Below are 72089 nucleotides of genomic sequence, written 5' to 3' on the forward strand. Positions count from 1 at the left end.
ACAGCGAGATAGAGACAAAGATACAGAGAAAGTGTGAGACTGAGAGAGAGAGACAGGCTCAGTGAGAAAACAACTCAAACACACACATACACAGAGATGTGTGTGTGTGCTCTATAAAGAGAGAGAGGGAAAGAGTGATTAAAAGACAGAGATGAAGACAGCGACAAAGAGTGACACAGATACAGACAGATAGAGAGAGAGAGACCGATAGAGAGAGAGAGAGAGAGAGAGAGAGAGAGAGAGAGAGAGAGATAAAAACAGAAAATTATGGAAATACTCAGCAGGTTAGAGACAAGGACTAACAGAGACAGGCAAAGAAAGACAGACAGGCAGAGACATAGACAGACAGAGAGAGACGATGGGATAGAGAGAGATAGTCAGGCAGAGAGGGATGATGGGAAAGAGAGAGCCAAATAGCCAGGGAGACTGAGAGAATCCCATTGGAGCAGAACTTGACACCGTGAGAAAGAAAGAGACAGATTGCGAGACAGCGACAAACAGAGAAACATATAACCATAGAAAATAGGTGCAGGAGTCGGCTCTTCGGCCTTTCGAGTCTGCACCACCATTCAATAAGATCATGGCTGATCATTCACCTCAGTACCCCTTTCCTCCTTTCTCTCCATACCCCTTGATGCCTTTAGCCATAATGGCCATATCTAACTCTCGCTAATTTGGCTGATTTTTGCGTTTTTCTATCCGTATGTATCATGAATATTGCACGTGAATGAAAATTTGAAATAAATGACAGTGTTGAAAGGTGTGGGACGTTATTTCATCTATCTCAGGATCATTTTTTCAGAGACCTGGTTAAATTGTGGAATGGAAAGAGCTGAGGAGCATAGTCGGCAGGATTGGAACTTGCGCTGGAAAACCCAGTGGATTTGTGGTCCATCATCGTAACCACTCGACCACGACTACTGGGTTTTTGATGATTTCAATGTTACTCTGATTAAAACGCAAGCATCCATCTCTCTGCAGCACAAGGCCACAGAGTCCTGAAAAAGACTCCGTTTGTTAAACATCTGAAAGAGACAACCTCTTCTTGCTGTATTTTTACTGTTCTATATTGCTCCGGAACTTTTTAATATGAATCTATACCAAGGGACAGAAGTAAAATTCTACATTTTGAAAATGCTTCCTCTTCGTCGGGGAATGGAAACCCGCACACCGGCGTGACAGGCATGCCAGATTGGCTGTGAGGCTCTGGATGTATAGGACTCTCTTAGCTGAGTCTTGAAGTGCCCCCGCATTAACTTTTTTGCGGAACTGTTTCTGCTGTCCCCTCTGCTTTGGGGCTATGTTAATGTTGAAGATGGATTGGATTAGGCGGCGGTCCATCCAGCAGTCGTCAGCTCCTGTCATGGCGCGGGTGATGTGCTCATTCTTGCGATCCCTCGCTCAGACGATCACAAAGTCAAGCAGGTGCCAGTGTTTGGAGCGAGGGTGTTGCCTCGATGGATTTTATTTGTCCCTCTGGTGGAACAGGGTGTTGGTGATGAGGAGTTCATGTTCTAGACATTTTGTCAGGAGTAGGGTACCACTGGAGTTGGCTTTCCCTACCACCTGTCTGCCAATCACGCCTCCCCAGAGGTCTGCTTCTTGAGCAACCCTGTCATTAAATCACCCAGGAGAATCAATTTGTTGCCCCTGGGGACGCAGGACAAGGATGTCTCGAGGTTGGAATAAAAACACTCCTTAGCCTCATCCGTTATATCGTGTGTGGGGCATATGCACTGATGACTGTGGTGAATTGGTTCTGGTACAGGGTAAGACGAAGAGTCATGAAGCGTTCGTTAACTCCACGGGGGGAGTATTTGAGGCGGTTGACCAGTTCATTCTTGATGACAAATCGGACTCCATGAAGGCGGCATTCTGACTCTGGTTTCCCTTGCCAGAAAAAAGTGGAAGCTCCACCATGTTCCTTCAACTGGCCTTTCCCTGCCCGCTAGGTCTCGCTTCGGGCGGCAATATCAATGTCAAAACGTCTGAGTTCCCGGGCAACTATGGCGGTGAGGCGTTCCGGTCTGTTGCTGTTAGGGTTGTCCATGAGGGTCCTGATATTCCAGGTCCCGAACATCATACTGACGATGTGGAAGATGCCTGTGCATGAGTTTGTTTAATGTGGGGTGGCCTCTGCACACCGGCAACCACACGGGCTCAGCCAAGCAAAGTATTTGTCCAGTGGCAAAGGGGTCCAAGACAACTGGAGACCAGTCACAGGTCTATATGCCTACTTGCTTATGACGAGTTGTTGGCTGCAAGCTCCGCGCTGAGTAGTGACATTGATGAGGGCCACATCTAACTCCCTTTTGAATATATCTAACGAACTGGCCCCAACAACATTCTGTGGTGAAGAATTCCACATGCCCACAACTCTCTCGCAGAACTCGTTGGCAGACAGGAAGCAAAGAGTGGGAATATATGGGTCCTTTTCAGAATGGCAGGCAGTGTCTAGTGGGGTGCCGCGGGGCTCAGTGCTGGGACCCCAGCAATTTACAATATACATTAATGACTTAGACGAAGGAATTGAATGTAATATCTCCAAGTTTGCAGATGACACTAAGCTGGGTGGCAGTGCGCGCTGCGAGGAGGATGCTGCGAGGCTGCAGGGGGACTTGGACAGGTTAGGTGAATACGCAAATGCATGCCAGATACAGTATACTGTGGATAAATGTGAGGTTATCAACTTTGGTGGCAACAACAGGAAGGCAGATTATTACCTGTACGGTGACATATGAGTAAAAGGGGAGTTGCAACGAGACCTGGGTGTCATGGTACATCAGTCATTGAAGATAGGCATGCAGGTTCAGCAGGCGGTGAAGAAAGCAAATAGCATGCTGGCCTTCATAGCGAGGGGATTTGAGTATAGAAGCAGGGATGTCTTGCTGCAGTTGTATACGGCATTGGTGAGACCACACTTCAAGTGTTGTGTTCAGTTTTGGCCTCGTAATCTGAGGAAGGACGTGCTTGCTGTTGAGGGAGAGCAGCCAAGATTCACCAGACTGATTCCCGGGATGGCAGGACTGATATATGAGGAAAGATTGGATCGGCTCGGCTTATACTCACTGGAATTTAGAAGAATGAGAGGAGATCTCATAGAATTTATAAAATTATGATGCGACTGGACAGGTTAGATGCAGGAAGAATGTTCTGATGTTGGGGAAGTCCAGAACCAGGAGACACAGTCTAAGGATAAGGGGTAAGCCATTTAGGACCGAGATGAGGCGAAACTTTTTCACACAGAGAGTTGTGAACCGATGGAATTCTCTGCCACAGAAAATTGTTGAGTCCTGTTCGTTAGATATATTCAAAAGGGACTTAAATTTGATCCATACGGCTAAATGGATCAGGGGGCGTGGCGAAACGGCTGGGTTGGGGTACTGAGGTTCAATGATCAGCCATGATCATATTGAATGGCGGTGCAAGCTCCAAGGGCCGAATGGCCTGCTCCTGCACCTATTTTCTATGTTCCTATGTTTCTATATCTATCGTTACTATTGCGTTAATCTCCTATTTTAACCAGTAACGCCACCCGACCTCCTTTTCCTTCTGTCTGTCCTTCCAGAATATTGAATACCCCTGGATGTTGAGTTCCCAACACTTGGTTACCTTGGAGCCATGTCTCCCTAATTCCAATTACATCACAGCCGTTAACAGCTGTCTGCGCAGTCTATTCATCCACATTATTACGAATGCTTTTCGCATTGAGACTCAGAGCCTTCAGGTTAGTTTTTTTAACACTCTGTCCTTTTAGAATTATGTTGTGATGTGGCCCTTTTTGATATTTGTACTTCATTTCTCTGCCCTACACTCTTGCTTTTCTCCTTCCTATCTTTTGCTTCTGCCTCCATTTTACTTCTCTCTGCCTTGCTGCATAGATTGCCACCCCGTTTTTTGTTTAATCCCTCCCAAATGCGCTAGCAAACATTACACCGTGGACATCGGTTCCGGTCCTGCCCAGGTGCAGACCGTCCGGTTTGTACTGATCCCACCTCCCTGAGAACCGCTTCCAATGACACAGGAATTTTAATCCCTCCTCTTTGCACCAAATTCCTAATTCATGGTGATGATATCGACAGATAGATAGAAAAGTAGAAACATAGAAAACAGGTGCAGGAGTAGGCCATTCGGCTCTTCGGGGCTGCACCACCATTCAATAAGATCATGGCTGACCATCACCTCAGTACCCATTTCCTGCTTTCTCTCCATACCCCTTGATCCCTTAAGCCGTAAGGTCCATATGTAACACCCTCTTGAATATATCCAACTAACTGACCTCAACAACTCTCTGCGGGAGGGAATTCCACAGGTTAACAACTCTCTGAGTGAAGAAGGTTCTCCTCATCTCAGTCATAAATGGCTTAGCCCTTATCCTTAGACTGTGTCCCCTGGTTCAGGACTTCACCAACATCGGGAACATTCTTCCTGCATTTATCCTGTTCAGTCCCGTCAGATTTGAATATGTTTCAATGAGATCACCTCTCATCCTTCTCAACTCCAGTGAATAAAGGCCCAGTCGATCCAGTCTCTCCTCATATGTCAGTCCTGCCATCCCGGGAATCAGTCTGGTCAACCTTCGCTGCACTCCCTCAAAAGCAAGAATGTCCTTCCTCAGATTAGGAGACGAAAATTGATCACAATATTCCAGGTGAGGCCTCACCAAGGCCCTGTACAACTGCAGTAAGACTTCCCTGCTCATATACTAAAATTCCCTAGTTATGAAGGCCAACATACATTTTACCTTTTTCACCGCCTGCTGTACCTGCATGCCTACCTTCAATGACTGATGCACCTTAACGCCCAGGTCTCGTTGCAGCTCACATTTTCCAAATCTGCCATCATTCAACTAACATTCTGCCTCAATGTTTTTGCACCCAAAATGGATAAGCTCAAATGTATCCACATTATACTGCATCTGCCATGTATTTGCCCACTCACATAACCTGTCCAAGTCAACCTGCAGCCTCCTAGCGTCCTCCTCACAGCTCAATCCGCCACCCAGTTTAATGTCATCTGCAAACTTGGAGATATTACACTCAATTCCTTCATCCAAATAATTAATGTATATTGAAAATAGCTGTGGTCTCAGCATTGAGCCCTGCGGTACCCCACTAGCCACTGCCTGCCATTCTGAAGACAACCCCTTTATCCAGATTCCCTGCGTCCTGTCTGCCAACGAGTTAGCTATCCACGTCAGTGCATTACCGCCAATACGATGTGCTTTAATTTTGCACACCAATCACTTTTGTGGGACCTTGTCAAAAGCCTTTTGAAAGTACAAATACACCACATCCACTGGTTCTCCCTTGTCCAGTTATTCGTTACATCTTGAAAAAATTCCAGAAGATTTGTCAAGCATGATTTCCCTTTCATGAATCCATGTTGTCTTGGACCGATCCTGTCACTGCTTTCCAAATGCGCTGTTATTTCATCTTTAATAATTGATTCCGACATTTCCCCCCTGCTGATGTCAGGCTAACCGGTCTATAATTACCCATTTTCTCTCTCCCTCCTTTTCTAAAAAGTGGTGTTACATTAGCATCCCCCCAGTCCATTGGAACTGATCCAGAGTCGATAAACTGTTGGAAAATAATTACCAATGCATCCACTATTTCTAGGGCCACTTCCGTAAGTACTCTGGGATGCAGACTATCAGTCCCTGGGGATTTATCGGCCTTCACCCCATCAATTTCCCTAACACAATTTCCTGCCTAAGAAGGATATCCTTCAGTTCCTCCTTCTCACGAGACACTCGGTCCCCAATATTTCTGGAAGGTTATTTGTGTCTTCCTTCGTGAAAACAGAAGCAAAGTATTTGTTCAATTTGGCTGCCATTTCTTTGTTCCACATTATAAATTCACCTGAATTCGACTGCAAGGAACCTACGTTTGTCTTCACTCATCTTTTTCTCTTCGCATACCTATAGAAGCTTTTGCAGTCAGTTTTTATGTTCCCAGCAAGCTTCTTCTCGTATTCTATTTTCCCGCTCCTAATTAAAACCTCTCTTCTCCTCTGTTGAATTCTAAATTTCTCCCAGTCCAAAGTTTTGTGCTTTTGCTGGATAATTTATATGCCTCTTCCTTTGATTTAACATTATCCTTAATTTTCCTTGTTAGCCATGGTTGAGCCACCTTCCCAGTTTTATTTTTACTCCAGACAGGGATGTACAATTATTGAAGTTCATCGAAGTGATCTTTAAATGTTTGCCATTGCCTATCCACTCTCAACCCTTTAAGTATCATTCACCAGTCCATCCTAGCCAATTCACGTCTCATAACATCGAAGTTACCTTTCCCTAAGTTCAGGACCCTCGTCTCTGAATTAATTGTGTCACTCTCCATCTTAATTAAGAAATCTGCCATATTATGATCATTCTTCCCCAAGGGGCCTCGCTCAACAAGAATGCCAATTAGTCCTTTCTCATTACACATCACCCAGTCTCGGAAGGCCAGACCTCTCGTTGGTTTCTCGAAATATTGGTCCACAAAACCATCCCTAATACACTCCAGAAAATCGTCCTCCATCGTATTGGTACCAGTTTGGTTAGCGAAATCTATATGTAGGTTAAAGTCGCCCATGATAACTGCTGTACCTTTATTGCATGTATCCCTAATTTCTTGTTTGATGCTGTCCCCAACCTCACTACTACGTTTGGTGGTCTGTACACAACTCCCACTAGCATTTTCTGACCTTTGCTATTTCACAGCTCCACCCATACAGATTCCACATCATCCAAGCTAATGTCCTTCCTTACTATTTCGTTAACTTCCTCTTTAACCAACAACGCTACCCCACCTCCTTTTAATTTCTGTCAATCTTTCCTGAATGTTGAATATCCATGGATGTTGAGTTCCCAGCCTTGGTCACCCTGGAGCCATGTCTCTGTGATGCCAATTATTAATTGCTGCTGTGCAGTTAATTCGTCCATCTTATTACGAATACACCTCGCATTGAGGCACAGAGCATTCAGGCTTGTCTTTTTAACACACTTTGCCCGTTTAGAATTTTGCTGCAATGATTTGCCTTGGCTCTATCTGTCCTCCACTTTTACTTTTCTTCTTTCTATATTGTATCTGCCCCTATTTAACTTCCCTCTGTCTCCCTGCATAGTTTCTTATCCACCTGCCATATTAGTTTAACCCCTCCCCAACAACACTAGCACACACTCCCCCGAGGACTTTGGTTCTGGTCCTGCCCAGGTGCAGCCCGTCCGGTTTGTACTGGTCCCACCTCCCCCAGAACCGGTTCCAATGTACCAGGAATTTGAATCCCTCCCTTCTGCACCACTCCTCAAGACACGAATTCATCTGAGATATCCTTAGATTCCTACTCTGACGAGCACGTGAAACTGGTTGCAATCCTGAGATTACTACCTTTGAGGTCCTACTTTTTAAATTTAACTCCTAGCTCCCTAAATTCAGCTTGTAGGACCACATCCCGTTTTTTTTACCTCTGTCATTGGTACCTAAATGCACCACGACAACTGGCTGTTCACCCTCCCCCTTCAAAATATCCTGCACCTGCTCCGAGACATCCTTGACCCTTGCTCCAGGCAGGCAACATACAATCCTGGTGTCTCGATTGCAATCGCAGAAACGTCTATCTATTGCCCTAACAATAGGATCCCCGACGACTATAGCTCTCCCACTTTTTTTTCCTGCCCTCTTGTACAGAAGAGCCACCCATGGTGCCATGAACTTTGCTGCTGCTGCTCTCTCCTGATAAGTCATCCCCCTCAAGAGTACCCAAAGCGGTGTATCTGTTTTGCAGGGGGCGATGACCGCAGGAGACCCCTGCACTATCTTCCTTCCAGTACTCTTCCTGTTGGTCACCCATCCCCTATCTGGCTGTGCACCCATTACCTGCGATGTGGCCAACTCACTAAACATGCAATTCACGACATCCTCAGCATCACGGATGCTCCAGAGTTAATCCACCCACAGCTCCACTGCCACAATGCGGTCTGTCAGGTGCTGCAGGCGGATACACTTCCCGCACATGTCGTCGTCAAGAACACTGGAAGAGTCCCTGACTTCCCACATAGCACAGGAGGAGCATAACATGTCCCCGAGCTCTCCTGCCATGAGTTAACCCTTAGATTAACTTAATGTGGCAACATCAATGATAAAGGTTACCTATGGCTAAAGGAAAGAGGCAGAGGCAGAGACTGAGAGGCACAGATATATTTCACAATTCCATTTCTTGATCAGTGAGAGTGTCACAGAGAAAAATGCAGATTCAACAGTTGTCAATCGGGTATCACTGAGCAAGATGGGAGGAAATCTGTGTTAAATTAAATAGATACCCGGTTTGGGGTTCGAACCCACGCGAGTATAATCCCATTCGACCTTAAATCCAACGCCTTAACCACGGGGCCATCCTGGTTCTGTCAGCAGCCGAATTCTGTCTCTGTGAGAATCTGGGTTTCAGCTCCACCCCAACAGACAGACACAGGCACACAGGGTTTCAGTGAGCATTTTCGAACATTATTAGGAATATTGACACGGGGACAACTCCCCTATTCTTTTTCGAGTAATGCTGTGGGAACTTTCACATCCACCCGAGAGTGCAGACGGAGCTTCAATTTAACATTTCATCCGAAAGTTAACAGCTTCAACAATGCAAAATTCCCCAAGTACTGCATTTGAGTGTCAGCCAAGATTATGTGCTCAAGTCTCAGCAGTGGGACTTCAACACACAACCTCCTGATTCAGTCGAGAATGGAGCCACTCAACCAAAGCCGATACCAAATTTCACAATTGTGTTATTGTCCCCAAGTTTTTTAAAAAGTTCCAAGACATACCAAATTCATGGTGATGATTTCCACAGACAGATGCACATACACAGAGACATGCATACTGATAGACATACACAGGCACACACACACACACACACACACACACACAAAACAAAACATATACACCCACCAACATAGAAACATAGAAATTAGGTGCAGGTGTAGATCATTCGGCCCTTCGAGCCTGCACCATCATTCAATAAGATCATGGCTGATCATTCACCTCAATACCCCTTTCCTGATTTCTCTCCATACCCCTTGATCCCTTTGGCCGTAAAGGCCATATCTAACTCCCCTTTGAGTATATCTAACGAACTGGACTCAACAACTTTCTGTGGTAGAGAATTCCAACAGGTTAACAATGTCTGAGTGAAGAGGTTTCTCCTCATCTCGGCCCTAAATGGCTTACCCCTTATCTTGAGACTGTGCCCCCTGCTTCTGGAGCTCCCCAGCAACGGGAACATTCTTCCTGCCTCTAACCTGCTCAATCTCGTCAGAATGCTATATGTTTCTATGAGATCCCCTCTCATTCTTCTAAACTCCAGTGGATACCAGCCCAGTTGATCCAGTCTCTCCTCATATGTCAGTCCTGCCATCGCTGGAATCAGTCTGCTGAACCTTCGCTGTCCTTCCTCAAAAGCAAGGACGTCCTTCCTCAGATTAGGAGACCAAAACTGGACGCAATATTCTAGGTGAGGCCTCACCAAGGCCCTGTACAACTGCAGTAAGACCTCCCTGCTCCTCTACTCAAATCCTCTCGCAAGAAGGCCAACATACCAGTTGCCTTCTTCACGCCTGTTGCACCTGCATGCCAACTTTCAATGACTCATGTACCATGACACCCAGATGAAGATATATACATAAGAACAGAAGAACTTATGAATTAGGAACAGGAGTAGGCCATCTAGCCCCTCGAGCCTGCCCCGCCATTCAATAAGATCATGGCTGAGCAGGCCATGGACTCAGATCCACTTACCCGCCTGCTCCCCGTAACCCTTAATTCCCTTATTGGTTAAAAATCTATCTCTCTGCGACTTGAATACATTCAATGAGCTAGCCTCAACTGCTTTCTTGGGCAGATAATTCCACAGATTCACAACCCTCTGGGAGAAGAAATTCCTTCTCAACTCGGTTTTAAATTGGCTCCCCCATATTTTGAGGCTGTGCCCCCTAGTTCTAGTCTCCCCAACCAGTGGAAACAACCTCTCCGCCTCTATCTTGCCTATACCTTTCATTATTTTAAATGTTTCTATAAGATCACACCTCATCCTTCTGAACTCCAACGAGTAAAGAACCAATCTACTCAATCTATCATCATAATGTAATCCCCTCATCTCCGAAATCATATACAGATTGCCTGAGACATATAGAGGAATAGACAGGCAGAATCACTGTCGCTTCTTTGGCTGATTTTTGCGTTTTCTATCCCTATGTATCGTGAATATTGCAGATTAATGAAAGTAAGAAAACAATAGCAGTGTTGAAAGGTATGGGACGTTGTTCCATCTCTCTCAGTACCAGTTTTGCACGGACCTGGTTTAATTGGTAAACAGAATGAAAAGTGCTGAGAACCGCAATCGGCAGGAATCGAACAGATGTGGCGAAACCCTAATGGATTTTTAGTCCATCACCTTAAGCACTCGCCCACGACGACTGGGTCGCTGCGTCTTTACATGTTACTCAGATAAAACTCAATCAGCCATCTCTCTGCAGCAGACGGCCAGAGTCCCGAAAAAGTCTCTGTTTGCTAAAAATTTGGAAGCGACAATCTCCTCTTGCCATAGTATTACTCTTCTTTATTGCTCCGGAACTTTTAATAATGAATCTTTACCAAGAAACAGAAGTAAAATTCTACAATTTGAAAATGTTTCCTGGCCGTCGGGGAATTGAACCCCGCTCTCCCGCGTGACAGGTGGGGATACTCACCACTATACTAACGAAGAACTGACGAGTACCGACGCTGTCAGAGCAGGAATCGAAATGTGAACACAACTGGACACCGTGAGAAAGAGACAGATACATTCAGAGACAGAGACAAACAGAGAAACAGCGAGAGACAGACAGAGAGATTGAGACAAAGCGAGAGAGAAAGTGTCAGACTGAGAGGGAGAGGCAGACTGAGTGACAAAAAGACTCAAACACACACATATACAGATATGTGTGTATATAAAGAGAGACAGGGAAAGAGTGATAGAAATACAGAGACAAAGAGAGAAACAAAGAGGGAGACAGATAGAGAGAGAGACAGAGAGAGAGAGACAGATGGAGAGCGAGAAAGAGATAAAAACAGAAAATGATGGAAATACTCAGCAGGTTAGAGGCAGGAACTAACAGAGACAGGCAGGCAGAGACATAGACAGACAGAGATGATGGGAAAGAGAAAGACAGAGACAGTCAGACAGAGAGACTGTGAGAATCCCATTGGAACAGAACTGGACACCATGAGAAAGAGACAGACATATTGAGAGTCAGAGACAAACAGAGAAACAGGGAGTCAGACAGAGGCGGACTGACAGAGACAAAGACTCAAACACATAAAGATATACAGAGCTCTTTAAAGGCAGAGAATGAGGTACAGATACATTTCACAATTCCATTTCTTTGTCAGATCAGAGTGTCACCTCGTTACAAAAAAATGCAGATTTAACAGATAAAGATGGGAGGAAACCTGCTTTAAGTTACAGAATTACCAGGAGTGGGGTTCTAATCCACGCGGGAACAAACCCACTGAATGTTATGTACAACACCTTAACCACTCGGCCATCCTGGTTCTGGCAGTAGTTTAATTCTGTCTCTGTGAGAATTTGGGTTTCAGCTCCACCCCAGCAGACATACACATGCACACAGGGTTTCAGTGAGCATTTTCGAACATTTTTAGTAATATTGACACGGGGGCAACTCTCATTCTTTTTCCAGTAATGCTATGGGAACTTTCACATCCACCCGAGGGTGCAGACGGAGCTTCAATTTAACATTTCATCCGATGGTCAACAGCTTCAACAATGCAAAATTCCGCAAGTACTGCCCTTGAGAGTCAGCCAACATTTTCTGCTCAAGTCTCAGGAGTGGAACTTGAACACACAACCTCCTGATTCAGTCGAGAATGCTGCCACTGAACCAAAGCCGATACCAAAGTTCACAACCGTATTATTTTCCCCAAGTCTTTTTTTAAAGTTCCAGGACATACCAAATTCATGTTGATGATATCCACAGACAGTTGCTTTTACACTGTGACTTACATTCAGAGAGACAGACACAGAGACACACAGACACACACAACCAAAAATATACACGCATCAACGGACATGCACAGAGTACCATGGACATATAGAGGGATAGACAGGCAGAATCACTGTCGCTACTTTGGCTGATTTTTGCTTTTTTCTATCCGTATGCATCGTGAATATTGCAGATTAATGAAAATGAGAAAAAAAAATTTCAGTGTTGAAAGGTATTCCACCGACCTCAGCATTAGTTTTGCAGGGATCTGGTCAAATTGTGAATTGGAATGAAAAATGCAAAAAAACGCAGGCAGCAGTACTCGTACTTGCGCAGGGAAACCCCAATGGATTTATATTGTAACGCCTTAACCAATCGGCCACGACTCCTGGGTCTCTGCCTTTTTAAATGTTACTCAGATAAACCTCAGTCATACAACTCTCTGCAGCAGAAGACTTCAGAGTCCGAAAAAGTCTCCGTTTGCTAAAAATCTGGAAAAGGCCATCTCCTCTTTCTGTATTTTTACAGTGCTATATTGCTCTGTAACTTTTTAATATGAATCCATACCAAGAAACAGAAGTAAAATTCTACATTTTGAAAATGCTACATCGACTTGGGGGAATTGAACCCGGTCTCTCGAGTGACAGGCGGGGATACTCCCCCTGATACTAATGAGGAGCTGACGGGTGTGGATGTTTTAATTGCAGTAATCGAGCTGTGAACAGAACTGGACACCGTGAGAAAGAGACGGACACATTGAGAGACAGAGACAAACAGAGAAACAGGGAGAGGCAGACAGAGAGATTGAGACTAAGCGAGAGAGAAAGTGTCAGACTCAGAGGGAGAGACAGACTCAGTGAGAAAAAAACTCAAACACACACATCTCTGTCTGAGGGAAAGAGTGATTGACAGACAGAGATGAAGACAGGGACAAAGAGAGACACAGAGATACATAGAAACATAGAAAATAGGTGCTGGAGTAGGCCATTCAGCCCTTCTAGCCTGCACCACCATTCAATGAATTCATGGCTGAACATGCAACTTCAGTACCCCCTTCCTGCTTTCTCGCCATACCCCTTGATCCCCCGAGTAGTAAGGACTTCATCTCACTCCCTTTTGAATATATTTAGTGAATTGGCCTCAACTACTTTCTGTGGTAGAGAATTCCACAGGTTCACCACTCTCTGGGTGAAGAAGTTTCTCCTCATTTCGGTCCTAAATGGCTTACCCCTTATCCTTAGACAGTGACCCCTGGTTCTGGACTTCCCCAACATTGGGAACATTCTTCCTGCATCTAACCTGTCTAAACCCGTCAGAATTTTAAACGTTTCTATGAGGTCCCCTCTCATTCTTCTGAACTCCAGTGAATACAAGCCCAGTTGATCCAGTCTTTCTTGATAGGTCAGTCCCACCATCCCGGGAATCAGTCTGGTGAACCTTCGCTGCACTCCCTCAATAGCAAGAACGTTCTTCCACAAGTTAGGAGACCAAAACTGTACACAATACTCCAGGTGTGGCCTCACCAAGGCCCTGTACAACTGTAGTAACGCCTCCCTGCCCCTGTACTCAAATCCCCTCGCTATGAAGGCCAACATGCCATTTGCTTTCTTAACCGCCTGCTGCACCTGCATGCCAACCTTCAATGACTGATGTACCATGACACCCAGGTCTCGTTGCACCTCCCCTTTTCCTAATCTGTCACCATTCAGATAATAATCTATCTCTGTGTTTTTACCACCAAAGTGGATAACCTCACATTTATCCACATTATACTTCATCTGCCATGCATTTGCCCACTCATCTAACCTATCCAAGTCACTCTGCAGTCTCATAGCATCCTCCTCGCAGCTCACACTTCCACCCAACTTAGTGTCATCCGCAAATTTGGAGATACTACATTTAATCCCCTCGTCTAAATCATTAACGTACAATGTAAATAGCTGGGGCCCCAGCACAGAACCTTGCGGTACTCCACTAGTCACTGCCTGCCATTCTGTAAAGGACCCATTTACTCCAACTCTTTGCTTCCTGTCTGACAACCAGTTCTCAATCCACGTCAGCACACTACACCCAATCCCATGTGCTTTAACTTTGCACATTAATCTCTTGTGTGGGACCTTGTCGAAAGCCTTCTGAAAGTCCAAATATACCACATCAACTGGTTCTCCCTTGTCCACTTTACTGGAAACATCCTCAAAAAATTACAGAAGATTTGTCAACCATTATTTCCCTTTCACAAATCCATGCTGACTTGGACCTATCATGTCACCTCTTTCCAAATGCGCTGCTATGACATCCTTAGTAATTGATTCCATCATTTTACCCACTACTGAGGTCAGGCTGACCGGTCTATAGACAGATAGATAGAGAGAGAGAGAGAGAGAGAGAGAGAGAGAGAGAGAGAGAGAGAGAGAGAGAGAGATAAACAGAAAATGATGGAAATATTCAGCAGGTTAGAGACAGGGACTAACAGAGACAGACAAAGAAAGACAGGCAGGCAGAGACATAGACAGACAGAGAGAGACGATGGGATAGAGAGACAGTCAGGCAGAGAGGGATGATGGGAAAGAGAGAGCCAAATAGACAGGGAGACTGAGAGAATCCCATTGGAGCAGAACTTGACACCGTGAGAAAGAAAGAGACAGATTGAGAGACAGAGACAAACAGAGAATCATATAAACAAAAAAAAAGGTGCAGGAGTCGGCTCTTCGGCCTTTCGAGTCTGCACCACCATTCAATAAGGTCATGGCTGATCATTCACCTCAGTACCCCTTTCCTGCTTTCTCTCCATTCCCCTTGATTCCTTTAGCCATAATGGCCATATCTAACTCTCGCTAATTTGGCTGATTTTTGCGTTTTTCTATCCGTATGTTTCATGAATATTGCACGTTAATGAAAATGAGAAATAAATATCAGTGTTGAAAGGTGTGCGACGTTATTTCATCTATCTCAGTATCACGTTTGCAGAGACCTGGTTAAATTGTGGAATGGAAAGAGCTGAGGAGCTTATTCGGCAGGATTGGAACCTGCGCTGGGAAACCTCAGTGGATTTGCGGTCCATCATAGTAACCACTCGGCCACGACTACTGGGCTTTTGCCGATTTAAATGTTACTCTGATTAAAACGCAAGCATCCATCTCTCTGCAGCACAAGGCCACAGAATCCTGAAAAAGTCTCCGTTTGTTAAACATCTGAAAGAGACAATCTCCTCTTGCTGTATTTTTACTGTTCTATATTGCTCCAGAACTTTTTAATATGAATCTATACCAAGGGACAGAAGTAAAATTCTACATTTTGAAAATGCTGCCTCTTCGTCGGGGAATTTAAACCCTGGACTCTCCGCGTGACAGGCATGCCAGATTGGCTGTGAGGCGCTCGATGTGCAGGGCTCTTTTATCTGAGTCTCGAAGTGCCCCCGCATAAACTTTTTTGCGGAACTGCTTCTGCTGTCCCCTCTGCTTTGGGGCTATGTTGATGTTGAAGATGGATCCGATTCGGCGGCGGTCCATCCAGCAGTCGTCAGCTTCTATCATGGCGCGGGTAATGCGCTCATCCTTGCGATCCCTCGCTCGGACGATCACATAGTCAAGCAGGTGCCAGTGTTTGGAGCGAGGGTGTTGCTACGATGGCTTTTATTTGTCCCTCTGGTGGAACAGGGTGTTGGTGATGACAAGTTCATGTTCTAGACATTTTGTCAGGAGCAGGGTACCACTGGAGTTGGCTTTCCCTACCACCTGTCTGCCAATCATGCCTCCCCAGAGGTCTGCTTCTTTAGCAACCCTGTCATTAAATCACCCAGGAGGATCAATATGTCGCCCCTGGGGACGCGGGACAAGGATGTCTCGAGGTTGGAATAAAAACACTCCTTAGCCTCATCCATTGTATCGTGTGTGGGGCATACGCACTGATGATTGTGGCACATTGGTTCTGTTACAGGGTAAGACGAAGAGTCATGAAGCGTTCGTTAACTCCACGGGGGGAGTATTTGAGGTGGTTGACCAGTTCATTCTTGATAGCAAATCCGACTCCATGAAGGCAGCATTCTGACTCAGCTTTCCCTTTCCAGAAAAAGGTGTAAGCTCCACCATGTTCCTTCAACTGGCCTTCCCCTGCCCGCTAGGTCTCGCTTCAATATCAATGTCAAAACGTCTGAGTTCCCGGGCAACTATGTCGGTGAGGCGTTCCGGTCTGTTGCTGTTGGGGTTGTCCATGAGGGTCCTGATGTTCCAGGTCCCGAACATCATACTGACGAAGTGGAAGATGTCTGTGCGTGAGTTCGTTTAATGTGGGGTGGCCTCTGCACACCGGCAACCACATGGGCTCAGCCGAGCAAAGTCTTTGTCCAGTGGCAAGGGAGCCCTAGACAACAGGTCGACAAGCCAACTTGCCTACGACGAGTTGCTGGCCGCAAGCTCGGCGCTGAGTAGTGACATTGATGAGGGCCACATCTAACTCCCTTTTGAATATATCTAACGAACTGGCCTGAACAACTTCCTGTGGTAAAGAATTCCACATGCCCACAAGTCTCTGGCAGAACTGGTTGGCAGACAGGAAGCAAAGAGTTGGAATAAACGGGTCCTTTTCAGAATGACAGGCAGTGTCTAGTGGGGTGCCGCGGGGCTCAGTGCTGGGACCCCAGCAATTTACAATATACATTAATGATTTAGACGAAGGAATTGAATGTAATATCTCCAAGTTTGCAGATGACACTAAGCTGGGTGGCAGTGCGAACTGCGAGGAGGATGCTGCGAGGCTGCAGGGGGACTTGGACACGTTAAGTGAATACGCAAATGCATGCCAGATACAGTATACTGTGGATAAATGTGAGGTTATCAACTTTGGTGGCAAAAACAGGAAGGCAGATTATTATCTGTACGGTGACATATTAGTAAAAGGGGAGGTGCAACGAGACCTGGGTGTCATGGTACATCAGTCATTGAAGGTAGGCATGCAGGTAGAGCAGGCGGTGAAGAAAGCAAATGGCATTATGGCCTTCATAGCGAGGGGATTTGAGTATAGAAGCAGGGATGTCTTGCTGCAGTTGTGCACGGCATTGGTGAGACCACACTTCGAGTGTTGTGTTCAGTTTTGGCCTCGTAATCTGAGGAAGGACGTGCTTGCTGTTGAGGGAGAGCAGCCAAGATTCACCAGACTGATTCCCGGGATGGCAGGACTGATATATGAGGAAAGATTGGATTGGCTCGGCTTATACTCACTGGAATTTAGAAGAATGAGAGGAGATCTCATAGAACGTATAAAATTATGATGCGACTGGACAGGTTAGATGCAGGAAGAATGTTCTGATGTTGGGGAAGTCCAGAACCAGGAGACACAGTCTAAGGATAAGGGGTAAGCCATTTAGGACCGAGATGAGGCGAAATGTTTTCACACAGAGAGTTGTGAACCTATGGAATTCTCTGCCACGGAAGGTTGTTGAGTCCTGTTCGTTAGATACATTCAAAAGTGACTTAAATTTGGTCCTTACGGCGAAATGGATCAGAGGGTGTGGAGGGAAGGCTGGGGTTGGATACTGAGGTTCAATGATCAGCCATGATCATATGGAATGGCGCTGCAAGCTACAAGGGCCGAATGGCCTGCTCATGCACCTATTTTCTATGTTTCTATGTTTCTATATCTTTCGTTACTATTCCGTTAGTCTCCTATTTTAACCATTAACGCTGCGCCAACTCATTTTCCTTCTGTCTGTCCTTCCTGAATATTGAATACACGTGGATGTTGAGTTCCCAGCACTTGGTTACCTTGGAGCCATGTCTCCCTAATTCCAATTACATCACAGCCGTTAACAGCTGTCTGCGCAGTCTATTCATCCACATTATTACGAATGCTTCTCGCATTGAGACTCAGAGCCTTCAGGCTTGTTTTTTTTAACACTCTGTCCTTTTAGAATTATGTTGTGATGTGGAGCTTTTTGATTTTTGCACTTCTTTTCTCTGCCCTATACTCTTGCTTTTCTCCTTCCCACCTTTTGCTTCTGCCCCCATTTTACTTCCCTCTGCCTTGCTACATTGATTTCCACCCCGTTTTTAGTTTAATCCCTCCCAAATGCGCTAGCAAACATTCCGCCGAGGACATCGGTTCCGGTCCTGCCCAGGTGCAGACCGTCCGGTTTGTACTGGTCCCACCTCCCCGAGAACCGCTTCCAATGTCCCAGGAATTTGAATCCCTCCTCTTTGCACCAAATTCCAAATTCATGGTGATGATATCCATAGATAGATAGAAACATAGAAACATAGAAAACAAGTGCAGGAGTAGGCCATTCGGCTCTTCGGGTCTGCACCACCATTCAATAAGATCATGGCTGACCATCACCTCAGTACCCCTTTCCTGCTTTCTCTCCATACCCCTTGATCCCTTAAGCCGTAAGGTCCATATGTAACACCCTCTTGAATAGATCCAACTAACTGGCCTCAACAACTCTCTGCTGTAGGGAATTCCACAGGTTAACAACTCTCTGAGTGAAGAAGATTCTCCTCATCTCGGTCCTAAATGGCTTAGCCCTTATCCTTAGACGTGTCCCCTGGTTCAGGACTTCACCAACATTGGGAACATTCTTCCTGCATTTAACCTGTCCAGTCCCGTCAGAATTGTATATGTTTCAATGAGATCACCTCTCATCCTTCTCAACTCCAGTGAATAAAGGCCCAGTCGATCCAGTCTCTCCTCATATGTCAGTCCTGCCATCCCGGGAATCAGTCGGGTGAACCTTCGCTGCACTCCCTCAAAAGTAAGAATGTCCTTCCTCAGATTAGGAGACCAAAATTGATCACAATATTCCAGGTGAGGCCTCACCAAGGCCCTGTACAACTGCAGTAAGACTGCCCTGCTCCTACACTAAAATCCCCTAGCTATAAAGGCCAACATACCATTTACCTTTTTCACCGCCTGCTGTACCTGCACGCCGACCTTCAATGACTGATGCACCTTAACACCCAGGTCTCGCTGCAGCTCCCATTTTCCAAATCTGCCGTCATTCAGATAATATTCTGTCTTCGTGTTTTTGCACCCAAAATGGATAAGCTCACATGTATCCACATTACACTGCATCTGCCATGCATTTGCCCACTCACCTAACATGTCCAAGTCAACCTGCAGCCTCCTAGCGTCCTCCTCACAGCTCACTCCGCCACCCAGTTTAATGTCATCTGCAAACTTGGAGATATTACACACAATTCCTTCATCCAAATCATTAATGTATATTGTAAAAAGCTGTGGTCTCAGCACTGAGCCCTGCGGCACCCCACTAGTCACTGCCTGCCATTCTGAAGAGGACCCCTTTTTCCCGACTCTCTGCTTCCTGTCTGCCAATGAGTTAGCTATCCACGTCAGTGCATTACCCCCAATACGATGTGCTTTAATTTTGCACACCAATCACTTTTGTCCTTGTCAAAAGCCTTTTGAAATTCAAAATACACCACATCCACTGGTTCTCCCTTGTCTAGTTACTAGTTACAGCTTCAAAAAATTCCAGAAGATTTGTCAAGCATGATTTCCCTTTCATAAATCCATGTTGTCTTGGACCGCTCCTGTCACTGCTTTCCAAATGCGCTGTTATTTCATCTTTAATAATTGATTCCTACATTTTTCCCCTACTGATGTCAGGCTAACCGGTCTATAATTACCCATTTTCTCTCTCCCTCCTTTTTTAAAAAGTGGTGTTACATTAGCATCCCTCCAGTCCATTGGAACTGATCCAGAGTCGATAAACTGTTGGAAAATAATCACCAAAGCATCCACTATTTCTAGGGCCACTTCCGTAAGTACTCTGGGATGCAGACTATCAGGCCCTGGGGATTTATCGGCCTTCAATCCCATTAATTTCACTAACACAATTTCCTGCCTAAGAAGGATATTCTTCAGTTCCTCCTTCTCACGAGACACTCGGTCCCCAATATTTCCGGAAGGTTATTTGTGTCTTCCTTCGTGAAAACAGAAGCAAAGTATTTGTTCAATTTGTCTGTCATTTCTTTATTCCCCATTATAAATTCACCTGAATTCGACTGCAAGGGACCTACGTTTGTCTTCACTCATCTTTTTCTCTTCACATACCTATAGAAGCTTTTGCAGTCAGTTTTTATGTTCCCAGCAAGCTTCTTCTCGTATTCTATTTTCCAACTCCTAATTAAAACCTCTCTCCTCCTCTGTTGAATTCTAAATTTCTCCCAGTCCAAAGGTTTGCTACTTTTTCTGGCTAATTTATATGCCTCTTCCTTCGATTTAACACTATCCTTAATTTTCCTTGTTAGCAACGGTTGAGCCACCTTCCCAGTTTTTTTTTTACTCCAGACAGGGATGTACAATTATTGAAGTTCATCGCTGTGATCTTTAAATGTTTGCCATTGCCTATCCACTCTCAACCCTTTAAGTATCATTCACCAGTCTATCCTAGCCAATTCACGTCTCATACCATCGAAGTTACCTTTCCCTAAGTTCAGGACCCTAGTCTCTGAATTAATTGTGTTCACTCTCCATCTTAATAAAGAAATCTACCATATTATGATCATTCTTCCCCAAGTGGCTTCGCTCAACAAGATTTCTAATTAGTCCTTTCTCATTACACATCACCTAGTCTAGGATGGCCAGACCTCTCGTTGGTTTCTCGAAATATTGGTCCAGAAAAGCATCCCTAACACAGAAAATCGTCCTCCATCGTATTGGTACCAGTTTGGTTAGCGCAATCTATATGTAGATTAAAGTCGCCCATGATAACTGCTGTACCTTTATTGCATGCATCCCTAATTTCTTGTTTGATGCTGTCCCCAACCTCACTACTACGTTTCGTGGTCTGTGCACAACTCCCACCAGCATGTTCTGCCCTTTGCTATTCCACAGTTCCACCCATACAGATTCCACATCATCCAAGCTAATGTCCTTCCTTACTATTTCGTTAATTTCCTCTTTAACCAGCAAAGCTACCCCACCTCCTTTTCATTAATGTATATTTTTCCTGAATGTTGAATATCCCTGGATGTTGAGTTCCCAGCCTTGGTCACCCTGGAGCCATGTCTCCGTGATGCCAATTATATCATATTCATTAATTGCTGCTGTGCAGTTAATTCGTCCACCTTATTATCAATACTCCTCGCATTGAGGAACAGAGCCTTCAGGCTTGTCTTTTTAACACACTTTGCCCCTTTAGAACTTTGCTGCAATGATTTGCCTTGGCTCTCTCTGTCCTCCACTTTTACTTTTCTTCTTTCTATCTTTTCTTCTGCCCCTATTTAACTTCCCTCTGTCTCCCTGCATCGTGTCCTATCCCCCTGCCATATCAGTTGAACCCCGCCCCAACAACACTTCCAAACGCTCCCGCGAGGACATTGGTTCCGGTCCTGCCCAGGTGCAGACCGTCCGGTTTGTACTGGTCCCACCTCCCCCAGAACCGGTTCCAATTTCCCAGGAATTTGAATCCCTCCCTTCTGCACCACTCCTCAAGACACGAATTCATCTGAGATATCCTTAGATTCCGACTCTGACGAGCACGTGAGACTGGTAGCAATCCTGAGCTTACTACCTTTGTGGTCCTACTTTTTAAATTTAACTCCTAGCTCCCAAAATTCAGCTTGTAGGACCTCATCCCGTTTTTTTTACCTATGTCATTGGTACCTAAATGCACCACAACAACTGGCTGTTCACCCTACCTTTCAAAATATCCTGCACCTGCTCCCAGACATCCTTGACCCTTGCTCCAGGCAGGCAACATGCAATCCTGGAGTCTCGTTTGCAACCACAGAAACGTCTATCTATTCCCTTAACAATAGGATCCCCTACCACTATAGCTCTCCCACATTTTTTTCCTGTCCTCTTGTACAGCAGAGCCACCCATGCTGCCATGAACTTGGCTGCTGCTGCCCTCCCCTGATGAGTCATCCCCCTCAAGAGTCTCAGGAGTGGGAGTTACACACACAACCTCCTGATTCATTCGCGAATGGAACCACTGAACCAAGGTATGGGACATTGTTCGATCTATCTCAGGACCAGTTTTGCAGGGACCTGGTTAAATTGATAAACAGAATGAAAAATGCTGAGAACCGCAATCAGCAGGAATCGAACATATGCGAGGAAATTCTAATTGAGTTTTAGTGCATCACCTTAAGCACTCGGCCACGACTACGAGGTCACGGCCGTTTTAAATGTGACACAGATAAAATTCAATCATCCATCTCTCTGCAGCAGACGGACACAGAGTCCTGAAAAAGTCTCTCTTTCTAAAAATCTGGAAGAGAAAATCTCCGCTTGCTGTATTTTCACTCTTCCATACCGCTCCTGAACTTTTTAATATGAATCTTTACCAAGAAAAAGAAGTAAAATTCTACATTTTGAAAATGCTTCCTCCCCGTCGGGGAATTGAACCCCGGTCTCCCGCGTGACAGGCGGGGATACTCACCACTATACTAACGAGGAACTGACGGGTATGTAAACTGTCAGAGCAGCAATCGAGCTGTAAACACAACTGGACACTGTGAGAAAGAGACAGACACATTGAGAGACAGAGACAAACAGAGAAACAGCGAGAGACAGACAGGGAGATTGAGACAATGCGAGAGAGAAAGTGTCAGACTGAGAGGGAGAGGCAGACTGAGTGAGAAAAAGACTCAAACACACACATATACAGAGATGTGTGTACTCTATAAAGAGAGACAGGGAAACAGTCATAGAAAGACAGAGACAAAGAGAGAAACAAAGAGGGAGACAGATCGAGAGAGAGAGAGACAGAGAGAGAGAGACAGATGGAGAGCGAGAAAGAGATAAAAACAGAACATGATGGAAATACTCAGCAGGTTAGAGGCAGGAACTAACAGAGACAGGCAGGCAGAGACATAGACAGACAGAGATGATGGGAAAGAGAAAGAGACAGGCAGTCAGACAGAGAGACTGAGAGAATCCCATTGGAATAGAACTGGACACCGTGAGAAAGGGACAGACACATTGAGAGACAGAGACAAACAGAAAAACAGGGAGAGACAGACAGAGAGATTGAGACAAAGCGAGACAGAAAGTGTCAGACTGAGAGGAAGAGGCAGACTGAGTGAGAAAAAGACTCAAACACAAAGATATACAGAGTTCTTTAAAGGCAGAGAATGAGGCACAGACACATTTCACAATTCAATTTCTTTGTCAGATCAGAGTGTCACATAGTTACAGAAAAATGCAGATTCAACAGATGAAAATCAGGATGGGAGGAAATCTGCGCTAACTTACAAAATTACCAGGAGTGGGGTTCGAACCCACGCGGGTATAAACCCATTGGATCTTAAGTCCAACGCCTTAACCACTCGGCCATCCTGGTTCTGTCATTAACCGAATTCTGTCTCTATGAGAATCTGAGTTTCAGCTCCACCTCAACAGACAAACACATGCACACAGGGTTTCAGTGAGCATTTTCGAACATTTTTACTAATATTGACACGGGGATAACTCCCCTATTCTTTTTCGAGTAATGCTGTGGGAACTTTCACATCCACCCGAGAGTGCAAACGGAGCTTCAATTTAACATTTCATCCGAAAGTCAACAGCTTCAACAATGCACAATTCCCCAAGTACTGCATTTGTGTGTCAGCCAAGATTATATGCTCAAGTCTCAGGAGTGGGACTTGAACACACAATCTCCTGATTCAGTCGAGAATGGAGCCACTCAACCGAAGCCGATACCAAATTCCACAATCGTGTTAGTGTCCCCAAGTATTTTAAAAAGTTCCAGGACATACCAAATTCATGGTGATGATTTCCAGTGAGAGATGCACATACACAGACACATACATACAGATAGACATACACAGACACACACACACATCCATAACAAAAAATATACACCCACCAACATAGAAACATAGAATAGGTGCAGGAGTAGGCCATTAGGCCCGTCGAGCCTGCACCACCATTCAATTAGATCATGGCTGATCATTCACCTCAGTACCCCTTTCCTGATTTCTCTCCATACTCCTTGATCCCTTTGGCCTTAAAGGCCATATCTAACTCCCTTTTGAATATATCTAACGAACTGGGCTCAACAACTTTCTGTGGTAGAGAATTCCAACAGGTTAACAATCTCTGAGTGAAGAAGTTTCTCCTCATCTCGGTCCTAAATGGCTTACCCCTTATCCTTATACTGTGACCCCTGGTTCTGGAGCTCCCCAGCAACGGGAACATTCTTCCTGCCTCTAAACTGTTCAATCTCGTCAGAATGCTATATGTTTCTATGAGATCCCCTCTCATTCTTCTAAATTCCAGTGGATACCAGCCCAGTTGATCCAGTCTCTCCTCATATGTCAGTCCTGCCATCCCTGGAATCAGTCTGCTGAACCTTCGTTGTACTCCCTCAATAGCAAGGACGTCCTTCCTCAGATTAGGAGACCAAAACTGGACGAAATATTCTAGGTGAGGCCTCACCAAGGCCCTGTATAACTGCAGTAAGACCTCCCTGCTCCTCTACTCAAATCCTCTAGCAAGAAGGCCAACATGCCATTTGCCTTCTTCATCGCCTGTTGCACCTGCATGCCAGCTTTCAATGACTCATGTACCATGACAGCCAGATCAAGATATATACAGATTGCCTCAGACATATAGAGGAATAGACAGGCAGAATCACTGTCGCTACTTTGCCTGATTTTTGCGTTTTCTATCCATATCTATCGTGAATATTGCAGATTAATGAAAGTGAGAAAACAATCGCAGTGTTGAAAGCTATGTGACGTTGTTCTATCTATCTCAGGACTAGTTTTGCAGGGACCTGCTTTAATTAGTAAACAGAATGAAAAATGCTGAGAACCGCAATCTGCAGCAATCGAACAGATGAGGGGAAACCTCAATGGATTGTTAGTCCATCACCTTTTGCACCATTTTGCACACGAGGGCAGGAAAAAGAGTGGGAGAGTGATAGTGATAGGGGATTCAATTGTGAGGGAAATAGATAGGCGTTTCTGCGGCTGCAACCGAGACTCCAGGATGGTATGTTGTCTCTCTGGTGCAAGGGTCAAGGATGTCTCAGAGCGGGTGCAGGACATTGTAAAAATGGAGGGAGTACAGCCAGTTGTCGTGGTGCACGTTGGTACCAACGACATAGGTAAAAAAAAAAAGAGATGAGGTCCTACGAAACGAATTTAAGGAGCTGGGAACTAAATTAAGAAGTAGGATCTCAAAATAGTAATCTCGGGATTGCTACCAGTGCCACGTGCTAGTCAGAGTAGAAATCACAGGATAGCGCAGATGAATACGTGTCTTGAGCAATGGTGCAGCAGGGAAAGATTCAAATTTCTGGGGCATTGGAACCGGTTCTGGGGGAGGTGGGACCAGTACAAACCAGATGGTCTGCATCTGGGCAGGACCGGAACCAATGTCCTAGGGGGAGTGTTTGCTAGTTCTGTTGGGGAGAAGTTAAACTAATATGGCAGGGGGATGGGAACCAAAGCAGGGAGACAGAGGGAAACAAAAAGGAGACAAAAGCAAAAGACAGAACGTAGATGAGGAAAAGTGGAGGGCAGAGAAACACAAGGCAAAGAACAAAAAGGGCCACTGTACAGCAAAATTCTAAAAAGACAAAGGGTGTTAAAAAAACAAGCCTGAAGGCTTTGTGTCTTAATGTAAGGCGTATCCGTAATAAGGTGGATGAATTAACTGTGCAAATAGATGTTAACAAGTATGATGTGGCTCCAGGATGATCAGGGCTGGGAACTCAACATCCAGGGGTATTCAACATTCAGGAAGGATAGAATAAAAGGAAAAGGAGGTGAGGTAGCATTGCTGGTTAACGAGGAGATTAATGCAATAGTTAGGAAGGACATTAGCTTGGATGATGTGGAATCTATATGGGTAGAGCTGCAGAACACCAAAGGGCAAAAAACGTAAGTGGGAGTTGTGTACAGACCTCCAAACAGTGGTAGTGATGTTGTGGAGGGCATCAAACAGGAAATTAGGGGTGCATGCAATAAAGGTGCAGCAGTTATAATGGGTGACTTTAATATGCACATCGATTGGGCGAACCAAACTGGAAGCAATACGGTGGAGGAGGATTTCCTGGAGTGCATAAGGGATGGTTTTCTAGACCAATATGTCGAGGAACCAACTGCGGGGAGGCCATCTTAGACTGGGTGTTGAGTAATGAGAGAGGATTAATCAGCAATCTCGTTATGCGAGGCCCCTTGGGGAAGAGTGACCATAATATGGTGGAATTCTGCATTAGGATGGAAAATGAAACAGTTCATTCAGGGGCCATGGTCCAGAACTTAAAGAGGGGTAACTTTGAAAGTATGAGGCGTGAATTGGCTAGGATAGATTGGCGAATGATACTTAAGGGGTTGACTGTGGATTGGCAATGGCAGACATTTAGAGACCGCATGGAAGAACTACGACAATTGTATATTCCTGTCTGGCATAAAAATAAAAAAGGGAAGGTGGCTCAACCGTGGCTATCAAGGAAAATCAGGGATAGCATTAAAGCCAAGGAAGTAGCATACAAATTGGCCAGAAATAGTAGCGAACCCGGGGACTAGGAGAAATTTAGAACTCAGCAGAGGAGGACAAAGGGTTTGATTAGGGCAGGGAAAATGGAGTACGAGAAGAAGCTTGCAGGGAACATTAAGACGGATTGCAAAAGTTTCTAAAGATATGTAAAGAGAAAAAGGTTAGTAAAGACAAACGTAGGTCCCCTACAGTCAGAATCAGGGGAAGTCATAACGGGGAACAAAAAAATGGCAGACCAATTGAACAAGTACTTTGGTTCGGTATTCAGTAAGGAGGACACAAACAACCTTCCGGATATAAAAGGGTTCAGAGGGTCTAGTGAGGAGGTGGAACTGAGGGAAATCCTTATTAGTCGGGAAATTGTGTTGGGGAAATTGATGGGATTGAAGGCCGATAAATTCCCAGAGCCTGATGGACTGCATCCCAGAGTACTTAAGGAGGTGGCCTTGGAAATAGCGGATGCATTGACAGTCATTTTCCAACATTTCATTGACTCTGGATCAGTTCCTATCGAGTGGAGGGTAGCCAATGTAACCCCACTTTTAAAAAAGGAGGGAGAGAGAAAACAGGGAATTATAGACCGGTCAGCCTGACCTCAGTAGTGGGTAAAATGATGGAATCAATTATTGAGGATGTCATAGCAGTGCATTTGGAAAGAGGTGACATGATAGGTCCAAGTCAGCATGGATTTGTGAAAGGGAAATCATGCTTGACAAATCTTCTGGAATTTTTTGAGTATGTTTCCAGTAGAGTGGACAACGGAGAACCAGTTGATGTGGTACATTTGGACTTTCAGAAGGCTTTCGACAAGGTCCCACACAAGAGATTAATGTGCAAAGTTAAAGCATATGGGATTGGGGGTAGTGTGCTGACATGGATTGAGAACTGGTTGTCAGACAGGAAGCAAAGAGTAGGAGTAAATGGGGACTTTTCAGAATGGCAGGCAGTGACTAGTGGGGTACCGCAAGGTTCTGTGCTGCGGCCCCAGCTGTTTACACTGTACATTAATGATTTAGACGAGGGGATTAAATGTAGTATCTCCAAATTTGCGGATGACACTAAGTTGGGTGGCAGTGTGAGCTGTGAGGAGGATGCTATGAGGCTGCAGAGTGACTTGGATAGGTTAGGTGAGTGGGCAAATGCATGGCAGATGAAATATAACGTGGATAAATGTGAGGTTATCCATTTTGGGGGTAAAAACAGAGAGACAGACTATTGGTGACAGATTCGGAAAAGGGGAGGTTCAACGAGACCTGGGTGTCATGGTACATCAGTCATTGAAGGTTGGCATGCAGGTACAGCAGGCGGTTAAGAAAGCAAATGGCATGTTGGCCTTCATAGCGAGGGGATTTGAGTTCAGGGGCAGGGAGGTATTGCTACAGTTGTACAGGGCCTTGGTGAGGCCACACCTGGAGTATTGTATACAGTTTTGGTATCCTAACTTGAGGAAGAACATTCTTGCTATTGAGGCAGTGCAGCGAAGGTTCACCAGACTGATTCCCGGGTTGGCGAGACTGACCTATCAAGAAAGACTGGATCAACTGGGCTTGTATTCACTGGAGTTCAGAAGAATGAGAGGGGACCTCATAGAAACGTTTAAAATTCTGATGGGTTCAGACAGGTTAGATGCAGGAAGAATGTTCCCAATGTTGGGGAAGTCCAGAACCAGGGGACACGGTCTAAGGATAAGGGGGAAGCCATTTAAGACCGAGATGAGGAGAAACTTCTTCACCCAGAGAGTGGTGAACCTGTGGAATTCTCTACCACAGAAAGCTGTTGAGGCCAATTCGCTAAATATATTCAAAAAGGAGTTAGATGAAGTCTTTACTACTTGGGGGGATCAAGGGGTATGGCGAGAAAGCAGGAATGGAGTACTGAAGTTCCATGTTCAGCCATGAACTCATTGAATGGCGGTGCAGGCTAGAAGGGCCGAATGGCCTACTCCTGCACCTATTTTCTTTGTTTCTATGTTTCTATGAATAGACAAGCAGAATCACTGTCGCTACTTTGCCTGATTTTTGCGTTTTCTATCCATATCTATCGTGAATATTGCAGATTAATGAAAGTGAGAAAACAATAGCAGTGTTGAAAGGTATGTGACGTTGTTCTATCGATCTCAGGACCAGTTTTGCAGGGACCTTGTTTAATTGGTAAACAGAATGAAAAATGCTGAGAACCACAATCGGCAGCAATCGAACAGATGCTGGGAAACCCCAATGGATTTTTAGTCCATCACCTTAACCGCTCGCCCACGACGACTGGGTCTCTGCCGCTTTCAATGTTACTCAGATAAAACTCAATCATCCATCTCTCTGCAGCAGACGGCCACAGAGTCCCGAAAAAGTTTCTGTTTGCTAAAAATCTGGAAGAGACAATCTCCTCTTGCTATATTATTACTCTTCTTTATTGCTCCGAAACTTTTAATTGCGAATCTTTACCAAGAAACGGAAGTAAAATTCTACATTTTGAAAATGCTTCCTCCCCGTCGGGGAATTGAATCCCGGTCTCCCGCGTGACAGGCGGGGATACTCACCACTATACTAACGAGGAACTGACGGGTATGTAAGCTGTCAGAGCAGCATTCGAGCTGTAAACACAACTGGACACCGTGAGAAAGAGACAGACACATTGAGAGACAGAGACAAACAGAGAAACAGCGAGAGACAGACAGGGAGATTGAGACAATGCGAGAGAGAAAGTGTCAGACTGAGAGGGAGAGGCAGACTGAGTGAGAAAAAGACTCAAACACACACATATACAGAGATGTGTGTACTCTATAAAGAGAGACAGGGAAACAGTCATCGAAAGACAGAGACAAAGAGAGAAACAAAGAGGGAGACAGATCGAGAGAGAGAGAGACAGAGAGAGAGAGACAGATGGAGAGCGAGAAAGAGATACAAACAGAAAATGATGGAAATACTCAGCAGGTTAGAGGCAGGAACTAACAGAGACAGACAGGCAGAGACATAGACAGACAGAGATGATGGGAAAGAGAAAGACAGAGACAGTCAGACAGAGAGACTTTGAGAATCCCATTGGAACAGAACTGGACAGCGTGAGAAAGAGACAGACATATTGAGAGACAGAGACAAACAGAGAAACAGGGAGTCAGATAGAGGCGCACTGACAGAGACAAAGACTCAAACACATAAAGATATACAGAGCTCTTTGAAGGCAGAGAATCTATTCACAATTCCATTTCTTTGTCAGATCAGAGTGTCACATAGTTACAGAAAAATGCAGATTCAACAAATATCACTGAGCATTATGGGAGGAAATCTGCGTTAAGCTACAGAATTACCAGGAGTGGGGTTCGAACCCATGTGGGTACAGAACCATTGGATCTTAAGTTCAACGCCTTAACCACTCGGCCATCCTGGTTGCATTAGTAACCGAATTCTGTCTCTGGGTTTCAGCTCCACCCCAACAGACATGCACATGCACACAGGGTTTCAGTGAGCATTTTCGAACATTTTTACGAATATTGACACGGGTACAACTCCCCTATTCTTTTTCGAGTAATGCTGTGGGAACTTTCGCATCCACCCGAGAATGCAGACGGGTCTTCAATTTAACATTTCATCCCAAAGTCAACAGCTTCAACAATGCAAAATTCCCCAAGTACTGCATTTGAGAGTCAGCCAAGATTATATGCTGAAGTCTCAGGAGTGGGACTTTAACACACAACCTCCCGATTCAGTCGAGAATGGAGCCACTCAAACAAAGCCGATACCAAATTTCACAACCGTGTTATTGTCCTCAAGTTTTTTAAAACGTTCCAGGACATATCAAATTCATGGTGATGATTTCCACAGACAGATGCACATACACAGAGACATACATACAGATAGACATACACAGACACACACATAACAAAAAATATACACCCACCAACATAGAAACATAGAATAGGTGCAGGATTAGGCCATTCGGCCCTTCGAGCCTGCACCACCATTCAATAAGATCATGGCTGATCATTCACCTCAGTACCCCTTTCCTGATTTCTCTCCATACCCCTTGATCCCTTTGGCCGTAAAGGCCATATCTAACTCCCTTTTGAATATATCTAACGAACTGGGTTCAACAACTTTCTGTGGTAGAGAATTCCAACAGGTTAACAATCTCTGAGTGAAGATGTTTCTCCTCATCTCGGTCCTAAATGGCTTACCGCTTATCCTTAGACAGTGACCCCTGCTTCTGGAGCTCCCCAGCAACGGGAACATTCTTCCTCCCTCTAAACTGTTCAATCTCGTCAGAATGCTATATGTTTCTATGAGATCCCCTCTCATTCTTCTAAACTCCAGTGGATACCAGCCCAGTTGATCCAGTCTCTCCTCATATGTCAGTCCTGCCATCCCTGGAATCAGTCTGGTGAACCTTCACAGTCCTCCCTCAATAGCAAGGACGTCCTTCCTCAGATTAGGAGACCAAAACTGGACGCAATATTCTAGGTGAGGCCTCACCAAGGCCCTGTATAACTGCAGTAAGACCTCCCTGCTCCTCTACTCAAATCCTCTATCAAGAAGGCCAACATACCATTTGCCTTCTTCACCGCCTGTTGCACCTGCATGCCAGCTTTCAATGACTCATGTACCATGACAGCCAGATCAAGATATATACAGATAGCCTCAGACATATAGAGGAATAGACAAGCAGAATCACTGTCGCTACTTTGCCTGATTTTTGCGTTTTCTATCCATATCTATCGTGAATATTGCAGATTAATGAAAGTGAGAAAACAATCGCAGTGTTGAAAGCTATGTGACGTTGTTCTATCTATCTCAGGACCAGTTTTGCAGGGACCTGCTTTAATTAGTAAACAGAATGAAAAATGCTGAGAACCGCAATCGGCAGCAATCGAACAGATGCTGGGAAACCCCAATGGATTTTTAGTCCGTCACCTTAAGCACTCGCCCACGATGACTGGGTCTCTGCCGCTTTCAATGTTACTCAGATAAAACTCAATCATCCATCTCTCTGCAGCAGACGGCCACAGAGTCCCGAAAAAGTCTCTGTTTGCTAAAAATCTGGAAGAGACGATCTCCTCTTGTTATTTTATTACTTTTATTTATTGCTCCAGAACTTTTAATTATGAATGTTTACCAAGAAACAGAAGTAAAATCCTACATTTTGAAAATGCTTTCTCCCCGTCGGGGAATTGAACCCCGGTCTCCCGCGTGACAGGCGGGGATACTCACCACTATACTAACGAGGAATTGACAGGTATGCACGCTGTCAGAGCAGGAATCGAGCTACAAACACAACTGGACACCGTGAGAAAGAGACAGACACATTGAGAGACAGAGACAAACAGAAAATCAGGGAGTCAGACAGAGAGATTGAGACAAAGCGAGACAGAAAGTGTCAGACTGAGAGGTAGAGGCAGACTGAGTGAGAAAAGGACTCAAACACACACATATACAGAGATGTGTGTACTCTATAAAGAGAGACAGAGAAACAGTCATAGAAAGACAGAGACAAAGAGAAACAAAGAGGGAGACAGATCGAGAGAGAGAAAAAGAGAGAGAGAGACAGATGGAGAGCAAGAAAGAGATTAAAACAGAAAATGATGGAAATACTCAGCAGGTTAGAGGCAGGAACTAACAGAGACAGGCAGGCAGAGACATAGACAGACAGAGATGATGGGAAAGAGAAAGAGACAGGCAGTCAGACAGAGAGACTGAGAGAATCCCATTGGAATAGAACTGGACACCGTGAGAAAGAGACAGCCACATTGAGAGACAGAGACAAACAGAGAAACAGGGAGTCAGACAGAGAGATTGAGACAAAGCAAGACAGAAAGTGTCAGACTGAGAGGAAGAGGCAGACTGAGTGAGAAAAAGACTCAAACACATAAAGATATACAGAGCTCTTTAAAGGCAGAGAATGAGGCACAGACACATTTCACAATTCAATTTCTTTGTCAGATCAGAGTGTCACATAGTTACAGAAAAATGCAGATTCAACATATGAAAATCAGGATGGGAGGAAATCTGCGCTAACTTACAAAATTACCAGGAGTGGGGTTCGAACCCACGCGGGTATAAACCCATTGGATCTTAAGTCCAACGCCTTAACCACTCGGCCATCCTGGTTCTGTCATTAGCCGAATTCTGTTTCTGTGAGAATCTGGGTTTCAGCTCCACCCCAACAGACAAACACATGCACACAGGGTTTCAGTGAGCATTTTCGAACATTTTTACTAATATTGACACGGGGACAACTCCCCTGTTCTTTTTCGAGTAATGCTGTGGGAACTTTCACATCCACCCGAGAGTGCAAACGGAGCTTCAATTTAACATTTCATCCGAAAGTTAACAGCTTCAACAATGCACAATTCCCCAGGTACTGCATTTGTGTGTCAGCCAAGATTATATGCTCAAGTCTCAGGAGTGGGACTTGAACACACAATCTCCTGATTCAGTCGAGAATGGAGCCACTCAACCGAAGCCGATACCAAATTCCACAATCGTGTTATTGTCCCCAAGTATTTAAAAAAGTTCCAGGAAATACCAAATTCATGGTGACGATTTCCAGTGAGAGATGCACATACACAGACACATACATACAGATAGACATACACAGACACACACACACATCCATAACAAAAAATATACACCCACCAACATAGAAACATAGAATAGGTGCAGGAGTAGGCCATTAGGCCCGTCGAGCCTGCACCACCATTCAATTAGATCATGGCTGATCATTCACCTCAGTACCCCTTTCCTGATTTCTCTCCATACCCCTTGATCCCTTTGGCCTTAAAGGCCATATCTAACTCCCTTTTAAATATATCTAACGAACTGGGCTCAACAACTTTCTGTGGTAGAGAATTCCAACAGGTTAACAATCTCTGAGTGAAGAAGTTTCTCCTCATCTCGGTCCTAAATGGCTTACCCCTTATCCTTATACTGTGACCCCTGGTTCTGGAGCTCCCCAGCAACGGGAACATTCTTCCTGCCTCTAAACTGTTCAATCTCGTCAGAATGCTATATGTTTCTATGAGATCCCCTCTCATTCTTCTAAATTCCAGTGGATACCAGCCCAGTTGATCCAGTCTCTCCTCATATGTCAGTCCTGCCATCCCTGGAATCAGTCTGCTGAACCTTCGTTGTCCTCCCTCAATAGCAAGGACGTCCTTCCTCAGATTAGGAGACCAAAACTGGACGAAATATTCTATGTGAGGCCTCACCAATGGACTGTGCAACAGCAGTAAGATCTCCCTGCTCCTATACTCAAATCCTCTAGCAAGAAGGCCAACATACCATTTGCCTTCTTCACCGCCTGTTGCACCTGCATGCCAGCTTTCAATGACTCATGTACCATGACAGCCAGATCAAGATATATACAGATTGCCTCAGACATATAGAGGAATAGACAAGCAGAATCACTGTCGCTACTTTGCCTGATTTTTGCGTTTTCTATCCATATCTATCGTGAATATTGCAGATTAATGAAAGTGAGAAAACAATCGCAGTGTTGAAAGCTATGTGACGCTGTTCTATCTATCTCAGGACCAGTTTTGCAGGGACCTGCTTTAATTAGTAAACAGAATGAAAAATGCTGAGAACCGCAATCGGCAGCAATCGAACAGATGCTGGGAAACCCCAATGGATTTTTAGTCCGTCACCTTAAGCGCTCGCCCACGACGATTGGGTCTCTGCCGCTTTCAATGTTACTCAGATAAAACTCAATCATCCATCTCTCTGCAGCAGACGGCCACAGAGTCCCGAAAAAGTCTCTGTTTGCTAAAAATCTGGAACAGACAATCTCCTCTTGCTATTTTATTACTCTTCTTTATTGCTCCAGAACTTTTAATTAAGAATCTTTACCAAGAAACAGAAGTAAAATCCTACATTTTGAAAATGCTTCCTCCCCATCGGGGAATTGAACCCCGGTCTCCCGCGTGACAGGCGGGGATACGCACCACTATACTAACGAGGAATTGACAGGTTTGCACGCTGTCAGAGCAGGAAGCGAGCTGTAAACACAACTGGACACCGTGAGAAAGAGACAGACACATTGAGAGACAGAGACAAACAGAGAAACAGGGAGTCAGACAGAGAGATTGAGACAAAGCGAGACAGAAAGTGTCAGACTGAGAGGTAGAGGCAGACTGAGTGAGAAAAGGACTCAAACACACACATATACAGAGATGTGTGTACTCTATAAAGAGAGACAGGGAAACAGTCATAGAAAGACAGAGACAAAGAGAGAAACAAAGAGGGAGACAGATAGAGAGAGAGACAGAGAGAGAGACAGATGGAGAGCGAGAAAGAGATTAAAACAGAAAATGATGGAAATACTCAGCAGGTTAGAGGCAGAAACTAACAGAGACAGGCAGGCAGAGACATAGACAGACAGAGATGATGGGAAAGAGAAAGAGAGAGACAGTCAGACAGAGAGACTGAGAGAATCCCATTGGAACAGAATTGGACACCGTGAGAAAGAGACAGACATATTGAGAGACAGAGACAAACAGAGAAACAGGGAGTCAGAGGCGGACGGAGAGAGACAAAGACTCAAACACAAAGATATACAGAGCTCTTTAAAGGCAGAGAATGAAGCATAGATACATTTCACAAATGCTTTTCTTTGTCAGATCAGAGTGTCACATAGTTACAGAAAAATGCAGATTCAACAGATATCACTGAGCATTACGGGAGGAAATCTGCGTTAAGTTACAGAATTACCAGGAGTGGGGTTCGAACCCAAGCGGGTATAAACCCATTGGATCTTAAGTCCAACGCCTTAACCACACGGCCAACCTGCTCCTGTCAATAAGGGAATTCTGTGTCTGTGAGAATCTGGGTTTTAGCTGCAGCCCCACAGACATACACATGCACACAGGGTTTCAGTGAGCATTTTCGAACATTTTTACTAATATTGATACGGGGGAAACTCCCCTATTCTTTTTCGAGTAATGCTGTGGGAACTTTCACATCCACGCGAGAGTGCAGACGGAGCTTCAATTTAACATTTCATCCGAAAGTCAACAGCTTCAACAATGCAAAATTCCCCAAGTACTGCATTTGAGTGTCAGCCAAGATTCGATGCTCAAGTCTCAGGAGTGGGACTTGAACACACAACCTCCTGATTCAGTCGAGAATGGAGCCACTGAACCGAAGCCAATACCAACGTTCACAACCGTGTTATTTTCCCCAAGTTTTTAAAAAAGTTCCAGGACATACCAAATTCATGGTGATGATTTCCACAGACAGATGCACATACAAAGAGACATATATACAGATAGACATAAACACAGAACTAAAAATATACACGCACCAACGGAGATGCACAGAATGCCTTGGACATATCGAGGGATAGACAGGCTGAATCACTGTCATTGGGCTGATTTGTGTTTTTTCTATCCGTATGTATCCTCAATATTGCAGATTAATGAAAATGAGAAAAACATGTCTGTGTTGAAAGGTGTGGGACGTTATTCCACCTCTCTCAGAATCGGGTTTGGTTAAACTGTGAAACGGAATGAAAAATGCTGAGATTCGTAGTCGGCAGGATTCGAACCTGCGCGGGGAAACCCCAATGGATTTCTAGTCCATCGCCTTAACCACTCGGCCACGACTACTGGTTCTCTACATTACTAAATGTTATTCGGATAAAACGCAATCTTCCATCTCTGTGCAGCAAACGGCCACATAGTCCCTCAAAAGTCTCCGTTTGCTAAAAATCTGGAAGAGGCAATCTCCACTTGCTGTATTTTTACTGTTCAATATTGCTCTGGAACTTTGTAATATGAATCTACAGCAAGAAACAAGTAAAATTCTACATTGTCAGAGCTGTGAACAGAACTGGACATCGTGAGAAAGAGAGAGTCAAATTGAGAGACAGAGACAAACAGAGAAACAGGAAAAAACAGACAGAGGGATCGAGACAAAGTGAGAGAGACAGACAAAGAGAGACACATGGAGTGAGTCAGAGAGAGACAGACTGAAAGAAACAGAAAGAGAGAGACAGAGTGAGACAGATAGAGGGAGACTGATAGAGACAAAGACTCAAACACACAAACACATACACAGTTCGCTAAAGAGAGAGAGAGAGGCAGAGAGTGATGCAGAGATTGAGAGGCACACAAAAGGATGGGTCTTACGCTAAACATCCGTAGGACAAAGGTCCTTTAGCAACCTGTCCTGTCCTCGCCACACAGCACTGTCCCCGCCCCATCATCAAGATCCACGGCGCGGCCCTGGACAACGTGGACCACTTCCCATACCTCCGGAGATTTTATCAACAAAAGCAGACATTGATGACGAGATTCAACACTGCCTTCAGTGCGCCAGCACAGCCTTTGGCTGCCTGAGGAAAAGCGTGTTCAAAGATCGGGCCCTCAAAACTACCACCAAGCTCATGGTCTACAGGGCTGTAGTAATACCCGCCCTCCTGTATGGCTCAGAGACATGGACCATGTACAGTAGACACCTCAAGTTGCTGGAGAAATACCACCAATGATGTCTCCGCAAGATCCTACAAATCCCCTGGGAGGACAGACGCACCAACGTTAGCTTCCTCAACCAGGCCAACATCCCCAGCATCGAAGCACTGACCACATTGCCCGCTGGGTGGGCCACATTGTCCACATGCCAGAAACGAGACTCCCAAAGCAAGCGCTCTACTCAGAACTCCTTCATGGCAAACGAGCCAAAGGTGGGCAGAGGAAACGTCGCCGAGAGTGTGCAGAGACCAAGCACAGGCAGCGGAAGGAGCGCACAGCAAACCTGCCCCACCCACCCCTTCCCTCAACCACTATCTGTCCCACCTGTGACAGGGACTGTAGTTCTCATATTGGACTGTTCAGCCACCTAAGACTTCATGCTTAGAGTGGAAGCAAATCTTCCTCGATTCCAAGGGACTGCCTATGATGATGTTGATAAATACATCAATATTATTCACCTCAACCACTCCGTCACAGCAAGGTCCACATTCTCACCACTCTCTGGTGAAAGACGTTTCTCCTGAATTCCCTAAAGGATTTCTTGGTGACTGTCTTATACAGGCTGAGACACAGCTGACACTCTGTATCTAATCCCGTGCTGTACCTGCCCTGGGAGTGTTTGATGGGACAGTGTAGAGAGAGAGCGCCTTCCTCTGTATCTAACCCCCTGTACCTACACTGGGAGTGTTTGATGGGACAGCGTAGAGGGAGCTTTACTCTGCATCTAACCCCATGCTGTACTTGCCCTGGAAGAAACATGCGAGACTCTATAAACGTCATAAATTATTTTATTGACATTCAGACATGAGAGTTTTACCTGATAACGTTGTCGTACAAATATATTGTGTAGAGCCCTGCTCAGACCTGGAGTGATCAGGACCTTATTGTAGGGAGTGTTACTCAGACCTGGAGTGATCAGAACCTTATTGTGGGGAGTGTTACTCAAACCTGGAGTGATCAGGACCTTATTGTAGGGAGTGTTACTCAGACCCGGAGTGATCAGGACCTTATTGTGGGGAATGTTACTCAGACCCGGAGTGATCAGGACCTTATTGTGGGGAATGTTACTCAGACCCGGAGTGATCAGGATCTTATAGTGCGGAGCATTGCTCAGACCCGGAGTGATCAGGACCTTATTGTGGGGAGTGTTACTCAGACCCGGAGTGATCAGGACCTTATTGTGGGGAGTGTTACTCAGACCCGGAGTGATCAGGACCTTATTGTGGGGAGTGTTACTCTGACCCGGAGTGATCAGGACCTTATTGTGGGGGACGTTGCTCAGACCCGGAGTGATCAGGACCTTATTGTGGGGAATGTTACTCTGACCCAGAGTGATCAGGACCTTATTGTGGGGAGTGTTACTCTGACCCAGAGTGATCAGGACCTTATTGTGGGGAATGTTACTCTGACCCAGAGTGATCAGGACCTTATTGTGGGGAGTGTTACTCAGACCCGGAGTGATCAGGACCTTATTGTGGGGAGTGTTACTCAGACCCGGAGTGATCAGGACCTTATTGTGGGGGACATTGCTCAGACCTGGAGTGATCAGGACCTTATTGTGGGGAATGTTACTCTGACCCGGAGTGATCAGGACCTTATTGTGCGGAGTGTTACTCAGACCCGGAGTGATCAGGACCTTATTGTGCGGAGTGTTACTCAGACCCGGAGTGATCAGGACCTTATTGTGGGGGACGTTGCTCAGACTTGGAGTGATCAGGACCTTATTGTGGGGAATGTTACTCTGACCCGGAGTGATCAGGACCTTATTGTGCGGAGTGTTACTCAGACCCGGAGTGATCAGGACCTTATTGTGCGGAGTGTTACTCAGACCCGGAGTGATCAGGACCTTATTGTGGAGGACGTTGCTCAGACCTGGAGTGATCAGGACCTTATTGTGGGGAATGTTACTCTGACCCGGAGTGATCAGGACCTTATTGTGGGGGACGTTGCTCAGACCTGGAGTGATCAGGACCTTATTGTGGGGGACGTTGCTCAGACCTGGAGTGATCAGGACCTTATTGTGGGGGACGTTACTCAGACCCGGAGTGATCAGGAACCTATTGGGGGAGAGTTGGGGACATTCCTGATCTTCTTGGTGGAATATCGCTCGCGGATCTCCCGGCAATCGCTGTACGTCTGGGTGTTTTCCACCCTTAGCTTCCCGAGTGTGTTGCTGGGCAGAGTACAACATTTGTATAGCATTTGTAATGAAATAGATGATAAATTGACGGCCGAAATTGAGACAAATGGGTATGATCTGATAGCCATTACAGAGACGTGGTTGCAAGGTGACCAGGACTGGGAATTAAATATTCAGGGGCACTCGACAATCCGGAAGGACAGACAAAAAGGAAAATGAAGTGAAGTAGCTCTATTGATAAAGGATGGAATCACTGCAATAGTGAGAAATGATATTGGCTCAAATGATCAGGGTGTTGAAACAGTTTGGGTGTAGATACGGAACAAGGGGAAAAAGTCACTGGTGGGCGTAATCTATAGGCCCCATAAGAACATAAGAATTAGGAACAGGAGTAGGCCATCTAGCCCCTCGAGCCTGCTCCGCCATTCAACAAGATCATGGCTGATCTGGCTGTGGACTCAGCTCCACTTACCCACCCGCTCCCCGTAACCCTTAATTTCCTTATTGGTTAAAAATCTATCTGTGATTTGAATATATTCACTGAGCTAGCCTCAACTGCTTCCTTGGGGAGAGAATTCCACAGATTCACAACCCTCTGGGAGAAGAAATTCCTTCTCAACTGGTTTTAAATTGGCTCCCCCATATTTTGAGGCTGTGCCCCCTAGTTCTAGTCTCCCCGACCAATGAAAAGCACCTATCGGCCTGTATCTTGTCTATCCCTTTCATTATTTTAAATGTTTCTATTAGATCACCCCTCATCCTTCTGAACTCCAACGAGTAAAGACCCAGTCTACTCAATCTATCATCATAAGGTAACCCCCCTCATCTCCAGAATCAGCCTAGTGAATCGTCTGTTTACCCCCTCCAAGGCTAGTATATCCTTCCTTAAGTAAGGTGACCAAAACTGCATGCAGTCCTCCAGGTGCGGCCTCACCAATACCCTGTACAGTTGGAGCAGGACCTCCCTGCTTTTGTACTCCATCCCTCTCACAATGAAGGCCAACATTCCATTTGCCTTCCTGATTACCTGCTGCACCTGCAAACTAACTTTTTGGGATTCATGCACAAGGGCCCCCAGGTCCGGCTGCACCGGAGCATGTTGTAATTTCTCCCCATTCAAATAATATTCCCTTTTACTGTTTTTTTCCCCCCAAGGTGGTTGACCTCACATTTTCCGACATTGTATTCCATCTGCCAAACCTTAGCCCATTCGCTTAACCTATCTAAATCTCTTTGCAGCCTCTCTGTGTCCTCTACACAACCCGCTTTCCCACTAATCTTTGTGTCATCTGCAAATTTTGTTACACTACACTCTGTCCCCTCTTCCAGGTCATCTATGTATATTGTAAACAGTAGCAAGTCTGTTGGTCGGAATATAAACCAGGAACTAGTGGGGGCTTGTAAAAAGGGAACAGCAATAATCATGGTTGACTTTAACCTCCACATTGATTGGACAAATCAAATTTACCAGGTAGCCTTGAGGAGGAGTTCATAGAGTGCATAAGGGATGGGTTCCTTGAGCAGTGTGTAACGGAACCAACCAGGGGCAGGCTATTTTAGATCTGGTCCTGTGTAATGAGACAGGATTAATAAACAATCTCCTAGTAAAAGGAACCCCCTGGAATGAGTGATCATAGATTGATTACATTTCAAATTCAGATGGAGGGTGAGAAAGTTGGATCTCAAACCAGCGTACTAAGCTTAAATAAAGGTGACTACAAAGGTATGAGGGCAGAGTTGGGTAAAGTGGACTGGGAAAATAGATTCAAGTGTAGGTCGGTTAATGAACAGTGGCGTACATTTAAGGAGATATTGCACAACTCCAAGAAAAATATATTCCAGTGAGGAGGAAAGGGTGCAAGAGAAAAGATAGCCATCCGTGGCTAACTAAAGAAATAAAGGACGGTATCCAATTAAAAACAAGGGCATACAAAGTGGCCAAAACTAGTGGGAGGACAGAAGACTGGGAAGCTTTTAAAAGCCAGCAAAGAATGACTAAAAATGATTAAGAAAGGGAAGATAGACTATGAAAGTAAACTAGCACAAAATATAAAAACTGATAGCAAGAGTTTCTACAGGTATATAAAAAGGAAAAGGGTGGCTAAAGTTAATGTTGGTCCCTTAGAGGACGAGACCGGGGAATTAGTAATGGGGAACATGGAGATAGCAGCAACTCTGAACAAATATTTTGTATCAGTCTTTACGGTAGAGGATACTAACAATATTTGAACAGTGGATAGTCAAGGGGCTATAGGGGAGAGGAACTTAAGACAATCACAATCACTAAGAAGATGGTACTCAGTAAGATAATGGGACTAAAGGCAGATAAATCCCCTGGACCTGATGGCTTGTATCCGAGGGTCTTAAGAGAAGTAGCAGCAGGGATTGTGGATGCATTGGTTGTAATTTTCCAAAATTCCCTGAATTCTGGAGAGGTCCCAGCAGATTGGAAAACTGCAAATGTAACGCCCCTATTTAAAAAAGGAGGCAGAGAAAAAGCAAGAAACTATAGACCAGTTAGCCTCACATCTGTGGTTGGGAAAATGTTGGAGTCCATTATTAAAGAAGCAGTAGCAGGACATTTGGAAAAGCAAAATATGGTCAGGCAGAGTCAGAATGGATTTATGAAGGGAAAGGCATGTTTGACAAATTTGCTGGAGTTCTTTGAGGATGTCACGAACAGGGTGGATAAAGGGGAACCTGTAGATGTGGTGTATTTAGACTTCCAGAAGGCATTTGACAAGGTGCCACATAAAAGGTTACTGCACAAGATAAAAGTTCACAGTGTTGGGGGTAATATATTAGCATGGTTAGAGGATTGGCTAACTAACAGAAAGCAGAGAGTCGGGATAAATGGTTCATTCTCTGGTTGGTAATCAGTAACTATTGGGGTGCTGCAGGAATCAGTACTGGGACCCCAACTATTTACAATCTATATTAATGACTTGGAAGAAGAGACTGAGTGTAACGTAGCCAAGTTTGCTGACAATACAAAGATGGGAGGAAATGCAATGTGTGAGGACATAAAAAATCTGCAAAAGGACATAGACAGGCTGAGTGACTGGGCAAAAATTTGGCAGATTGAATATAATGTTGGAAAGTGTGAGGTCATGCACTTTGGCAGAAAAAAGTCAAAGAGCAAGTTATTATTTAAATGGAGAAAGATTGCAAAGTGCCGCAGTACAGCGGGACCTGGGGGTACTTGAGCATGAAACTCAAAAGGATAGTATGCAGGTACAGCAAGTGATCAGGAAGGCCAATAGAATCTTGGTCTTTATTGCAAAGGGGATAGATTATAAAAACAGGGAAGTCTTGCTACAGTTATACAGGCTATTAGTGAGGCCACACCTGGAGTACTGCGTGCAGTTTTGGTTTCCATATTTACGAAAGGATATACTTGCTTTGGAGGCAGTTCAGAGAAGGTTCACTCGGTTGATTTCGGAGATGAGGAGGTTGACTTATGATGAAAGGTTGAATAGGTTGGGCCTCTACTCATTGGAATTCAGAAGAATGAGAGGTGATCTTATCAAAACATATAAGATACTGAGGGGGCTTGACAAGGTGGATGCAGAGAAGATGTTTCCATTCATAGGGGAAACTAGAACTAGGGAGCATAATTTTAGAATAAGGGCCGCCCATTTAAAACTGAGATGAGGAGAAATTTCTTCTCTCCGAGGGTTGTGGATCTGTGCAATTCTCTGCCTCAGAGAGCTGTGGAAGCTGGGACATTGAATAAATTAAGACAGAGGTAGACGGTTTCTTAAACGATAAGGGAATAAGGGGTTATGGGGTGCGGGCAGGGAAGTGGAGCTGAGTCCATGATCGGATCAGCCATGATTTAATTGAATGGTGGAACAGGATCAAGGGGCCATACGGCTGACTCCTGCTCCTATTTCTTTTGTTCTTTTGTAGACTTGGTTTATCCAATAGGTCAACAGCCGACCTTATCTCTTCCTTTAAGTCTCACCTTTCACAACTGTCACCAGATTGTGCAAGCTTTGACCTTGAAGAGTCTGGCAGGCCGCAGTCAGTCTGCTATACTGTTCAGTTCTAGGCCCCGCAGCTCAGCAAGGATACCTTGGCCTGGCGGGGGAGGGGGCGCAGATTCCCCAGTCCGATACCGGGGCTGAAAGGGTTAAATTATGAGGCCAGGGTTCACAGACAAGGTTGGTAATCCCTCGGGTACAGAAGGCGAAAGGCTGATCTAATCGAGGGGTTTTAAGATGAAAGGATTTGATTGGGGTGATGTCACAATGGGCCGTTCGGGGTGATGTCACAATGGGCCGTTCGGGGTCAATGGGCTGTTCGGGGTGATGATGTCACAATGGCCCATTCGGGATGATGTCACATTGGGCCGTTCGGGTGATGATGTCACAATGGGCCGTTCGGGGTGATGTCACAATGGGCCGTTCAGGATGATGTCACATTGGGCTGTTCGGGGGATGATGTCACAATGGGCCGTTCGGGGGATGATGTCATGATGGGCCGTTCGGGGGATGATCACAATGGGCCGCTCAGGGGGGTGATGTCACAATGGGCCACTCGGGGGGTGATGTCACAATGGGCCACTCGGGGGGTGATGTCACAATGGGCCGTTCAGGGTGATGTCACAATGGGCTGTTCGGTGTGATGATGTCACAACGGCCCATTCAGGATGATGTCACATTGGGCTGTTCGGGGGATGATGTCACAATGGGCCGCTCGGGGGATGATCACAATGGGCCGCTCGGGGGGGTGATGTCACAATGGGCCACTCGGGGGGTGATGTCACAATGGGCCGTGGAATTCTGGACCACCCTCCCCCAGAAAGCTGCTGAGGCCGGGGGTCGGGGGTCAACTGAAATGATCACACGGAGACCGATAGATGTGTGTTGGATGTGGGTATTGAGGTTTACAGAACCGGGGGGGTGGGGGGTAGATGGAGTTGAAATACAGATTAGCTGTGATCTGATTGAATGGTGGAACAGGCTGGAGGGGCTGAACGTCCTGTTCCTGGATTCCTGCCCCACTCTGTGCACGTTGTGAATCAGGTAGAGGGGCTCAGTAATGTTTCATTCCTCACAACGGAATGCCAAGTGAGGGAGAAAGCAGCACAAGCTTATATGCAAAGGGTTAGACGGAATAGGGTGTGGAGCATAAACCCCGGCACGGACCAGTTGGGCCAAATGGCCCTATTCTCTACTGTACATTGGGTGTAATTCTATGTAGTAGCATGAACGGTCAAATCAAGGGAATCGTTCGCACAACAGTTTGAGAGATTATCAGCAGGAGAACATTTATAAAACTCAGCCATTCCACATTCATGTCGCCCCAGCTGTCTGTAGGGTCTGTGCTACAGCACAGTGTGAAGTCGCTGGTGTCTCAGCAAGTGGGAGGAATAAGTGAATCACTTCCTGCTCTTGGAGCAGCTAAATGGCCTCTCACTGGTGTGCTTTCAGCTCTTGGGAGCTTTTAAAGCTCTTTCCACAGTCTTTCATCAGGTTGAACTCGCTGGTGTATGGCTAAAATCCAGGGTCGATTAAAACACTTCCCACAGTTGGAACATTTAAATGGCCTCTTGTCAGTGTGAACTTGCTGGTGTGTCAGCAAGTGGGAGGAACAAGTGAATCCCTTCCCGCACTCGGAGCAGGTGAACGGCCTCTCCCTGGTGTGAGCACGCTGGTGTGTTCACAGCTGGGATGGATAAACAAATACCTTCCCACATGCAGAACATGTGTGCAGTTTGTCCGCGCTATGATTGCTGCTCTCCCCATCCATGTGCAAAGGCCGATGATATTCAGGTCCCGGTGAATCGAGTGACTCGATCAGATCTTGACGTGATGTTTGGTCTGAGCTCCCCATCTGTAAACGCTCCACTTCTGACACCCCCTCTCTAAACTCCTTTTGCAGGGTAAGAGGGAGAATGTTATCTCATGTGTGCCTTTAATAATAATGACAATAATAATAACTATTATTTATATAGCGCCTTTCATCATCATCCCAGGCAGTCCCTCGAATCGAGGCCTTTAACGTAGTAAAACCTCCCAGCGGCTGTGAAAGCTGATTTTCAGGCCCCAACGATGGAGGCGCTCAACACCATGAGGGGCCTGGGACAGGGTAGATAGGAACTGTCCCCAGTGGCTGAAGGGTGAAGAAGCAGAGGACACAGAGATAAAGTGATCAGCAAAACAACCAAAGGGCGAGGTGAGAAAAAACATTTTTCACACAGCGAGTGTCTGGGCTGTGGTGTGTGCTGCCTGAGAGGGAGGAGGAGGCCGCCAACTCAATCCTCCAGTTCTAAGCCCGCCCAGAGGCACTGAAGCTGATTTTCAGGCAGCCCTTCCCCTCCCCCCCCCAGATGCTGCACAGATTGGTTGAAGCGACCAACAGTCAGGTTTGCAAGACCTACAAGCCCCCGAGCTGCACAATCTATATCAACTTTATGGTGGGCAAATTATTGGCATCAATTCTGAGGGACAGGATAAACCTTCATTTAGAAAGACACGGATTAATCAAGGACATTCAGCGTGGATTTGTTAAGGGAAGGTCATGTCTGACTAAGTTGATTGAGTTCTTTGAGGTGATAACAAGGAGGGTCGATGAGGGCAGTGCGTTTGATGTAGTTTACGTGGATTTTAGTAAGGCTTTTGACAAGGTCCCACATGGCAAACTGATCAAAAAGTAGATGCCCATGGGAAATTGGATTCAAAATTGGCTCAGTGGCAGGAAGCAAAGGTTAATGGTTGAGGGGAGTTTTTGTGACTGGAAGGCTGTTCCATTGGGGCTCCACAGGCCTCAGTCTTCTATCCCTTACTTTTTGTGGTATGTTTATATGCGGGGGGGGGTGCGGTACTGATTAAAGAAAATATTACAGCGGTGAGGACGGATGATATGTTCGAGGGATCATCAAATGAGGCCATATGGGTCAAAGTGAAAAATCAAAAAAGGGGCGATCACACTGCTGGGAGTATTATAGACTCCCAAACAGTGGGAGGGAGATAGAGGAGCAAATATGTCGGCACATTGCTGTGAAGTCCAAAAACCATAGGGTAGTAATAGTCGGGGATTTTAACTATCCAAATATTGATTGGGACAAATTTAGTGTGAAGGGTATAGAGCGTGCAAAATTCTTCAAATGCATTCAAGAGAACTTTTTTAGTCAGTATGTAGAAAGCCCAACACGAGAGGGGGGCGGTCTTGGATTTAGTTTTGGGGAATGAAGCTGGGCAGGTTGAAGGGGTATTAGTGGGGGAGCATTTGGGTGCCAGTGACCATAATTCAGTCAGATTCAAGTTGGTGATGGATGAGGACAAGGGTAGGCCTGGAATAAAAGTCCCGAATTGGGGAAAAGCTAATATTGCTAAGTTGAGGAGAGATTTGGCCATAGTGGACTGGGAATAACTGCCTGTGGGTAAATCAGTGTCGGAACAGTGGGAGGCATTCAAGAAGGAGATCCGGAGGGCTCAGGCCAAACATGTGTCCTTAAAGAAAAAGGCTGGGAAAAATAATTAGAGAGCCCCCTGGATGTCAAGCGACTTACAGCGGCAGTCCGAGGGCGCGGCAGCGAGTGGGAGCGGCGGCAGTCCGAGGGGGCAGCAGAGCGAGAGGAGGCAGAATATTATCTGAATGGCGGCAGATCAGGAAAAGGGGAGGTGCGACGAGACCTGGGTGTCATGGTAGATCAGTCATTGAAAGTTGGCATGCAGGTACAGCAGGCGGTGAAGAAGGCAAATGGTATGTTGGCCTTCATAGCTAGGGGATTTGAGTATAGGAGCAGGGAGGTCTTACTGCAGTTGTACAGGGCCTTGGTGAGGCCACACCTGGAGTATTGTGTTCAGTTTTGGTCTCCTAATCTGAGGAAGAACGTTCTTGCTATTGAGGGAGTGCAACGAAGGTTCACCAGACTGATTCCAGGAATGGCTGGACTGACATATGAGGAGAGACTGGATCGACTGGGCCTGTATTCACTGGAGTTTAGAAGGATGAGAGGAGATCTCATAGAAACATATAAAATTCTGACAGGACTGGACAGGTTAGATGCAGGAAGAATGTTCCCGATGTTGGGGAAGTCCAGAACCAGGGGACACAGTCTAAGGATAAGGGGTAGGCCATTTAGGACCGAGATGAGGAGAAACTTCTTCACTCAGAGAGTTGTTGAGCTATGGAATTCTCTACCGCAGAGAGTTGTTGAGGCCAGTTCGTTGGATATATTCAAGAGGGAGTTAGATATGTCCCTTACGGCTAAAGGGATCAAGGGGTATGGAGAGAAAGCAGGAAAGGGGTACTGAGGTGAATGATCAGCCATCATCTTATTGAATGGTGGTGCAAACTCGAAGGGCCAAATGGCCTACTCCTGCACCTATTTTCTATGTTTGTATGAACAGACTCAGCCTCTCCAATCTGTCCCCATCATTAAAATTCCCCAGTCCCGGCAACATCCTACAATCACACAAATTTACAGCACGAAAGGAGGCCATTTCGGCCCATCGTGTCTGCGCTGGCCGACAAAGAGCTGCACGGCCCTTGGTCAGCAGCCCTGGAGGTTACATATAAACCTATGAACAATGACAGAAAGGCAAAGAGCACCCAGCCCAACCAGTCCACCTCACACAACTGCGACACCCCTTATACTGAAACATTCTACACTCTACCCCAACCGTAGCCATGTGATCTCGTGGGAGAGGCAAAAACCAGATAAAAACCCAGGCCAATTTAGGGAAAAAAAATCTGGGAAAATTCCTCTCCGACCCAACCCAGCAATCGAAACTAGTCCGGGAGATCACCCTGGCTGTATTTTTTTCCCGACAGTACTTACCATTATATCTGCACCGTCCAACAAAAGGTCATCCAGTCTAATCCCAATTACCAGCTCTCGGTCCGTAACCCTGCAGGTTACTGCACTTTAAGTACTCATCCAAACATCTCTTAAAAGTGGTGAGGGTTTCTGCATCCACCACTCTTCCAAACAGCGAGTTCCAGATCCCTACAACCCTCTGCGTAAAGAAGCATCCCCCCTCAAATCCACTCTAAACCTTCCACCAACCACCTTAAAACTATGCCCCCTCCACGAATGGAAATAGACCATTACTATCCACTATGTCCAGGCCCATCAATATTTTGTACACCTCAATGAGGTCTCCTCTCAACCTCCTCTGTTCCAATGAGAACAAACCCAGCATATCCAATCTGTCCTCATAACTAAGATTCTCCATTCCAGGCAGCATTCTGGTAAATCTCCACTGCACCCTCTCCAGTGCAATCATGTCCTTCCTGTAATACAGCGACCAGAACTGCACGCAGTACTCCAGCTGTGGTTTAAACAGAGTATTATACAATTTAAGCATAATCTCCCTGCTCTTATATTTTATGCCTCGGCCAATAAAGGCAAGCATTCCGTATGCCTTCTTAATCACCTTATAGAAACATAGAAATTAGGCGCAGGAGCAGGCCATTCGGCCCTTTGAGCCTGCACCACCATTCAATAAGATCATGGCTGATCATTCAACCTCAGTACCCCTTTCCTGCTTTCTCTCCATATCCCTTAATGCCTTTGGCCGTAAGGGCCACATCGAACACCCTTTTGAATATATCGAACGAACTGGCCTCAACTGTATAGGGTATTGGTGAGGCTGCACCTGGAGTACTGCGTGCAGTTTTGGTCACCTTACTTAAGGAAGGATATACTGGCTTTGGAGGGGGTACAGAGACAATTCACTAGGCTGATTCCGGAGATGAGGGGGTAACCTTATGATGATAGATTGAGTAGACTGGGTCTTTACTTGTTGGACTTCAGAAGGATGAGGGGTGATCTTATAGAAACATTTAAAATCATGAAAGGGATAGACAAGATAGAGGCAGAGAGGTTGTTTCCACTGGTAGGGGAGACTAGAACTAGGGGGCACAGCCTCAAAATACGGGGGAGCCAATTTAAAACCGAGTTGAGAAGGAATTTCTTCTTTTAGAGGGTTGTGAATCTGTGGAATTCTCTGCCCAAGAAAGCAGTTGAGGCTAGCTCATTGAATGTATTCAAGTCACAGATAGATAGATTTTTAACCAATAAGGGAATTAAGGGTTACGGGGAGCGGGCGGGTAAGTGGAGCTGAGTCCACGGCCAGATCAGCCATGATCTTATTGAATGGCGGAGCAGGCTCGAGGGGCAAGATGGCCTACTCCTGGTCCTAATTCTCATGTTCTTATGTTCAACAACTTTCTGTGGTAGAGAATTGCACAGGTTCACCACTCTCTGAGTGAAGAAGTTTCTCCTCATCTCGGTCCTAAATGGCTTACCCCTTATCCTTAAGACTGTGACCCCTGGTTCTGGAACACCCAACATCGGGAACATTCTTCCTGCCTCTAACCTGTCCAGTCCCGTCAGAATTTTACATGCTTCTATCTGTTACATGTTATCCACCTGGCCTGCTACTTTCAGGGATCTGTGGACAAGCACTTGCAAGGTCCCTTTGTTCATCTACACTATTAAGTGGCCCCGCGCTTAATGTGTATACCCTTTCCTTATTAGCCCTCCCAAAGTGCATCACCTCACACTTCTCAGAATTAAATTCCATTTGCCAATGCTCTGCCTACGTGACCACTGGATTGATATCCTCCTGCAGCCCATGACTTTCCTCTTCATTATTAACCACACGGCCAATTTTAGTGTTGTCTGCAAACTTCCTAATCATACTCCCTGTATTCAAATCTAGATTATTGATGTAGACCACAAAAAGCAAGGGACCCAGTACTGAGCCCTGCTGAACCCCACTGGAAACATCCTTGCAGTCATAAAAACACCCATCAACTATTCCCCTTTGCTTCCTACCTGCAAGCCAATTTTGGGTCCAACTTGCCACTTTGCCCGGTATCCCATGGGCTTTTTTTTAAATTCGTAGCCAATCTTTCCAATTCTTTGTCAAATCACAAACGCCAGAGGTCACCTTGCACACATCAAGGATCACTCTGCGCCAATGCTCTTAGCCAAAAGGCCGAGAGCCACTGCACCGTTCCTGGAAGTACTGCAATACCAGGTTCGTGCCATGGAGGTGGATGGGTCAAGCCACCCCACCCACCTCCTATCCCGGGGCTTTACCCTGACCAGTCTGCCATGTGGGAACTTATCAAAAGCCTTGCTAAAGTCCACACACACTGCACCGTATGCAGCAGCCTTAATGCGTCACAAAGGAGGAGGTCCCGCCCATCGCTGGCAGCGCCCTGATTGGTTGGAGTACCGGGCCAGCCGGCGAACGTCACAACGGAGCAGGTCCCGCCCCGCCTCCCGGAAGCGCGCTGATTGGTTGGAGGACTCGGGCAGCAGCCGAACGTCACCACGGTGAGGGTCCCGCCCCTCTCTCCCCGGCCGCGCCCTGATTGGTTTGATCATCCGACCGCTCCGCCCAGCGCGCTGCTCCCTATTGGTGCAGCGCCCACGTCGGTCAGGGCCCCCCCCCCCAGCAAGGGGATCACGTGCAGCCGCCGCGCGCCCGCTCACCCCACGTGACGGCAGCCGCCGCGCGCCCGCTCACCCCACGTGACGGCAGCCGCCGCGCGCCCGCTCACCCCACGTGACGGCAGCCGCCAACCGCAGCATCCGGGGACTTGTCCGTCCGGCGCGGCGGGTCCGAGTGTCTTTTCCGTGAACCCGTGGTCAGTGAGTACCCCCCCCACCGGCCGCGTCCGCTCCCACTGCTCACCGTGTGTACCCCCCACACCGCGCGTACCCCCCTCACCGTGTGTACCCCGCCACACACCGCGCGTACCCCCCTCACCGTGTGTACCCTACACATCGTGTGCACCCCCTCACCGTGCGTACCCTACACATCGTGTGTACCCCCCCTCACCGTGTGTACCCCCACACCGTGTGTACCCCCACATCGTGTGTACCCCCCCTCACCGTGTGTACCCCCACATCGTGTGTACCCCACACACCGCGCGTACCCCGCCACACACCGCGCGTACCCCCCTCACCGTGTGTACCCCCACATCGTGTGTACCCCCTCACCGTGTGTACCCCCTCCCCCTCCCCCTCACCGTGTGTACCCCCCTCATCGTGTGTACCCCCACACCGTGCGTACCCCCCTCATCGTGTGTACCCCTCACCGTGTGTACCCCCCACACCGCGCGTACCCCCTCACCGTGTGTACCCCCCCTCATCGTGTGTACCCTACACATCGTGTGTACCCCCACATCGTGTGTACCCCCTCACCGTGTGTACCCTACACATCGTGTGTACCCCCTCTCACCGTGTGTACCCCCCCTCACCGTGTGTACCCCCTCTCACCGTGTGTACCCCCTCACCGTGTGTACCCCCCTCACCGTGTGTACCCCCTCTCACCGTGTGTACCCCCTCTCACCGTGTGTACCCCCTCACCGTGTGTACCCCCCTCACCGTGTGTACCCCCCCTCACCGTGTGTACCCCCCTCACCGTGTGTACCCCACATCGTGTGTACCCTACACATCGTGTGTACCCCCACATCGTGTGTACCCCCCTCACCGTGTGTACCCTACACATCGTGTGTACCCCCCCTCACCGTGTGTACCCCCTCTCACCGTGTGTACCCCCTCTCACCGTGTGTACCCCCTCTCACCGTGTGTACCCCCTCTCACCGTGTGTACCCCCTCTCACCGTGTGTACCCCCTCACCGTGTGTACCCCCCTCACCGTGTGTACCCCCCCTCATCGTGTGTACCCCCCTCACCGTGTGTACCCCACATCGTGTGTACCCCTCTCACCGTGTACCCCCATACCGTGTGTGCCCCCATACCGTGTGTACCCCCTCACCGTGTGTACCCCCTCACCGTATGTACCCCCTCACACCGTATGTACCCCCCTCACACCGTGTGTCACCCCCCCACCGCGCCGTGTGTACAGGACACCCACCGCGCCGTGTCTGAAACATAGAAAATAGGTGTAGGAGTAGGCCATTCGGCCCTTCTAGCCTGCACCGCCATTCAATGAGTTCATGGCTGAACATGCAACTTCAGTATCCCCTTCCTGCTTTCTCGCCATACCCCTTGATCCCCCGAGTAGTAAGGACTTCATCTAACTCCTTTTTGAATATATTTAGTGAATTGACCTCAACAACTTTCTGTGGTAGAGAATTCCACAGGTTCACCACTCTCTGGGTGAAGAAGTTTGTCCTCATCTTGGTCCTAAATGGCTTCCCCCTTATCCTGAGACTGTGACCCCTGGTTCTGGACTTCCCTAACATTGGGAACATTCTTCCTGCATCTAAACTGTCTGAACCCATCAGAATTTTAAATGTTTCTATGAGATCCCCTCTGATTCCTTTGAACTCCAGTGAATACAAGCCCAGTTGATCCAGTCTTTCTTGATATGTCAGTCCCGCCATCCCGGGAATCAGTCTGGTGAACCTTCGCTGCACTCCCTCAATAGCAGAAATGTCCTTCCTCAAGTTCGGAGACCAAAACTGTACACAATACTCCAGGTGTGGCCTCACCAAGGCCCTGTACAACTGTAGCAACACCTCCCTGCCCCTGCACTCAAATCCCCTCGCTATGAAGGCCAACATACCATTTGCTTTCTCAACCACCTGCTGTACCTGCATGTCAACCTTCAATGACTGATGTACCATGACAACCAGGTCTCGTTTCACCTCCCCTTTTCCTAATCTGTCACCATTCAGATCATAGTCTGTCTCTATTTTTAATCACCAAAGTGGATAACCTCACATTTATCCACATTATAATTCATCTGCCATGCATTTGCCCACTCACCTAACCTATCCAAGTCACTCTGCTGCCTCATAGCATCCTCCTCACAGCTCACACTGCCACCCAACTTAGTGTCATCCGCAAATTTGGAGATTCTACATTTAATCCCCTCGTCCAAATCATTAATGTACAATGTAAACAGCTGGGGCCCCAGCACAGAACCCTGCGGTACCCCACTAGTAACTGCCTGCCATTCTGAAAAGTACCCATTTACACCTACTCTTTGCTTCCTGTCTGACAACCAGTTCTCAATCCATGTCAGCACACTACCCCCAATCCCATGTGCTTTAACCTTGCACATTAATCTCTTGTGTTGGACCTTGTCGAAAGCCTTCTGAAAGTCCAAATATACCACATCAACTGGTTCTCCCTTCTGCACTCTACTGGAAACATTCTCAAAATTCCAGAAGATTTGTCAAGCATGATTTCCCTTTCACAAATCCATGCTGACTTGGACCTATCATGTCACCTCTTTCCAAATGCGCTGCTCTGACATCCTCAATAATTGATTCCATCATTTTACCCACTACCGATGTCAGGCTGGCTGGTCTATAATTCCCTGTTTTCTCTCTCCCTCCTTTTTTAAAAAGTGGGGTTACATTGGCTACCCTCCACTCCATACGAATTAATCCAGAGTCTATGGAATGTTGGAAACTTTGTACACAATACCCACCACACTGTGTACAATACCATTCTCCTCCACACTGTGTACACTACCCCCCCCCCACACTGTGTGTACAAGACCCCCCCTACATAGTGTACACAACCCCCCCCCACACGGTGTACACTACCCCTCCCCAAACTGTGTACAATCACCCCCTCCCCACACTGTGTACAATACTTCCCTCCACGCTGTGTGTACAATAACCCCCCCCCCACACTGTGTGTACAAGACCCCCCTACACAGTGTACACAACCCCCCCCCACACGGTGTACACTACCCCTCCCCAAACTGTGTAAACTACCCCTCCCCACACTGTGTACAATCACCCCCTCCCCACACTGTGTACAATACTTCCCTCCACGCTGTGTGTACAATAACCCCCTCCCCACACTGTGTACAATACTTCCCTCCACACTGTGTGTACACTACCCCCCCCCCCACACTGTGTCCAAGACTCCCACCCACACTGTGTTCAAGACCCCCCCCCACACTGTGTCCAAGACCCCCCCCCACACTGTGTCCAAGACCCCCCCCCCACACTGTGTCCAAACCCCCCCCCACACTGTGTCCAAACCCCCCCCACACTGTGTCCAATACCCCCCCCCCCCACACTGTATCCAATACCCCCCCCCCACACTGTGTCCAATACCCCCCCCCCCACACTGTGTCCAATACCCCCCCCCGACACTGTGTCCAAGACCCCACCCCCCACACTGTCCAAACCCCCCCCCCCCCACACTGGGTCCAATACCCCCCCCCACACTGGGTCCAATACCCCCCCCCACACTGGGTCCAATACCCCCACCCACACTGTGTCCAAGACCCCACCCCCCACACTGTGTCCAAGACCCCACCCCCCACACTGTGTCCAAGACCCCCCCCCCACACTGTCCAAACCCCCCCCCCCCACACTGGGTCCAATACCCCCCCCCACACTGGGTCCAATACCCCCCCCCACACTGGGTCCAATACCCCCCCCCACACTGTGTCCAATACCCCCCCCCCACACTGTGTCCAAGACCGCCCCCCCCCACACTGTGTCCAAACCCCCCCCCACACTGTGTCCAATACCCCCCCCCCCCCACACTGTGTCCAATACCCCCCCCCCCCGACAGTGTCCAAGACCCCCCCCACACTGTGTCCAAGACCCCCCCCCCACACTGTGTCCAAACCCCCCCCCCACACTGTGTCCAATACCCCCCCCACACTGTGTCCAATACCCCCCCCACACTGTGTCCAACACCCCCCCCCCACACTGTGTCCAAACCCCCCCCCCACACTGTGTCCAATACCACCCCCCACACTGTGTCCAATACCCCCGCCACACTGTGTCCAATACCCCACCCCCCCACACTGTGTCCAATACCCCCCCCCCACAATGTGTCCAAACCCCCCCCCCACACTGTGTCCAATACCCCCCCCACACTGTGTCCAATACCCCCCCCCCACAATGTGTCCAAACCCCCCCCCCACACTGTGTCCAATACCCCCCCCCACACTGTGTCCAATACCCCCCCCCCACACTGTGTCCAATACCCCCCCCCCCGACACTGTGTCCAAGACCCCCCCCACACTGTGTCCAAGACCCCCCCCCCCCACACTGTGTCCAAACCCCCCCCCCACACTGTGTCCAATACCCCCCCCACACTGTGTCCAATACCCCCCCCACACTGTGTCCAACACCCCCCCCCCCACACTGTGTCCAAACCCCCCCCCCCCACACTGTGTCCAATACCACCCCCCCACACTGTGTCCAATACCCCCGCCACACTGTGTCCAATACCCCACCCCCCCACACTGTGTCCAATACCCCCCCCCCACAATGTGTCCAAACCCCCCCCCCACACTGTGTCCAATACCCCCCCACACTGTGTCCAATACCCCCCCCACACTGTGTCCAACACCCCCCCCCCCACACTGTGTCCAAACCCCCCCCCCCACACTGTGTCCAATACCCCCGCCACACTGTGTCCAATACCCCCGCCACACTGTGTCCAATACCCCACCCCCCCACACTGTGTCCAAACCCCCCCCCCACAATGTGTCCAAACCCCCCCCCCACACTGTGTCCAATACCCCCCCCACACTGTGTCCAATACCCCCCCCACACTGTGTCCAACACCCCCCCCCCCACACTGTGTCCAAACCCCCCCCCACACTGTGTCCAATACCCCCGCCACACTGTGTCCAATACCCCACCCCCCCACACTGTGTCCAATACCCCCCCCCACAATGTGTCCAAACCCCCCCCCCACACTGTGTCCAATACCCCCCCCACACTGTGTCCAATACCCCCCCCCCACACTGTGTCCAAACCCCCCCCCACACTGTGTCCAATACCCCCCCCCACACTGTGTCCAATACCCCCCCCCACACTGTATCCAATACACCCCCCCCCACACTGTGTCCAATACCCCCCCCCCCACACTGTGTCCAATACCCCCCCCCACACTGTATCCAATACCCCCCCCCCCCACACTGTGTCCAATACCCCCCCCCCACACTGTGTCCAATACCCCCCCCACAGTGTCGAAACCCCCCCCCCCCACACTGTGTCCAATACCCCCCCACACACTGTGTCCAATACCCCCCCCCCCCACACTGTGTCCAATACCCCACCCCCCACACTGTGTCCAATACCCCCCCCCCCACACTGTGTCCAATACCCCCCCCACAGTGTCGAAACCCCCCCCCCCCACACTGTGTCCAATACCCCCCCCCCCCCCCACACTGTGTCCAATACCCCCCCCACAGTGTCGAAACCCCCACACTGTATCCAATACCCCACCCCCCACACTGTGTCCAATACACCCCCCACACTGTGTCCAATACACCCCCCACACCGACAGTGCGACGATCCCTCAGCACCGCCCCTCCCTCCGACGGCGCGGCGCTCCCTCAGCAACCGCCCCTCCGACGGCGCGGCGCTCCCTCAGCACCGCCCCTCCGACGGCACGACGCTCCCTCAGCACCGCCCCTCCGACGGCACGACGCTCCCTCAGCACCGCCCCTCCGACAGTGCGTCTGTCCCTCAGCACCGCCCCTCCGACTGCGGTGCTCCCTCAGTACTGCTCCTCTCACTGTGCGGCCCTCCATCAGTACCGCCGCTCCGAGAGGATGACACAACCTCAGTACTGTCCCTCAGACAGTGTGGCGCTCCCTCAGCACCGCCCCTCCGACAGTGCGGCGCTCCCTCAGCACCGCCCCTCCGACAGTGCGGCGCTCCCTCAGCACCGCCCCTCCGACAGTGCGGCGCTCCCTCAGCACCGCCCCTCCGACAGTGCGGCGCTCCCTCATCACCGCCCCTCCGACGGTGCACCGCTCCCTCAGCACCGCCCCTCCGACGGTGCGGCGCTCACTCAGCACCGCCCCTCCGACATTGCGTCTGTCCCTCAGCACCGCCCCTCCGACAGTGCGTCTGTCACTCAGCACCGCCCCTCCGACAGTGCGGCGCTCCCTCAGTAATGCCGCTCCCTCTGCGGCGCTCCCTCAGCAATGCCGCTCCCCATGCACCGCCCCTCCGACAGTGCGGCGCTCCCTCTGCACAGCCCCTCCGACAGTGCGGCGCTCCCTCAGCACCGGCCCTCCGACAGTGCGGCGCTCCCTCAGCACCGCCCCTCCGACATTGCGTCTGTCCCACAGCACCGCCCCTCCGACAGTGCGGCGCTCCCTCAGCACCGGCGCTCCCTCAGCACCGGCCCTCCAACAGTGTGGCGCTCCCTCAGCACCGGCCCTCCAACAGTGCGTCTGTCCCTCAGCACCGCCCCTCCTACTGCGGTGCTCCCTCAGTACCGCTCCTCTCTCTGTGCGGCCCTCCGTCAGTACCGCCGCTCCGAGAGGATGACACACCCTCAGTACTGTCCCTCCGACAGTGCGGCGCTCCCTCAGCACCGGCCCTCCAACAGTGCGGCGCTCCCTCAGTACCGCCCCTCCGACAGTGCGGCGCTCCCTCAGCACCGCCCCTCCGACAGTGCGCCGCTCCCTCAGCACCGCCCCTCCGACGGTGCGGCGCTCCCTCAGCACCGCCCCTCCGACATTGCATCTGTCCCTCAGCACCGCCCCTCCGACATTGCGTCTGTCCCTCAGCACCGCCCCTCCGACAGTGCGTCTGTCCCTCAGCACCGCCCCTCCGACAGTGCGTCTGTCCCTCAGCACCGCCCCTCCGACAGTGCGTCTGTCACTCAGCACCGCCCCTCCGACAGTGCGGCGCTCCCTCAGTAATGCCGCTCCGACATTGCGTCTGTCCCACAGCACCGGCCGTCCGACAGTGCGGCGCTCCCTCAGCACCGGCCCTCCAACAGTGCGCAGCTCCCTCAGCACCGCCCCTCCGACGCTCCCTCAGCACCGCCCCTCCGACATTGCGTCTGTCCCTCAGCACCGGCCCTCCAACAGTGCGTCTGTCCCTCAGCACCGCCCCTCCGACGGTGCGGCGCTCCCTCAGCACCGCCCCTCCGACATTGCGTCTGTCCCTCAGCACCGCCCCTCCGACAGTGCGGCGCTCCCTCAGCACCGGCGCTCCCTCAGCACCGGCCCTCCAACAGTGTGGCGCTCCCTCAGCGCCGGCCCTCCAACAGTGCGTCTGTCCCTCAGCACCGCCCCTCCGACAGTGCGGCGCTCCCTCAGCACCGCCCCTCCGACAGTGCGGCGCTCCCTCAGTACTGCCCCTCCGACAGTGCGGCACTCCCTCAGTACTGCTCCTCTCAATGTGCGACCCTCCCTCAGTACAGCCCCTCCGACAGTGCGGCACTCCCTCAGTACTGCTTCTCTCAATGTGCGACCCTCCCTCAGCACCGCCCCTCGGACAGTGCGGCGCTCCCTCAGTACCGCCCCTCCGACAGTGCGGCGCTCCCTCAGCACTGCCCCTCCGAGAGTCTGGCACTCCCTAAGCACTGCCCCTCCGACAGTGCGGCGCTCCCTCAGCACCGGCGCTCCCTCAGCACCGGCCCTCCAACAGTGTGGCGCTCCCTCAGCACCGCCCCTCCGACGGCGCTGCGCTCCCTCAGCACCGCCCCTCCGACGGCGCGGCGCTCCCTCAGCAATGCCGCTCCCTCTGCACCGCCCCTCCGACAGTGCGTCTGTCCCTCAGCACCGCCCCTCCGACTGCGGCGCTCCCTCAGTACTGCTCCTCTCACTGTGCGGCCCTCCATCAGTACCGCCGCTCCGAGAGGATGACACAACCTCAGTACTGTCCCTCAGACAGTGTGGCGCTCCCTCAGCACCGCCCCTCCGACAGTGCGGCGCTCCCTCAGCACCGCCCCTCCGACAGTGCGGCGCTCCCTCAGCACCGCCCCTCCGACAGTGCGGCGCTCCCTCAGCACCGCCCCTCCGACAGTGCGGCGCTCCCTCAGTACCGCCCCTCCGACAGTGCGTCTGTCCCTCAGCACCGCCCCTCCGACAGTGCGGCGCTCCCTCAGTACCGCCCCTCCGACAGTGCGTCTGTCCCTCAGCACCGCCCCTCCGACAGTGCGGCGCTCCCTCAGTACCGCCCCTCCGACAGTGCGTCTGTCCCTCAGCACCGCCCCTCCGACAGTGCGTCTGTCACTCAGCACCGCCCCTCCGACAGTGCGGCGCTCCCTCAGTAATGCCGCTCCGACATTGCGTCTGTCCCTCAGCACCGGCCGTCCGACAGTGCGGCGCTCCCTCAGCACCGCCCCTCCGACATTGCGTCTGTCCCACAGCACCGGCCGTCCGACAGTGCGGCGCTCCCTCAGCACCGGCCCTCCAACAGTGTGGCGCTCCCTCAGCACCGGCCCTCCAACAGTGCGCAGCTCCCTCAGCACCGCCCCTCCGACGCTCCCTCAGCACCGCCCCTCCGACATTGCGTCTGTCCCTCAGCACCGGCCCTCCAACAGTGCGTCTGTCCCTCAGCACCGCCCCTCCGACGGTGCGGCGCTCCCTCAGCACCGCCCCTCCGACATTGCGTCTGTCCCTCAGCACCGCCCCTCCGACAGTGCGGCGCTCCCTCAGCACCGCCCCTCCGACAGTGCGGCGCTCCCTCATCACCGCCCCTCCGACGGTGCGCAGCTCCCTCAGCACCGCCCCTCCGACGGTGCGGCGCTCCCTCAGCACCGCCCCTCCGACATTGCGTCTGTCCCTCAGCACCGGCCCTCCAACAGTGCGTCTGTCCCTCAGCACCGCCCCTCCGACAGTGCGGCGCTCCCTCAGCACCGCCCCTCCAACAGTGCGGCGCTCCCTCATCACCGCCCCTCCGACGGTGCGCAGCTCCCTCAGCACCGCCCCTCCGACGGTGCGGCGCTCCCTCAGCACCGCCCCTCCGACAGTGCGGCGCTCCCACAGCACCGCCCCTCCGACATTGCATCTGTCCCTCAGCACCGCCCCTCCGACATTGCGTCTGTCCCTCAGCACCGCCCCTCCGACAGTGCGTCTGTCCCTCAGCACCGCCCCTCCGACAGTGCGGCGCTCCCTCAGTAATGCCGCTCCCTCTGCGGCGCTCCCTCAGCAATGCCGCTCCCCCTGCACTGCCCCTCCGACAGTGCGGCGCTCCCTCAGCACCGGCCGTCCGACAGTGCGGCGCTCCCTCAGCACCGCCCCTCCGACAGTGCGGCGCTCCCTCAGTACTGCCCCTCCGACAGTGCGGCACTCCCTCAGTACTGCTCCTCTCAATGTGCGACCCTCCCTCAGTACAGCCCCTCCGACAGTGCGGCACTCCCTCAGTACTGCTTCTCTCAATGTGCGACCCTCCCTCAGCACCGCCCCTCGGACAGTGCGGCGCTCCCTCAGTACCGCCCCTCCGACAGTGCGGCGCTCCCTCAGCACTGCCCCTCCGATAGTGCGGCGCACCCCCATTCCCGCTCCTCTCACTGTGCGGCCCTCCCTCAGTACTGCCCCTCCGAGAGTCTGGCACTCCCTAAGCACTGCCCCTCCGACAGTGCGCCGCTCCCTCAGCACTGCCCCTCCGACAGTGCGCCGCTCCCTCAGCACCGCCCCTTCGACAGTGCGGCACTCCCTCAGCACCGCCCCTCCGACAGTGCGGCGCTCCCTCAGTACTGCCCCTCCGACAGTGCGGCGCTCCCTCAGTACTGCCCCTCCGACAGTGCGGCGCTCCCTCAGTGCCGCCCCTCCGACAGTGCGGCATTCCCGCTGTACCGCCCCTCCGACAGTGTGCCGATCCCTCAGCACCGCCCCTCCGACAGTGCGGCGCGCGCTCAGCACCGTCCCTCCGACAGTGCAGCGCTCCCTCAGTACAGCTCCTCTCACTTTGCGGCCCTCCCTCAGTACTCCCCCTCCAATACTGTGGCGCTCCCTCAGTGCCACCCGTCCGACTGCGGCGCTCCCTCAGTACTGCTCCTCACTGTGCGGCGCTCCCTCAGTACTGCTCCTCTCACTGTTCGGCACTCCCTCAGTACTCCCCATCCGATAGTGTGGTGCTCCCTCAGCACTGCCCCTCCGACAGTGCGGCGCACCCCCATTCCCGCTCCTCTCACTGTGCGGCCCTCCCTCAGTACTGCCCCTCCGAGAGTCTGGCACTCCCTAAGGACTGCCCCTCCGACAGTGCGGCGCTCCCTCAGCACCGCCCCTCCGACAGTGCGGCGCTCCCTCAGCACCGCCCCTCCGACATTGCGTCTGTCCCACAGCACCGGCCGTCCGACAGTGCGGCGCTCCCTCAGCACCGGCCCTCCGACAGTGCGGCGCTCCCTCAGCACCGGCGCTCCCTCAGCACCGGCCCTCCAACAGTGCGTCTGTCCCTCAGCACCGCCCCTCCTACTGCGATGCTCCCTCAGTGCCGCTCCTCTCACTGTGAGGCCCTCCGTCAGTACCGCCGCTCCGAGAGGATGGCACACCCTCAGCACCGGCCCTCCAACAGTGTGGCGCTCCCTCAGCACCGGCCCTCCAACAGTGCGTCTGTCCCACAGCACTGGCCGTCCGACAGTGCGGCGCTCCCTCAGCACCGGCCCTCCGACAGTGCGTCTGTCCCTCTGCACCGCCCCTCCGACAGTGCGGCGCCCCCTCAGCACCGCCCCTCCGACAGTGCGGCGCTCCCTCAGCACCGCCCCTCCGACAGTGCGGCGCTCCCTCAGCACCGCCCCTCCGACAGTGCGGCGCTCCCTCAGCACCGCCCCTCCGACAGTGCGGCGCTCCCTCATCACCGCCCCTCCGACGGTGCGGCGCTCCCTCAGCACCGCCCCTCCGACATTGCATCTGTCCCTCAGCACCGCCCCTCCGACATTGCGTCTGTCCCTCAGCAACGCCCCTCCGACAGTGCGTCTGTCCCTCAGCACCGCCCCTCCGACAGTGCGTCTGTCACTCAGCACCGCCCCTCCGACAGTGCGTCTGTCCCTCAGCACCGCCCCTCCGACAGTGCGTCTGTCACTCAGCACCGCCCCTCCGACAGTGCGGCGCTCCCTCAGTAATGCCGCTCCCTCTGCGGCGCTCCCTCAGCAATGCCGCTCCCCCTGCACCGCCCCTCCGACAGTGCGGCGCTCTCTCTGCACAGCCCCTCCGACAGTGCGGCGCTCCCTCAGCACCGGCCCTCCGACAGTGCGGCGCTCCCTCAGCACCGCCCCTCCGACAGTGCGGCATTCCCGCTGTACCGCCCCTCCGACAGTGTGCCGATCCCTCAGCACCGCCCCTCCGACAGTGCGGCGCGCGCTCAGCACCGTCCCTCCGACAGTGCAGCGCTCCCTCAGTACAGCTCCTCTCACTTTGCGGCCCTCCCTCAGTACTCCCCCTCCAATACTGTGGCGCTCTCTCAGTGCCACCCGTCCGACTGCGGCGCTCCCTCAGTACTGCTCCTCTCACTGTGCGGCACTCCCTCAGTACTCCCCATCCGATAGTGTGGCGCTCCCTCAGCACTGCCCCTCCGACAGTGCGGCGCACCCCCATTCCCGCTCCTCTCACTGTGCGGCCCTCCCTCAGTACTGCCCCTCCGAGAGTCTGGCACTCCCAAAGGACTGCCCCTCCGACAGTGCGTCTGTCCCTCAGCACCGCCCCTCCTACTGCGGCGCGCCCTCAGTACCGCTCCTCTCACTGTGCGGCCCTCCGTCAGTACCGCCGCTCCGAGAGGATGACACACCCTCAGTACTGTCCCTCAGACAGTGCGGCGCTCCCTCAGCACCGGCCCTCCAACAGTGCGTCTGTCCCTCAGCACCGCTCCTCCGACTGCGGCGCGCCCTCAGTACTGCTCCTCTCACTGTGCGGCCCTCCGTCAGTACCGCCGCTCCGAGAGGATGACACAACCTCAGTACTGTCCCTCCGACAGTGCCTCGCTCCCTCAGCACCGCCCCTCCGACAGTGCGGCGCTCCCTCAGCACCGCCCCTCCGACAGTGCGTCTGTCCCTCAGCACCGCCCCTCCGACAGTGCGGCGCTCCCTCAGCACCGCCCCTCCGACAGTGCGGCGCTCCCTCAGCACCGTCCCTCCGACAGTGCAGCGCTCCCTCAGTACAGCTCCTCTCACTGTGCGGCCCTCCCTCAGTACTCCCCCTCCAATACTGTGGCGCTCCCTCAGTGCCACCCGTCCGACTGCGGCGCTCCCTCAGTACTGCTCCTCTCACTGTGCGGCGCTCTCTCAGTACTGCTCCTCTCACTGTGCGGCACTCCCTCAGTACTCCCCCTCCGATAGTGTGGCGCTCCCTCAGCACTGCCCCTCCGACAGTGCGGCGCACCCCCATTCCCGCTCCTCTCACTGTGCGGCCCTCCCTCAGTACACTGCCCCTCCGAGAGTCTGGCACTCCCTAAGGACTGCCCCTCCGACAGTGCGGCGCTCCCTCAGCACCGCCCCTCCGACAGTGCGGCGCTCCCTCAGCACCGCCCCTCCGACAGTGCGACGCTCCCTCAGCACTGCACTGGAGTGTCAGCCTCGATTTTTTTTATGCTCACGTCTCTGGTGTTGGACTTGAACCCACAACTTTCTGACTCAGACATCTCTCAATGCAAAGTTAATTATGCAAACTTGTTTTCCAGGGTGCAACAAGTGTCAGGGGACGATCGCACCGAGTCACTCGGTTCAGCGGGATGTGAATCCCCCTCGGCACACGGGAGGGGAGCGCAGCAATGCGAGCCCGGACAGGCCCTCCGTGTGCTCTGTGTGTGGGCGCTCCTTCAGCCGAGCGGCCAGCCTGGGTCGGCACCGGCGCCATCACTCCAGGGACCAGCCGTTCCGCTGCTGGGACTGCGGGCGCACCTTCGGTTTCCCGTCCGAGCTGGAAATGCACCGGCACACGGGCCAGTGGCCCTTCATCTGCCTGGTGTGCGGGACGGGCTTCAGCCAGTCGGGCCACCTGGAGACGCACCGGCGGGCTCACACTGGCGAGAGACCCTTCGCCTGCGGGAAGCGCTTCAAGCGCTCGCAGGAGCTGACGCAGCACCAGCGCTTTCGCACCGGCGGCAGGCCTGCCCCGTGTGCGGCAAGCGATTCACCCAATCGTCCACCCTGCTGCTGCACCAGCGGGCGCACAGCGGCGAGAGGCCGTTCGTCTGCCCCGTGTGCGGCAAGGCCTTCGGCCTGGCCTCCTCCCTGCTCGAGCACGCGCACGCCGACGGGAGGCCCTTCCCCTTGCCCCGAATGCCGCAAGAGCTTCAAGTACCTGCGGATTCACCGCCGGACGCACGGGGGGCGAGAGGCCGTACGGCTGCGGCAAGCGTTTCCGCGAGCCGGCGTGTCCACACCGGGGAACGGCCCTTCCTCTGCCCCGAGTGCGGCAAGGGCTTCACCCAGTCCTCCAGCCTGCTGGTCCTCCAGCCTGCTGACCCACCAGCGCGTCCACACGCAGGAGCGGCCCTTCGCCTGCACCCAGTGCGGCAAAGGCTTCGCCCTCGCCGCCTCCCTGCGCGAGCACCTCCTGGTTCACTCCGACCACCGGCCCTGCAAGTGCCCAGACTGCCGGAAGAGCTTCAAATCCGCCAAGGACCTCAAGCGGCATAGCCGCGTCCACGGCGGGAGCGCGCGGGAGGGCACGCTGAGCTGTTCCCACTGCGGGAAGAGTTTCGCACGGACCGCCAGCCTCCTGAGACACCAGCGAGTGCACACTGCAGAGGGCCAGTTCGCATGCTCCATGTGTGACAAGCAATTCACATGTTCATCTCACCTGCTGAGACACCAGCGAATGCACAATTGACCACAGTGCTCAGATTCTGCTGTAAATCACGTTCCCAATTGATCCAGCTCAATTATTATTAGGAGCAGGAGAACATGAGACCATAAGAAATAGGAACAGGAGTAGGGCATACGGCCCCTCGCGCGTGCTCCACCATTTAATACGATCATGGCTGATCCGATCATGGACTCAGCTCCACTTCCCTGCCCGCTCCCCATAACCCCTTATCGGTTAAGAAACTGTCGATCTCTGTCTGACATTTATTCAATGACCCAGCCTCCACAGCTCTCTGAGGCAGAGAATTCCACAGATTTACAACCCTCAGAGAAGAAATTCCCCCTCATCTCAGTTTTAAATGGGCGGCCCCTTATTCTAAGATCATGCCCCCTAGTTCTAGTCTCCCCCATCCTCTCTGCATCCACCTTGTCAAGCCCCCTCATTGTGACATCACCCCCCCCACCGAACGGCCCAATGTGACATCACCCACACCCACCCCCCCCGGGTACAGCCCATTGCAACATCATCCCTCCCCGTACGGCCCATTGTAACATCACCCCCACCGCCCCCCCCCTCCCCCGAACGGCCCAGTGTGACATCACCCCCCGAACGGCCCAGTGTGACATCACCCCCCCGAACGGCCCAGTGTGACATCACCCCCCGAACGGCCCAGTGTGACATCACCCCCCGAACGGCCCAGTGTGACATCACCCCCCGAACGGCCCAGTGTGACATCACCCCCCGAACGGCCCAGTGTGACATCACCCCCCCGAACGGCCCAGTGTGACATCACCCCCCCGAACGGCCCAGTGTGACATCACCCCCCCGAACGGCCCAGTGTGACATCACCCCCCCGAACGGCCCAGTGTGACATCACCCCCCCGAACGGCCCAGTGTGACATCACCCCCCCGAACGGCCCAGTGTGACATCACCCCCCGAACGGCCCAGTGTGACCCCCAGGATGTTGATGGTGGGGGATTTGGCGATGGTAATGTCGTTGAATGTCAAGGGGTGGTGGTTAGACTCTCAGAACTGGGTCTTGATCATCCTCAGTTCTGGGCGGAGCTCCCCAGAATAAGTTTGTGTGGGATGAAATAATGATGTCTGAATGTCAATAAAGATCATTTATATCAGTTCAAGAGTCTCGCATGATTCTTCCACGGCAGGTGCAGCATGGGGTTAGATACAGAGTAAAGCTCCCTCTACACTGTCCCATCAAACACTCCCAGGGCAGGTACAGCACGGGTTAGATACAGAGTAAAGCTTCCTCTACATTGTCCCATCAAACACTCCCAGGGCAGGTACAGCACGGGTTAGATACAGAGTGAAGCTCCCTCTACATTGTCCCATCAAACACTCCCAGGACAGGTACAACACGGGGTTTGATACAGAGTAAAGCTCCTTCGACACTGTCCCTATCAAACATTCCCAGGGCAGGTACAGCATGAGTTAGAACATAAGAAATAGGAACAGGAGTTGGCCATTCGGCCCCTCAAGCCTGCTCCACCATTTAATACGATCGTGGCTGATTTGATCATGGACTCAGATCCATTTCCCTGCTCGCTTCCCATAACTCTTTACTCACTTATTGCTCAAAAATCTGTCTATCTCTGTCTTAAATATATTCAATGACCCAGCCTCCACAGCTCTCTGAGGCAGCGAATTCCACAGATTTACAACCCTCGTGGGATGAGAGGGTTGTCCTATGAGCAGAGATTGTGTAGATTGGTCCGATACTCTCTGAAGTTTAGAAGGAGAGGTGATCTCATTGAAACATACAGGATTCCGAGGGGGATTGACAGGGTAGATGCAGGGAGGAGAGTCTCAGGATAAGGGCTTGGCCATTTAGGACTGGATGACGAGGAATTTCTTCACTCAGGTGAATCTCTGGAATTCTCTGCCCCAGAGGGCTGTGGAGTTGAGTATATTCAAGGCTGAGATCGATATATTTTTGGATTCCAGAGGAATTCAGGGATATGGGGATTGGGAAGAAAAGTGGAGTTGAGGTTGAAGATCAGCCATGATCTTACTGAGTGGTGGAGCAGGCTCGAATGGTCGCCTCCTGCACATAATTCCAATGTTCTTGGTAGGGTGGACATAGAGAAGATATTTCCACTTGTGGGGGAGACCAAAACTAGGGGACCACAAAATATAAGATCGTCATCAGTAAATCCAGTCGGGAATTCAGGAGAAACTTTCCCCAGAGAGGGGTGAGAATGTGGAACCCGCTCCCACAGGGAGTGGTTGAGGCGAATAGTATCGATGCATTTAAGGGGAAGCTGGATAAACACATGAGGGAGAAGACATGGCCCTCATGTAAGATATGTCCCTCATGGTCAGGGCATTGATGAACAGGGTAAGGAGGAACAGGAGGAGGTCATTCAGCCCCTCAAGCCCGTTCCACCATTCAATGAGATTGTGGCTGATCACTTTTTGGCTCCATATTCTTTTAGTCTACTCCAACACTCTCCTGGTCGGCCTCCCGTCTTCCACCCTCTATAACCTTGAGCTCATCCAAAACTCTGTTGCCCGTGTCCCAACTCACACCAGGTCCCGTTCACCCATCACCTCCCCCTTTGCTCACTGGCCTGCATTGAATCTTACTCAGGCAATGTCTCCATTTTAAAAATTCTCCATCCTTGTGCTCAAATTCCTCCATGGCCTCTCCCTATCTCTGTAACCTATAAGAGAGGGCTCGACAGGATGAATGCAGAGAGGACGTTCCCCCTCGTGGGGGAATCTAGAACTAGGGGACATAGTCTCAGAATAAGGGGCCGCCCATTTAGAATGGAGATGAGGAATTTCTTCTCTCGGAGGGTTGTCAATCTGTGGAATTCTCTGCCCCAGTGAGCTGTGGAGGCTGGGTCATTGAATATATTTAAGGTGGAGAGAGATTTTTGAATGATAAGGGAGTAAAGGGTTATAGGGAGCGGGCAGGGAAGTGGAGTTGAGCGTCTTGTCTGTTTTTCCTTTGGAGCAGCGAGCGGCCCTGGGAGCAATGTACCACTCGAAGGTACAGTGCACGCTGGTGCAGGAGGGTGACGGCAGTGAACAGGGCGACTGGATTGGACGTCACCAAGGTCCAGGTCGGTGATTGGCGTATGGGCAGATACAGCAGGAGCGGCGAGGTCGGGACCAAGGAGAGGCGAGAGTTCGGGGCTAGGAGAGCCGAGGGCCCAGGAACAGCACGGGCCAACCCATACTGCGATATTTGTACGCACTGGGTCCGTGCAGCACTGCAGGTCTCCAGTCATCTTGGTTAACCCTTGCCACTGGATAAAGGCCGAGCTCTGTCAAGCCCGTGTGGTGGCTGGTGTGCAATGGTCACCCCACGTTAAAACAATCCACCCACAGGCATCTTCCACCCTTCAACATGTAGTTCGGGATTGGAACATCATGTCCTTCATTGAAACATCTGTGAACTCATCCTTTTTTTGGCATGGAAGGGACTCATCCTTGCTTTGACGGACCGTCTATGATGATGATGATGATGGAGCTGAGTCCATGATCAGATCAGTCATGATCTTATTGGATGGCAGAGCAGACTCGAGGGCCAACTCCTGCCCTCGTTCTAGATTGCCCCACGAGGGGCAATCCTCTCTGCATCTACCCTGTCCAGCCCCCTCAGAATTTTGTATATTTCAACAGATCAGCCAGGGTCGAACTGAATGTTGGGACTGGCTGAATGGCCACCTCCTGTTCCTATACTCTCGGCATTTCCTCATTTTCCAGCTGTTTAAAAGGGCCTGGATATATAATAGGAGCAGTAGGCCATTCGGCCCCACGAGCCTGCTCCGCTATTTAATAAGATCATGGCTGATCCGATCATGGACTCAGGTCCACTTCCCTGCCCGCTCCCCATAACCCTTATTCTCTTATCTCTGTCTTAAATTTATTCAATGTCCCAGCTTCCACAGCTCTCTGAGGCAGCGAATTCCACAGATTTACGACCCACTGAGAGAAGAAATTCCTCCTGATCTCAGTTTTAAATGAGTGGCCCCTTATTCTGAGAATATGTCCCCTAATTTTAGTTTCCCCTATCAGTGGAAATATCTTCTCTGCATTCACCTTGTCGAACCCCCTCATTATCTTATATGTTTCGATAAGATCACCTTCAATATGTATAGGCCCATCCTGCTCAACCTTTCTTCAGAAGTCAACCCCCTCATCTCAGGAATCAACCTCGTGAACCTTCTCTGAACTGTCTCGAAAGCAAGTATATCCTTCCTTAAATACGGAGACCAAAACTGCACGCAGTTTTCCAAGTATGGCCTCACTAATACCCTGTATAACTGTAGCAAGACTTCCCTGCTTTTATACTCCTTCCCCTTTGCAATAAAGGCCAAGATTCCATTGGCCTTCCTGATCACTTCCTGATACTAACCTTTTGTGTTTCATGCACAAGTACCCCCAGGTCCCTCTGTACTGCAGCACTTTGCAATTTTTCTCCATTTAAATTATAATTTGCTTTTATATTATTTCTGCCAAGTGGATAACCTCACATTTTCCCACATTATACTCCATCTGCCAAATTTTTGCCCACTCACTTAGCCTGTCTATATCACTTTGAAGAGACTAGAACTAGAGGGCATAATCTTAGAATAAGGGGCCACCCACTTAAAACTGAGATGAGGAGGAATTTCTTCTCTCAGGGGGAGCAGGCTCGAGGGGCTGTATGGCCTACTCCTGTTCCTATTTCTTATGTTCAATACAATCACAATCACTAAAGACGTAGTACTCAGTAAAATAATGGGGCTAAAGACAGACAAGTCCCCTGGACCTGATGCCTTGCATCCTAGGGTCTTAAAAGAAGTGGCTGCAGAGATAGTCGATGCATTGGTTGTAATTTACCAAAATTCCCTGGATTCTGGGGCGGTCCCAGCGAATAGGAAAACTGCAAATGTAACGCCCCTATTTAAAGGAGGAGGCAGACAAAAAGCAGGAAACTATAGACCAGTTACCCTAATATCTGTGGTTGGGAAAATGCTGGGGTCCATTATTAAGTAAGGGAAATCATGTTTAATGTTTTATGAAAGGGAAATCATGTTTGACAAATTTGCTGGAGTTCTTTGAGGATGTAACGAACAGGGTGGATAAAGGGGAACCATTCGATGTGGTGTATTTGGATTTCCAGAAAGCATTTGACAAGGTGCCACATAAAAGGTTACTGCACAAGATAAAAGTTCACGGGGTTGGGGATAATATATTAGTATGGATAGAGGATTGGCTAACTAACAGAGAACAGAGAGTCAGGATAAATGGGTCATTTTCCGGTTGGCAAACAGTAACTGGTGTGGTGCCGCAGGGATCAGTGCTGGGACCCCAACTATTTACAATCTATAACGACTTGGATGACGGGACCGAGTGTAATGTAGCCAAGTTTGCTGATGATACAAAGATGGGTGGGAAAGCAAATTGTGAGGAGGAAACAAAAAATCTTCAAAGGGATATAGGCAGATTAAGTGAGTGGGCAAAAATTTGGCACATGAGGTATAATGTGGGAAAATGTGAGGTTATCATTTTGGCAGAAATAATAGAAAAGCAAATTATAATTTAAATGGAGAAAATTTGCAAAGTGCTGCAGTACAACAGGACCTGGGGGGTCCTTGTGCATGAAACACAAAGGCAAATGGAATGTTGGCCTTCATTGCAAGGGGGATGGAGTATAAAAGCAGGGAAGTCCTGTTACAACTGTACAGGGTATTGGTGAGGCCACACCTGGAGTACTGCGTATAGTTTTGGTCTCCATATTTAAGGAAGGATATACTTGCATTGGAGACAGTTCAGAGAAGGTTCACTCAGTTGATTCCGGGGATGAGGGGGTTGACTTATGAGGAAAGGTTGAGTAGGTTGGGCCTCTACTCATTGGAATTCAGAAGAATGAGAGGGAATCTTATCGAAACATATAAGATACTGAGAGGGCTCGACAAGGTGGATGCAGAGAGGATGTTTCCACTCATAGGGGAAACTAAAACTAGGGGACATAGTCTCAGAATAAGGGGCAGCCCATTTAAAACTGAGATGAGGAGGAATTTCTTCTCAGAGGGTTGTAAATCTGTGGAATTCTCTGCCCCAGAGAGCTGTGGAGGCTGGGACATTGAATATATTTAAGGTGGAGATAGACAGATTTTTGAGCGATAAGGGAGTGAAGGGTTATGGGGAGCAGGCGGGGAAGTGGAGCTGAGTCCATGATCGGATCAGCCATGATCGTATTAAATGGCGGAGCAGGCTCGAGGGGCCAAACGGTCGACTCCTGCTCCTATTTCTTATGTTCTCAGCTTTTACTCTCTGTTTTTATACTTCTTGCTAATTTACTCTCAATCTATTTTCTCCCTCTATTATTTTTGTAGTCATCCTTTGATTGTTTCTTAAATATTCCTAATCTTCTGGTCTTCCAGTATTCTTTGCAACATTCTGTGCCTTTTCATTCAATTTGATACCATCCTCAACTTCCTTTGTTAGCCACGAATGGTTCTTCATTCTCGTAGTCTTTCTTTCTCACTGGAATATATCTTTGCTGAGAGTTATGAAATATTTTCTTTAATGTCTGGCACTGCTTATCTACCGTCTTACCCTTTAATCTAATTTCCCCAGTCCACTTTAGCCAACACTGTCTTCATAGCTTTTTAATCGGCTTTATTTAAGTCCAGGACACTGGTTTGAGACTCAGCTTTCTCACTCTCGAACTGAATTTGAAATTCTATCCTGTTATGTTCACTCTTCCCGAGAGGATCCTTTATGATTAGATCATTAATTAATCCTGTCTCACTGCACATTAACCAGATCTAAAATAGCCTGCTCCCTGGTTGGTTCTACAATATATTGCTCTAAGAAACCATCCCAGATACACTCTGTGAACTTGTACGCAAGGCTGCCTCTGCCAATTTGATTTGTCCAATCTATATGAAGATTAAATGCACCTGCCTTTGTTGCCTTCCTGTGACCCTGATCTGTTTATCACCACAACGGTCTGCCTCAATGCCGATTAACAATAAACCACAGACACACACCACTCTCTGCTGCTCACACCTGGTCAGCATTATCTCTGGGCTTCCACAGTGGGAATAAAAAGACAGACTTGCATTTATATAGCACCTTTAACGACCACCAGACGGGCTCACAGCACTTTACAGCCAATGAAGTACCTTTGGAGTTTGTCACTGATGTAATGTGGGAAACGCGGTAGCCAATTTGGGCACAGCAAGCTCCCACACATAGCAATGTGATGATGACCAGATCATCTGCTTTAGTGATGTTGATTGAGGGATAAATATTGGCCAGGACACCGGGGAGAACTCCCCAGTTCTTCTTCGAAATAGTAGCCTATGTGATCTTTTACGTCCATCTGAGAGAACAGACAGGGCCTCGGTTTAACATCTCATCTGAAAGACGGCATCTCCGACAGTGCAGCGCTCCCTCAGTACTGCCCCTCCAACAGTGCGGCACTCCCTCAGTACTGCTCTCTGACAGTGCGGCACTCCCTCAGTACTCCCCCTCTGACAGTGCAACACTCCCTCAGTACTGTCCCTCCGACAGTGCGGCGCTCCCTGAGACATGGCTCAGTGAGGAGGAAAA

At 49.7% G+C, this 72089-nt stretch overlaps 1 protein-coding gene and 8 non-coding genes across 9 annotated transcripts; 1 reads left to right on the forward strand and 8 right to left on the reverse strand.

Annotated features, from left to right (window-relative positions):
• Positions 1-22366: 22366 nt before the first annotated feature.
• On the reverse strand, positions 22367-22438 carry trnad-guc (transfer RNA aspartic acid (anticodon GUC)). The gene has a single exon. It is a non-coding gene; the product is annotated as a tRNA-Asp (tRNA).
• An 803-nt stretch (positions 22439-23241) lies between these two features.
• Positions 23242-23324, reverse strand: trnal-uaa (transfer RNA leucine (anticodon UAA)). Its single transcript has one exon. It is a non-coding gene; the product is annotated as a tRNA-Leu (tRNA).
• A 5648-nt stretch (positions 23325-28972) lies between these two features.
• Positions 28973-29044, reverse strand: trnad-guc (transfer RNA aspartic acid (anticodon GUC)). Its single transcript has one exon. It is a non-coding gene; the product is annotated as a tRNA-Asp (tRNA).
• A 748-nt stretch (positions 29045-29792) lies between these two features.
• On the reverse strand, positions 29793-29875 carry trnal-uaa (transfer RNA leucine (anticodon UAA)). Its single transcript has one exon. It is a non-coding gene; the product is annotated as a tRNA-Leu (tRNA).
• Positions 29876-31637: 1762 nt separating this feature from the next.
• Positions 31638-31709, reverse strand: trnad-guc (transfer RNA aspartic acid (anticodon GUC)). Its single transcript has one exon. It is a non-coding gene; the product is annotated as a tRNA-Asp (tRNA).
• A 797-nt stretch (positions 31710-32506) lies between these two features.
• trnal-uaa (transfer RNA leucine (anticodon UAA)) lies at positions 32507-32589 on the reverse strand. The gene has a single exon. It is a non-coding gene; the product is annotated as a tRNA-Leu (tRNA).
• Positions 32590-34369: 1780 nt separating this feature from the next.
• Positions 34370-34441, reverse strand: trnad-guc (transfer RNA aspartic acid (anticodon GUC)). The gene has a single exon. It is a non-coding gene; the product is annotated as a tRNA-Asp (tRNA).
• Positions 34442-36004: 1563 nt separating this feature from the next.
• Positions 36005-36086, reverse strand: trnas-aga (transfer RNA serine (anticodon AGA)). Its single transcript has one exon. It is a non-coding gene; the product is annotated as a tRNA-Ser (tRNA).
• A 27278-nt stretch (positions 36087-63364) lies between these two features.
• On the forward strand, positions 63365-64537 carry LOC139235733 (zinc finger protein 135-like). The gene has a single exon (XM_070866766.1). The coding sequence runs from the start codon at positions 63365-63367 to the stop codon at positions 64535-64537; it is 1173 nt and encodes a 390-aa protein (XP_070722867.1).
• Positions 64538-72089: the final 7552 nt, after the last annotated feature.

The sequence above is a fragment of the Pristiophorus japonicus genome, chromosome 23 (assembly GCF_044704955.1).
Source record: "Pristiophorus japonicus isolate sPriJap1 chromosome 23, sPriJap1.hap1, whole genome shotgun sequence".
NCBI lineage: Eukaryota > Metazoa > Chordata > Chondrichthyes > Pristiophoridae > Pristiophorus > Pristiophorus japonicus.

What these genes read in the sequence shown, in the direction of transcription:
- LOC139235733 (XM_070866766.1), top strand. Translation starts at nt 63,365, where the DNA reads ATGCAAACTTGTTTTCCAGGGTGCAACAAGTGTCAGGGGACGATCGCA.